The following is a 72,089-nucleotide window of genomic DNA, read 5'->3' on the forward strand; positions in this document are numbered from 1 at the left end:
TAAGTTTTATTCCACCTAAAATACCATTGGGCTACGATACCATGCTCGTTTGAACAATTAGTTATGAAACGAAGCAAATTCAATGGTATTGATTTTTTTTTTTTGAACGGTAAATTTGGATCACTGACGCATCACTGGAGTATAATCGTGCCACCAGCGGAACCACGTGATCATATCTATCTCCACTAGGCATAATGCCTATACACCAATTCAGGTGAAAACCCAATAAATATGTGAAAACCCTCTTGTGAAAATCGAACCCATGACCTATTGATCCCAAAGTTTTTTCCCACCCCGAATATGTGACTAGGCTATAAAGCCATAGAAAATTCAATGGTATTGATCATTGGGGAAAATCTGGTACATAAGTATCGACACTTTCAAAGAAAATACGCCCAACAAAGTCAACGTATATTGTTTATCTACAGGTGGTTTAAGTTCAAACTATGTCGACATTTAAGATTATTATACTTGTTAGTACAGTTAACGTTGACCGTTGGGATAATATTATAGTAAACAAAGTTTGATTATTATTTCAAAGAAGATTTACAAATCTTGCTCTGTTGATTTATAAATTAAAAGAAAAAAGAAAAAAAAAAGTAACAAATTAAACAGATTTATAATTTCACTTATCTTTGATTAGCTGAAAAACATACTAATCATGATCAAAACCTAGAATAGCTTTTGAACTAATTGAAAAGCCAATTTAACCAATTATATTACTTAGGTGTTGTTTGTTTTTTCAGATGTAGAATGTCTGTAGTCTGCGAACCACATCTGCAGGCATCTGCAAGAGAAGATGTGGCCCAAATGTCGGCAGTCTGCAAGGAGAAGAGGTTTTGTTTTTTTTTTTTTTCTTCAAAAACAATTTCAACCACACAACATACAAGCTCTCTCTCTCTGCTCTCTCTCTCTCTCTCTACAACCACCACCAACACCGCACCACCTCACCACCTCTGCCACCACCACCGCACCACCTCCGCCATCACACCACCGCCATGAAGCACAAAAGAAGCACAGAGTTTCATCTCTTTGCAAAACCCTATATTCATCTTCAAACATAAAAAGCAACGATCTACCGTATTGTATCTTCAAACATAACCCCCCCCCCCCACCCACTCGATCTCTTTCTCCCTCGCTCGAAGGCGACCAGCCGGCCACCAACAGTGGTGGCGGCGTTTGATGGTGATGACGTAGCAGAAGCGACACGCGGCGGCGGCAGCAGCGGTGCCTTGTTCCGACGGGTCTCTCTCTCTATGGTCTCTCTCTCACATGTCTCTCTCTCTACAGGTCTCTCTCTCTCTCTCTATGCTCTCTTTCTCTCTCTCTCTCTCACAGATGGGTTTGGTGATGATGGGTTTGGTGGTGGTGGGTTTTGACGATGGTGGTGGTGGAGGAGGTGGTGCGGTGGTGGTGGCGGAGGTGGTGGTGGCAGGGGAGAAGTTTTTGTGGTGTGAGGTGTTTGGATTAGGTTTTGTGAAGATGTTTGAAGCAAAGGTTCTGAGCTTTTTTTTAAAGATGAAAGAAGCTATTTGTAGATCTGTTTAAAAAAAACAAACAGTCTTCAACATCTTATGTCTGCCCGCCTGCAGACATAAGCATTTTGCAGATGTTATAAGCAAAAACAAACAGCACCTTAGTCTGTGTGTTGGGGTTAATGTAGTTATAAGGCTATGCGGTATGGTGATGGTCCTTCTTTGGAGGATGATCCGTTATGTAGGTGCCAAGTAGGATGGCTGTGAGGATGGGGCAAAGAAGATGAAGGTGTGGAAATGACGGATATACCTAAAATGTATATGTATGTATTGTATCTATAGGTGTGTGAGAGAGGGGGAGGCATGTTTTTTGTTCGGGTTGGGATTGTTCGGATTGGGATTGTTCGGGTTGAATGGATTCATGATTGTATAAAAAAGATGGAGTGTTTTTTTATAAAATTGGATGAGAATGGAAGAAGTATTGAGAATTTGATATAAAAATGGATGAGATGAGCGGTATTTATTTAAAGTTAAAAATGTTTTTTTTATATTAACAAAGCCGTTACAACGGCAAGATTTTTGAAATGGAGCCCCGTCGAGAACGGCGTGTCGGAGACGGATGGGACGAGCCGGCCCTATGGGGGCGGTGTGGGGGACCGGCGCCGGACCAGGCCGGGCCTAAGCCGGCCCCCCGGCCCCCTTACCTTCCAGTCTAACTAAAGACCTAGCCTATCCATTGGAATGGCAGGCGTGATTGAGGAGAATGTGGGAAATAAGGTGGGTCCCCCCCCCCCTTTTGACCAATTATGCTATTTTTCTTATTTAGTTATTCCACTATATTTGGTAATTGAGTATTTAGTTATTGCTTAAACTTATTTGGCAATGACGTAGTGATTATGTGGCAATCATTTAGTTAATGGACAACACAGTTTTATTAGGGGGTTTTCTAATGGCACACTTCCTGTCAATCTGCACACTTTTTCAATTCAATACGCATCGTATAGGCCTATACGATACGTATTGAATTATAGTAAAAAACATGGCAGACTGACAGGTACAGGTTATGTCTGGCGGCGGGCTTGATACGCATCGTATAGGCCTATACGATGCGTATCAGGCCACTGTTTTTTTTAATTTATTTTTTGTTGTGTTGTGTCAAATGCGAACCCGAGAAACGAAAAGGATTTCGAGCAGTTGGTCATCTTTCCAAGCTTTTGCACACGAATATGTGGTTCCCAATTTGCGGAATATAATCCTAGATTGTCTAAAGAAGCGCTTTTATCATGTGTCATATTAGATGTGTTATGGTGAGATTTTTCAAGTTTGCACAGTGGGAGAAAAGACCAGCACCTCTGTCAGTATTGTCTTTTAAATTCGCATAAACATATATTCGTTTCATAACCTCCTCCTATAAATCAACCACAACTCACCCAAGATCGACCTCTGTATCACACATGATAAAAGCGCTTCTTTAGACAATCTGGGATTATGTTCCGTTTCTTCAAGATTTACGTCTGATGTCCAAGTTTGATCACATTTGACTTCATCTACGGCAGTCCAATGACTATCTTGGTTCAATAATCCGATAATAGGGCCCTCGGATCTTATGATCACCCAAGACCGACCTCTGGATCACACATGATAAAAGCGCTTCTTTAGACAATCTGGGATTATGTTCCGTTTTTTCAAGATTTACGTCTTATGTCCAAGTTTGATCACATTTGACTTCATCTGCGGCAGTCCAATGACTTTCTTGGTTCAATAATCCGACAATAGGGCCCACTGATCTTATGCCCACCCGAGACCGACCTCGGGATCATACATGATAAAAGCGCTTCTTTAGACAATCTAGGATTATGTTCCGTTTCTTCAAGATTTACGTCTGATGTCCAAGTTTGATCACATTTGACTTTATCTGCGGCAGTCCAATGACTTTCTTGGTTCAATAATTCGACAATAGGGCCCACGGATCTTATGCCCACCCGAGACCGACCTCTGGATCACACATGATAAAATCGCTTCTTTTAGACAATCTGGAATTATGTTTCATTTCTTCAAGATTTACGTCTGATGTCTAAGTTTAATCACATTTGACTTCATCTGCGCAGTCCAATGACTTTCTTGGTTCAATAATCCGACAATAGGGCCCACGGATCTTATGCCCACCCGAGACCGACCTCGGGATCACACATGATAAAAGCGCTTCTTTAGATAATCTAGGATTATGTTCCGTTTCTTCAAGATTTACGTCTGATGTCCAAGTTTGATCACATTTGACTTCATCTGCGGCAGTCCAATGACTTTCTTGGTTCAATAATTCGTTCAATATCAGCGTTGTTTATCACCCTGTGTGAGCATTGGAAACCCGACAAAGAGTCTTGCAATTACATCTTCAATCGAGACCGCATTATTAATTATAATGAAGCAATGAAGATTGAATGTGAAAAACCGCAACCGTTTTTTACTACGGAAACGATTGCTATGGGAAATACAAACCTAACACGAACCACAATGGACTCAGACTCATACTACCCTTGTCGTTCCGTATTTTCTCCTTTTCTAATTCTCGAAGAATCTCGTAACTACCGATATCTCATCCTTCTGTTGTTCAGTACTTCCGAGACGATTCAAGTGAGTCCTATGAAGCAAGTGTCTGTCTATTCAATTGAGAGGAATCATTGCATTACATCCCCGTTGAAAACAAATTGTGTCTGTCTGAACCAACCGAAATCCACAAATTTCCAACAATTAACAGGACATTGTTAAAAGGAAGAATCTATTGGGACACCTGATTGAGAGAAACTTCTTCGAGCTAACTGTCGATATCTCATCCTTCTGGTGTTCAGTACTTCCGAGACGATTCAAGTGAGTCCTATGAAGCAAGTGTCTGTCTATTCAATTGAGAGGAATCATTGCATTACATCCCTGTTGGAAACAAGTGGTTGTAATGATGGAACCCTTGATTTGAAAAACATTTTTGAGAAATTTATAATTCAATACGCATCGTATAGGCCTATACGATGCGTATTAAGAGATGATTTTACTGAAATACCCCTGGTTTTCTGATAAATTCAGGGGTATTTTTGAGAAAATTCAAAGTTTAATATGAATCGTATATGCCAATACGATTCGTATTAAGCTGATATCCGATACAACATAGGCCTATACGATCGTATATGGCATTATTTCAAATTTAGTGTTATCGTGTTTCCCTCGGTTCGACACGTATACGTCTCGTTTTTTGCCGAACTTTCGCATATTTTGTCGTTTTATTACGTATACCTTCAACATAAGTCGTTCTGGTGCCGTTCGGTTACATGCAAATATCGTATTCTATGATTACGTACAGTTTTGTTTGAAATCCACTTGTACTCCATAGTGTCGTATTATATGTATACGTGTGTGGAAATATTGTTAGTTGCGTACTTTGACGTATTTTTGCGTATTTTGACGTATTCTAACATATTGTGGCGTATTTAATAGTATTTTTTTACGTATTTGAGCGTATTCTAACGTATTTTAGCTTATTTTAACCTATTTAGGGTATTTTTACGTATTTTTATGTATTTTAGCGTATTGTAACGTAAGTTAGCGTATTTTAACGTATTTTAGGGTATTTAACGTATTTTAACATATTGTAACGTAAGTTAGCGTATTTTAACGTATTTTAGGGTATTTTAGCGTATTTTAACGTATTTTAGCGTATTTTAACGTATTGTAACGTATTTTAGTTGGTTTCGAATATACCCAAAGTTTTGTTTTAGACAACAATAGATAATGAACGGATTGTTGGACTTCTTGTTCCTAACGTACGCCTCAATTCATCTTTTTTACTTTTTTCTTCGATTTCAACAAATCTTTTCAATAATCAGTACGCAACAAAGAGACTGCCTTGTTAATTTTAGAGTATTTTAGCTTATGTTGATGGATAACGCAAACAAGTTCTCCACAGTTTGTTTTTCAAATCTCTATTCGGTCATTTTTCCAAACTGCAACTAGGGGTGTTCAAAACCGGATATCCGAAAATTCGGATATCCGAATTTCGGATATCCGGTCATTTCGGATAGTCGATTTCACTATCCGAATCCATATCCGAAAATTCGGATATCCGGATTCGGATATCCGAATTTTCGGATACGGATTCAGATAATGAAACGGATATCCAAAATTCTAAAAAATAAGTTTCAAAAATAAAAGTTACTAATTTTCACACAACAATTAAAACATCAGATCGATGTTCAAAAAAACAAAAAACACAATTCATTGTTTCTCTACAAAAACAAACACATAATCTTTCATTTCCAATCATCCAGTTCAGTGCATTCTTTCAAAATGAAACCTGCAAAAGTGTAATACATATCAATTAGTAGGTCCGCATCTAATTACTAGTGGGGTTGTAGGTTTGCATCAGTAGGTTTAAAAAAAACTTAAATAATTCATAGTGGGGTCGCAGGTTTTCATCATATATTTACATAACTAGTTTAATCCAACCAATGAATTAGTAATTCTTAAACTAAAATGAATCTACTTTAATGATTCTATAGGTTAGTGAGGTCGTAGATTTACAAACACAAACCTTCAACTTTTATAGATCTTCGATGTTTATAGATCTCGGACTTCAACTTCGAGGGCCAAGGCTTCAATCTTTGATGGTTTATTGTTCGATGTTTACAGATCTTGGAGGTAAGAACCTGATGTTACAAGGTGGGTGAAGGAGGGGCTGAAAAAGGGATGAAACAATTAGGGTTTTATTAGGTATATATATACACGGTACACCTATATTTTAAAAAATAATAAATAAAGTTTCGGATATCGGATATTTCGGATATCCGAAAATTTCTGAAAATACTATCCGAATATGAAAATTCGGATAATTCGGATTTGGATTTGCGGATAATTCGGATTCGGTTTCGGATTCAGATATTTTTGCACACCCCTAACTGCAACACACGATAAGTTCTCCAAAAGAATGCACACACAAATAGTACCAGGACCACTGGAATGGACACATGTCACATAGTTTGAACGAGTCTAGAACACTCGTAATCCTCAACCTGCTTTGAAACCGGGCAGAATCTATGAAGAAACTGTTCGATTTCACGGTGAGTGGAGAAATTAGCGACGGAGAAACTGTTGGAATTTGTGGATTTCGGTTGGTTCAGACAGACACAATTTGTTGGAATTTGTGAATCAACAGAAATAACTAAAATAACAGCTTCCTTTTCTCTCTCCGACAACCATAGACCCAAACCACCGCAATCCACCACGATCTTCTAGCCACTGGCACCGACGCATGACCAATCTGTTCATCATTGTTCTTGAAGATGAAGATGAAGAAACGAGGGTTTATTCTCTTTAATCTATTAGAACGATCCTTGTTATGTGAACCTGATTCTGTTGTTCAGTACCAACAGAATGCATACACAAATAGTTCTAGTGGACGAAGCAAAGAGACCACCTTGTTAATTTTAATGAAGCAATGAATACTGAATTAGCAAACCGCAACCTTTTTTGACTACCGAAACGGTGGCTATGCGAAATACAAACGGTGGCTAAACGTACTGCTATTACATCCGAGACGATTCAAGTGAGTCCTATGAAGCAAGTGTTGGTCTATTCAATTGAGAGGAATCATTGTATTACATCCCTGTTGAAAAACATAATCGATAAATTTTGGGAAAATGGGGTTGAAAGATGAATCTTTTCTTCGATTTCAACAAATCTTTTCCTTTTCCTTCAATTTCGAGAACATTCTCCGTAACATGTGGACGTGTCGGGTTCTTCTACTAGTGGTATTTTAATGAAGTATTGAAGATTGAATGTGCAAACCGTAACCGTTTTTTACTACGGAAATGGTGGCTATGCGAAATACAATCTGCAATCGTTTGTGACTATGGGAACACAAGTTTTCTTTTTGAGCTTGATGGATATCCGTTTGTGACTATGGGAAACACAAGTTTTCTTTTTGACTATGGGAAACACAAGTTTAAATCTGAATATAACTAGATGTTACGTGTAACTTCATTAAACCAAGAACAAAGCCTATTTCAAAACACATGTAGATGAAGTCAAAATGTGATCAAACTTAGACATCAGACGTAAATCTTGATGGATGTCCGTTATCTCAGTTGAGGCGTGCATTGTTTAAATTTGAATCAGTTGGCATGTTCGTATCAGCGTTGTTTATCACTCTGTGTGAGCATTGGAAGCCTGATAAACAGTCTTGCAATTATATCGTGTCAAGATGTTTCAGTTTGCACATTCAATATTCACAGTTGCATTTGGGACAAGAAGTCCAACAATCCGTTTATTATCCGTTTGTTGTCTAAACAATATGAATACACGCAACGAATTTGACAACTGTGATAGCTTATCTATCTGTGTGTGTCACATCCATCCTGTTGTAGCAATCGATAAGATTGGTTTTACAGATTTTTTCCTAATTAGCGTTGTTAACTACCAAAAGAATGCATACACAAATAGTTCTAGTGGACGAAGCAAAGAGACCGTTGTGCATCTGAATCAGGTTCTCAAACAAACACTACTAAATATGAGTTGGTATTGAACCAAGAATATGGTAACAAGAGTATGTTGTTCAAAGATCAATTCCAATTGCAGTTTTTCAACTATCCTGTTCCCAATGTCGCTGATGAAACCGGAGCTGTTATCTTGGTTGTTAAGTACTTTCGTGATAAATACAATGTTCATCTTTGTTATCCTTTGCTTTCTGCAATTCAAGCAGGCACGGATGCAAAACGTACTGCTATTACATCCGAGACGATTCAAGTGAGTCCTATGAAGCAAGTGTCGGTCTATTTAATTGAGAGGAATCATTGCATTACATCCCTGTTGAAAAACATAATCGATAAATTTAGGGAAAATGGGGTTGAAAGATGATAACCCAACAATGGAGGATCTCATTCTACAGCTTCGATGAAGTCAAATGTGATCAAACATGGACATCAGACGTAAATCTTGAAGCAAATATGTGCTTCCCAATTTGCGGAACATAATCCCAGTTTTTCTAGAGAAGCGCTTTTATCATGTGTCATATGGTAACAAGAGTATGTTGTTCCAAGATCAATTCCAGTTTCAGTTTTTTTCAACTCTCCTGTTCCAAAATGCCGCTGATGAAACCAAAGCTGTTATCTCGGTTGTTAAGTACTTTCGTGATAAATACAATGTTCATCTTCGTTATTACTTTTTCGTTCGCGTGACGAAAAGCTACCGCGTGACATGAACCTACCTTGCAAAAATCAAAACATTAAATCGACACCCTCAATACGCATCGTATAGGCCTATACGATGCGTATTACTTTTTGGTAGGGGACAATGGCAGCCTTTGGCAGACATAGAAGTTTGAACCCACCTCAATACGCATTGTATAGGCCTATACGATGCGTATTGAGGGTGTCGATTTAATCCCCCAAGGTGTGCCAATAATACGACCCTTTATTAGTGTATATATATATATATATATATATATAGGTACGGGATCAAGAGAAAACGCCCTAAAGTGTGAGAACGAATCCTGGCCCAACACGTGGCACACGATATAGTGAAGGGCGGAGGGGCTTTTTTGTCGTTTTATATTCTTTTTTCCAATGCGTCTCACAACACCGCTGCAATTTTTTGGCGTTTAGTTAGATTCAACAAATACATGGCGTTTTTATTGTTTTTTTTAGATCAGGAGCATTGTAAATATTTTGGCATTTATGGCGTCCCCAAATTCAATAAAATCATTTAGTATTTATAACTTCTTTTCCTCCACGGCGTTTCCCAAATTCATTAGGCGTTTTTGTAGATTTCAACAGTTCATATATGTTATCAAGGTAAATTTCTTGGCGTCCATGGGGTTTTTAAATTCATTAGTAATTTAAAAGAGTACAACTAAGGCGAAATCAAACAAAAACTAATAGTATTCCGTGGATGGTATTACATCAGAGAGATGTAACCATCGTTTTGTTCATCACTCTCCTCGGACTCATCATCATCTTGTTCATTGGCGTATAACACCATAATCTTCTTTGTTGCATCTTATACTTGAATGTATTCACAACGCTGGATCTAGCATCGTTCGAAGGTGCTAAATCACAGAGCTGTTCAATAAGATGTAGTCTATCTATGTTCAGCACTTCGTCCATTGTCAATGAATAATCCTCCCTGTGTTGAAAGCTCACCCTCAGCGTTCTTGATTGTTCATCTAGAATCCAACTGGTAACTTTTGGTAGATCAGTATCGTCAACATCATCATCATCTTCTGGAAATTTTCTCTTTAATCTTCTTATTACCGTTCGATTCCTCTCACAATCGTAGGCCACTGGGACCCCAAAGGCTAGAATATCCCTCTGATGGATTCATCCATACTAAGTATGGCCTTGATTGTTTTGACTTTCACCCTTCTCCTATCAGAGAACTTTAGGACGAAACGTCTCTCTGACCTCTCAAACCTCCATGCAATAACCTGCGCCATTTTTTTTAAAACTGTATGGCGTTTTATACAATGTGCGGCGTTTTTAGTGAAATGTGTGGAGTGTGAAGCTTTTGTTTAGCTGTTGTACTTATATAATGAGCTTTTTTTTTGGCGCCAGGTAGATATATGTTTTTGGCGTTAAAAACATCAGTAATTTTTTATGTGTATTTTGTGTATGAATTGTTGTGTCATGTAGGATGCAGGCCTATAAAGTGACAGGTAATTATGGCGTTTTGAAAAGATAAATAAATTCAATTTCCCATGTAGTGGCTTTCAATATAATAAATGTTAATAATAATGTTTCCGTCTCTTCATTTTACTGTTTGCAGTTACTGTTTTGTTCAGTTTCATCTGTTAAGGCTGTAACACTTCTCATCTTTTTAGGGTTTGGCGTTTTGTTTTTTATCACGTTTAGATAAAGATGGCACGTACTTTTATACATTGTTTTAATGGCGTTTAGTCAATTATTGTTGTTTTTAATAATACATTTTTGGCGTTTTATATAACAACAACGTGCTTTGCCAGCATCTGTTCTCACAGTTTTCATACTGTTCGAAGGTGTTTGTAGTTTGGTTAAGCCCCTCTATTGGCCCCAATCCCCACTAAAAATAGCATGATAAAAGATATTCCGGTTAGCCGGAGATTCAAACTTTTGATTTTGAGGTTTCATATGTGAAAGAGTGAAGAAGATGACTTACTTTTTACTTACGTGTTAATTGATATGAGGGTAAACTTTTTAATATATTTATATTTAGGGGTAACTTTGTAAAATAGTAACCAAGTTTTAAAAGTGTTCCGATTAGGTCACTCAAGTTTCAAAAGTGTTCCAATCAGGTCACTCAACATTCATCTTCATTAAAATTAAGGGTTTTTTCATCCATTTCATAGGTAACCATGGTGATGTGGATTTTTGTTTCTTTTTTCTCGTTTATTTGATGCTAACGTCAAGTGATGATGTGGATTGTAACTTGTTTTTTTTTTAATTTTTAATGTAATTAAATGGTTTGTATTTTTAATAAATATAATTTCACATATTAAAATAATTCGACCCCATCATCTTATGCTCTATTTTTTTCTTGACACATGGAAAAAAAGACATAGCTCGATTTGAATGTTAAGTTATCTAATTGTGACAAAAACGACACCAGTTACCTAATTAGAACACTTTTAAAACTTGATTACTATTCTGTGAAATTTTCCCAAATAATATTTAACTAGGATTGCGACCCGCCGCAATGCGGCGGGGATACTTTAGTTATAATTAAGTCAATCTAGGACCAGCACGTTATGTTAAACCTGTCAAACGGGGAAAAATAGACGATGTAAAAACGTTCACCCACACACGCATGCTACATCGTGTTAACTCGCAAAATTTAGAACGAAATGTAAAAACGTTAAACCAAAGACGCACGTTGCGATGTGTTACGTCACAAAATTTAGAACCAAGCATAAAGTGAAAAATTTGCGGAAAATGAAAACTATAAAGGATCAAAGTTGAAAATAAAAAGTTATGAGGATAGATTGCAAAAGATAAAAAGTTTTGGGTTAAAAGTAAAAAAAAAACAAATAGTTTTGGGTTAAAAGTAATTTATGAAATACTTTTGGGTGAATAGTTAAAAAAAATCAATTTTTTTTAGAAAACCCCCAAAGCCAACGTTACGACAACAATATGCATAACCATTTTTCTTTGAAAACCCCCTAAAGCACATCCCGCGTTGCGGCGGGGCGTAAAACGGTGTCAAATAGTACTAATGTCACACAACCGTCATCGACCACCAACACTGACTCGACCTAGGATATGCGTGTTGCGACAAACCTGTCAAACATGAAAAAATAGAGGTAAAAACATTGAACCACAGATGCACGTTGCGTCGTATTAACTCGAAAAAATAGACCTATACGTAAGACGAAAATTTGCGAAAGATAAAAAGTATAAGTGACAAAAGTTGTGAAGTTAAATTGCAAATAATGAAAAGTTTTGGGTTAAAGTTAAAAAAAACAAAATATGTAGGGTTAAAATTGAAAAAAGGTAAAAATCTTGGATTAAAACTAAAAAATCAAATTTTTTTTTTTGAAAAACTCCCACAACACAAAGTACAACTAATTATGCACAAAACACTTGTAAACTTATATATGGAATAATAGAGCCGTATAGTCATGTGTATGTGTGCAAAATTCAAACCACACAAAAAATTTACATGTTTATCTTTAATTATTATTGAATTAATATATATAATGCTATTCCAATAATTTCTTTATTAGTTAGTTTAATTAATAAGTTATATACAAGCTTTATTTTATACATGTTATACTATAGAATTTTTTATACATAGCTTTATTTTATCATAAGTTTTGATGTTAGAAGAATTTTAATGATCTAATGGGGCCTTATTTTTTTAGTATGTGACCCGACTTGACTCGACCTGACCCGACATAAAAAATTTTAATATTTAACTGTAGACAAATAACCTTAAAAATGTTTCGCACCCCATAAAGTTTCTAGGTCCGCCACTGTACCCAGAATGGTGCGTTGTCATTGTCACCCAAACATCACGCGTGATGTTTAATATAACACCGCCGCCACCAACATATATCACGCGTCAAATTCAAAACACGTGATATTTATCACGCGTTAACTTTTGAAAAAAACGAACGGCGACCCCGTTGACGAACCCAATCAACCCATTGACGAACCCATTCAAGAAGATACACCTACAAGGTCGCGTCACAAGAAAAGAGGTGAATCGTCAAGTAAAGTAAAGGAAAGGAATCGGTGGCGGAGTCGATCTCCGAAATCAAAGAGGCTAAATTGGTGGAAATAACCAAAGCCACCGATAGAAGAGAAAAACTTGTGACATCAATTCGACGCGAGGAGGCGTATATTCGACACTTGAACGCAAAAGAAAAACATAATGATTTAAAAATCTTGTTAGAGCCGCACACCAATCTCGTTGAACCGTTTAAGTCGGTCGTAATTCATTAAAAACGCGAGATATGTGAAAAGTGGGATGGGAGATACCTTAGATTTTTTAGATTTTTTTTATTTGCAATGTTTAGTTTTTTTTTTTAGTATGTAATTTAGGTTTTATTTAAATGAAATTTATAATTTATAATTTTAGTGTTTTATTGTTATTATTATTATTTTTTTTTTTGAAAGATCAACTTCATCACAAGTGATGACTATTTCCACTATAAAAAGGTTGTGAGTGATAGAATAATGGTTGAAGACATGACAGAAATTGATTGAAAGTTGTGAGTGAATGATGAGTAATGAGTGATGACCACCCGTACCCCATTAACATCATTAATTATCACATCACATTCTCACACGTCAATGCTATAGAGTCAAGCTATGTCGACATTATGGGATGTTATGACAACCCACAACACCCTAAAAACTCATGACTTTTGCTACACTTAGTAAAGGCTATACATGATACGTGTTTGGACATAGTATTTTACTTTTGGATAGTATCTAATCTAAAATGGTGTTATGTTAAATGATAAACGATTCAGTTAAACTATATTTTGAAAAAATTAACAAAGCTTACCCGTGGAAGGTCAATAATACAAATATGCTAAAACTCTTAACAAGTTGTAACAAATATATTTCACTATGACTCACTAACAAGATTTTTTTTTTTTTTCTCTCAACCAGTGGCGAAGTTTAAGATTTCCGACGAGGGGTCGAAAACATATATACCAAAAAATTTATGTAGAATCGGGGGGTTGAAAACGTACATACTGAGGTAGCATTTGGTATGTAATAATGAGAGGTGGAATCGAATAGACCCATGAGGGAATGAAGAAAAGAGTGTTTGGTTGGTCAATAGAATGAAATCGCTCATTCCAAAATGCATTTTATTCCCTCAAAATCATTCCATCCGCCCCCTGCTTTTTTTTCCATTCCATTCCCTCTTCACCCTTCACTAACAACACTACAACCCACCACCGTTGCCACCTTCCACAACCACCATCATCTGTCGTCGCCACCGCCGCGGCCACCCACCATCGCCGCGGCCACCTCCAATCGTCGACACCACCCACCTTCGATCATTGCCGCCACCGTTGCCACAATCGCTGCTGCCACCTCTGATCAACGCCGCCGTCGCCACCCACCTCCGCCACCGCTATCAACCGCCACCACCCACCGCCGCTACTACCTGCGACGACCGTCGCTGCCGCCACTACCACCTCCGACCACCACCGCCATCACCACCGCCGCCGCCGCCACCCACCTCTGCCGTCACTCACCACTACGGTTATCACCACCCGCCGCCTTCTCCACCCACCACCACTGCGAAACGCTGCCGCCGCTACAACTGGCACCTATCACTGCCCCCCCTCCCCCCCCCCCATCACTGACCACCGCCATTCGATTTTATTCCTTCATCTTTTCTCGCAAACCAAACAACAAAAATTAATAGTTCATTCCATTCTCACATGGTAACCAAACAAGACATGGAATGGTAATGATCAATTCGATTACCTTATCCATTCCATTACCTCGTTCATTCCATTGTCCATTCCATTACCCCATACCAAACAGACCCTGAGCAAAATGTTCGGAGGTCCCCCCTTCTCCTCCGGCCCTTCTAACCTGCGCCCAGCTGAAAGACATATTAACAACCTATAAATTATAATGCCTTTTAACTACACTAAAAGGGCAACCGAATCCCCATTTTAATATCATCATCTACTATAATATCACATTCCCACACGTTAGTGTTATACATTTAAAAGACGTTGACCATTCTGGGATGTTATGGCAATCCACAACACCGTACGACCTCATGCGTCTTGCCACGCTAGATGACGTTAATGTTGCGCTATTTTTTTTTTTTTTTTTTTGTTTGAATTTAGTTATGTTAATTGACAAACGATTAAGTTTAGTGCAAAGTTTTGCTAAGAGCATTATAATAAACAAAATGTATCAGAATTTGATTTTTTGAACACATTTACAAATCTTTTATCGTTAGTTGGTGCATTTTACATATGCTTTATTGCATATCAGCTATGAAGTAAAATGCATTGAGATCAAGATTAAGTTAGGACAGCCCCTTGGCTAGCTGGGCACGCGATCAAGGCGAGAATTCGAGAAGGAATGTTCATAGTAAAGCACAACAAAAGGGGAGTTTCGTTTAGTTAGTTTTAACGAAGAGCCATGTTCTTGATTTATTTGTTTTTGTCGTTAGTTATATAATTCTTCGTAATCATAATATGGTTAGTTATGCTTATCTTGTTGATTCAAACTTGTGAATGTGTATATGTATTTAGTTATTGTGTTATGGGAAAGACGAGCCATGGTAATCACAAAACTGCTTTCCCGGTTCTAGTCTCACACTACAACGGACCTTTAGCGACGACCAAAAAAGGCCTTTCGTGACGAAATTGCGTCCCTGTATCCTATTGCGACCAAAATTAGTCGCAACACGGTGTTGCTATTGATCCGTCGTACACTCGTACCAGGATGCTAGTTTCGTCGCTATACAGGCGTCGCCATAGATTGACTTACAATGACGATTTTTAGTCTCTATCGGGTTAAAAAAAATTAGAACTTTATTTTTCTATTGGGACGAAATTTCGTTGGTATAAATATTTTCACAAAGTGGGATAATTTCCCTCTAACCCGCCAAGTTTATAGAAACCAATTTTCGTCCCTATCGGGTCCAAAAAATGAAATTTCTTGAAAAACGTATAGCAACAAAGGTTGGTTGTTATACCTGACCTATGGCGACGAAATATTTCGTCGCTAAATAGTTAGTCGCTAAATATCTGATTTCTTGTAGTGTCAGTTTAGTTAGGGAAAAACTAACGATTGTTGGACTAATGTATATGTGTCGTGTTGATAGTATTCCATTCAATCATCAAGTGAAATTATGTCTATGTACTTGATTAGCATGGTCTGTTTTATACGAGTTACTTGGCTTACATGTATTGAACCCGAACTTATTTTTGTCATGTGTTCTTGTTTGTTGTTTCCTAGTTTAATTGTAATTTAATTTAGCGAGAGTCAGAGTCAGCTCAACCATTTTGTGGGCTTAAGGCAAAGCAAGAATATCTGGCCCTTTTTCCACATGTCATCGTTATGAACCCATACCTTTGTTTTTAACACGATTCGCATTTTCGTATTAGATTTTTCTATAAAAAAAATTAGCCTAACAAACCAGTCTAAAGCAAGTCTAAAATCAACCCAAAATCAGTTTAAAATGAGCCTAAAGCATGTCCAAAATCAGCCCATAATTAGCCTAAAATGAATGTATGATGTTCCAGAAATCAGAATGAGTATGAAATTCAGTATAAATGATATGATTTTGTTCTAAAATCAAAGTTGTGTATCTCCGCAAATTAGAAACTTAATAACCGATTAGGCTAATCTTTGAATGCAAAATGTATACAAAGCTCGATGGAACGGAGAAACAAATGTGTATAATGCCAACCCACAACACCATTTTGCTATGCTTAGATAGCGTCAATGTTGGACCTTGGGATGATAAAGGTTATACGGAGGAGTACGTGTTTAAAAATAATATTTCATTTTAGTTTATTATCTAGATTATATTAAATTAATAAACGATTTGGCTAATGACTTTTAAACAAATAGTTTACACTAAAAATCATTTTATCAATTAAGGGAACTTCTACGGTGCCTTCTACAGTGCTATTTTATTATTATATAGGAAAAAAATATAGATTGGGACTGGGTCGATTATTATATTATTTAGAATTAATCTTCATATTATTTATATATATTAATTCATAACATTCCAATAAATAAATAGTAATAATTCGTCTTTTATGTAAACTAGGTTTTTTTAACGTCGCGCGTTGCGGCGAAACAAAACAAATGATAATGTAAAACAAAAGCATGTTGTTCAGAAAGCTAAACCGTTAGAATCGGTTCAGATTATCACCGTACCATTTTACGATATCAAATAAATACTCTATTTTAAATACAACTTCGTTTTTAATAAAACTTATACTGGTCAAGGATTAAAATTAAGCACAACTACGTACTTAACGTTTTAGATAAAAATTAACGAATAGAAATATCAAATTAACTGATAAAGTAAAGATGATTTAAAAAAAAGAACTATTAAAAAGAAAAGATAAAGGAAATATGGTTTTAGAAAAGGAAAAAATAAAAATATGTAAAAAGTAAATATAATAATAAATGAAAAAAATGAAATAGGTTAAAAGTAAAATTAATAATAAAATATAAAAAAGCTATATATTAATATAAATTTAAAATTACTATTCATGATACTTTGTAAACTATATATAAAAAATTTTCATTTCCATGCCTTTAGTGTAATCATTTTAATTTTTTTTCTATTTTTTAATCAGTTTACTTTTCTACATTAAGTTATAATACAACTTACTGTATTATATATACCCTCTTAAGGGAGTCAGGAGTTAGAAACCCACCAAAAGTGAAATAGGGGTGATAATTGTTAGCTGTTCAAAAAAAAAATTAATAATAATAATAATAATAATAATAATAATAATAATAATAATAATAATAATAATAATAATAATAATACAACTTCAAAACTTTAATAAGGTTGTTGCTATCATGGGAGACTTTGATGGTGTGTGGGGAGGACCTTTGTACAAGGCCTGCGATTTAAAAAAAATCTGACACGTATATGGTATTTTTTTTTTTAAACAGTAAACATATACCACTTTCAATATAGGCTCATTTACAATTTATTTTTTATGGTTTAGAATTTAGCTCACTTGAAAATAGGTTTATTGAGCTCAGTGCTAATTTAATTTTTTTAAATAATAACAAAACATAAAGGAATGACACATTTTTTCAATCTCGAACAGGGTACGTGAATTTTCAGAGACACCTCTGGTTGCTATTAATTCAACATCGTGTACATTTTAGTTCACGTGAGTCACTTGAAGTTAGAAATTCGTGTTTTTATTTTATAGTTTATTCCGGTTTTAGTCATCAGTCGGTTAGCACTGTCTTACACCCCTCGCAACCCCCTAACACTGGTAGTCCGGTTTTGCGCTTCCTGTCCCGCACGGGAGGCTTAAGACTAGTTATATATAATATAAAAGAAGTGAAGTTGGAGGTAACTATTTTTTTTAATATATTTTTGGTTCATTATTGAAAATATTGGTGCTTCTTGGCTTTTTTTTTTTTTTAAATTTCAATCTATTGTATTCTACTATAATTAATTTATTTTTATTTTTATATTTTAGTTCTTTAAAATTTTGAGCATGTCCGTACAGCATCTCTATTTTTATCTACGTCATGATATACACTTTTCTAGAAACCGACTTTTTAAGCTTTTATTTACCTTTCATAACGAACTGAAACGATACCGAACGAATTATCTTTGCATTGTGCGAAGAGTACGAAAAAATGGATGCCCGCCGCGAAGCACGACCCTAGTTACTAATTAAAAAGATTTCACTTCTATTCCTTTACCTGAATCCTCACACATGATCAAACTAAATTCAGTAAAAGGCTAACAAAATCCGATTTTAATATTGTTAAATAAATATAATCACAAGCATATATATACACATTACTATTTGCATATTTTCTAACTATGTCGACATTTTAAAATATCATGACAACACCATAGTACGGTCAAGCTCGTGATTTTTGCTAGTTAGGCGTCAACGTTGAACTTTCAAATGGAATAATAAAGGCCCATGGAATATACTGTGTTTGAAAACAATATTTTAGTTCTGGTTATTAATTATCGAAATTTAAACCAGTTATGTTGATTGATAAAAGAATAAAGTTACCGGGAAAAAGATACCAATAAAAGTGCGATATGTCCCCAAAGGTATATCCCACGTAGTTTATTCTATAACTAAAAAGGTTGAGAGTTCAAATCCTGATGATTCATAGGGACAGATTCTATTTTGTGGATTTTAAATTCAAGTAATATAAACATTTTATAATTGTATTAATGTTCAACTAACAATAAATTTTCGAAAAAAAAAATATATTACCTACATGGGTTTTTTTCTTCTTTTAGATTCTACTGTACTAGATATGTATTTTTATTTTACGGTTTATGGTTTTTCTGTCACTAGTAGTTTGCTCACAATTCGGGTATTGGGCCATGCTCCGTTATGTCAACAAGGTCAAAACACGGGTCAGTTATGCAACAGAATCTTGGAGAAAATGTGATGAGGTTTTTTCGGTTCTGTTTCAGGATTTTCATAGGGTATGAAACCGATATATAATAGGGGGAGGGGGTAGAGTTAGGTATGGAACTAGAAATGCCATACCTGGTTTTTAAAAATGCCCAGTGTCAGGTTGTTTGTCAGGTAAGGTTCCGTACTCGCTTTAGTAGTGTCCAATCCCATAACAAGATACTACGCAAATCAAGCCCAGCCGTGATCCGCTGACAGATCGATTAATTCGGACTCAGATTTATCGGGCTCGCCCACCACGTTTTTTAATCGACATAATCACATGTCATAGGAATCATAGCAAGTAATCGGCCCATTATAGGTGAAAAAAGATTTTCAAGCATTTTGTTGACATTAGTAGCGGGCTCTCTTTTTGTAAATACTTTGTACACGTCAAAGTAGGCTTATAAACTTTGGTGTACTCCAAAGTCCAAACCCAACTCCAGTTTGAACAGGCCCAATTTGTTAAAGATGCCCAATACATAGGAAATTGATTTGTTTAATAAACGGTCGGGTCGGGTTGATCATCGATCCACCAACCCGTTTACAACCTTGTTTAACCCATAACCTGACTAACACAATCACAGCTTAATTACTACCTGCTCCTGTAAACGAATTGAACGTTCAGTTAACAGTTCATAAACCGTTCGGCGAGGAGTTCGTTTATGTTCATTCATTTTAAAAATGGACGAACATGAACAATAAATTTCGTTCTAGTAGTTAAATGAACGAAATGAACATGGATCTCATTCATTCAGTTGTGTTCTTGAACGTTGCGTAACATGTTCGTTAACATTTATTCATTTCGTGTGTTTATGTTCATGATAAATTTTTTTTGTACTTTTAGTTATTTTATCTAAACTTCTTTAATATTCTTTAGTTTTTATTTATTTTATTATCCTAACAATTAAAATAGAAAACTTTATTCCCACTTTGTTTATGCCCGTTCAGCTTTCCCTCCTCAACACTATTCCATGATTGTGGCTTCAAGTTTCAACGATGCTCCCTCCACCATCCACCTCAAGCCTCCGTTGCTTTCACCGAAATAATTTGTGTTCGTTTATATTCGTGAAATGTTTATAAACAAACACATTTATCTCCTTAATGAGTGAACACGAACAAGACCTTGTTCGTGTTCGTTCGGTTCATTTACAACCCTACCATCCGCCAACGCATTTGACATATTTAGATAAATAGGTTAAAAGAATGATATATGGTTTACACAAGTTTAAGTAGTGAAACCAAGTTGCATGACTATATATATTAACACATCAAAAAATATAATAACAAATTTAAATCTGTAAGATCAGTCGTGTCTATTTTATGAGATATATCTTTTAAAAGAAAATTGTTTAATCCTTGATAACTATTTTAGAACTATAAAATTATATTTTACTTCTGCTTAGTATCTAATCTAATATTTATTATGTTAAACCAATAAACTATTAAATCTATATTTTACTTCCGTCTACTATCTAATCTATGTTAACTGATAAACTACTATGTTAAAGTTTTGGTACGAGCATTATAGCAAAAGAAATATTTCATTTTTATTTCTGAAAAGATTCACAAAACTTTCCCATGGAAGGTCAAGAAATACAAACATGCTAAAAATCTTCACAAGTTAAAACAGATTTATTTCATCGGTGATCTTCTGTTACATTAGCAGTCCATGAACTTTTAATGTGAAAGTTCGAGTCTCTCCTGCTGTATAAAAATGCTCTAGATTGAGCCAGAGGTTTTACCTCAATGGGCTTCGGGTGGTGGTTTCCCATGAAATGGTGGCGGGCCGGGTCACCAAAGCCGTTTGCATTAGTGTGCGTGCATGGCCTTTCGTCATTCGGTTTACCCGGACGATTGGACTTTTGTTGGCCGTTAAAAAACATATTTGTTTTGCAATCCCTAACAAAACTTCGATTTTTTTTATTTCAAATGAAAGGCACATCAACAACTTATATTAGGCCACCTGGTATACTCTAACGCTCATAGTTGGCATCCGTTAACACCTGTTAAACCGCTCCTGAAGGGTGTTAAGAGGCATTAAAAGTTTCACATGTTAAGAAGTTAACTAGGAGAGAGAGAGGGAGGAAATCAAGCATTGCAAAGATTTGCACACACACACAACAACATGCTATATATATATGTATTTTAATTAATTTTAAGGGGCGTTAATGGGGTAAACCATTTCCTTGGTGTGTGGTGAAGTGAAAGAGGGCCAAATAGGTGATGTGGTGCCTACGTGTAGTTAATGGGGTGTGAAAGTATACCTCATAGCCTAATGCCTTTTAACTTCACTAAGAGCTAACCTGAATCCCCATTTATTAACATCCTTAATTATCACATCACATTCTCACACGTTAATGCTTTTTTTTTTTGAACGGCCAACAGAAAATTTTATTCATTCAACTAGCCAGAGGCTAGACACCATATGTACAATGAAAATTACACCAGAAAGAAACGGCCTCAACAAGGCCAACGCCGACCTACATTACATTACATTGCAATATTAAAGCTTCGCCAATCACTCCACGACCAAAGAGATGATCTCATCCGATTCTTAATCCAAAGGTAGGCCATAGACTTTGTTTCTTCCACAACCTATGTCGACTATGGGATGTTATGACAACCCATAACACCATAAAAACTCATGACTTTTGCTACACTTAGAAAAGGCTATACATGATACGTGTTTGGACATAGTATTTTACTTTTGGATAGTATCTAATCTAAAATTATGTTATGTTAAATGATAAACAAACGATTCAGTTAAATTATATTTTTTAATTTCTGAAAATACTAACAAAGCTTACCCGTGGAAGGTCGATAATACAAATATGCTAAAACTCCTAACAAGTTGTAACAAATATATTTCACTATCACTCACTAACAAGATTTCCTTGTTTTCTTCTTTCAGCTAGTGGCCTTGAGATTTCCGATGTGGGGTTGAAAACGTATATACCTAAAAATTTCTATACGAAAGCTACATACATAATATAACACTACTGAGCGAAAAGTTCGGAAGATCCCCCTCTTTCAGCTGAAAGACGTATTAACAACTTATAGTGCCTTTTAACTACACTAAAAGGGCAACCGAATCCCCAATTTAATATCATCATCTACTGTAATATCACATTCCCACACGTTAGTGTTATCAATTTAAACGACGTTGACCATTCTGGGATGTTATGGCAATCCACAACACCGTTCGACCTCATGAGTCTTGCCACACTAGATGACGTTAATGTTGAGCTATTTTTTTGTTTGAATTTAGTTATGTTAATTGACAAACGATTAATTAAGTTAAGTGCAAAGTTTTGCTAAGAGTATTATAATAAACAAAAGTATCAGAATTTGATTTTTTAACACATTTACAAATCTTTTATCGTTAGTTGGTGCATTTTACATATGCTTTATTGCATATCAGCTATGAAGTAAAACGCATTGAGATCAAGATTAAGTTAGGACAGCCCCTTGGCTGGGCACGCGATCAAGGCGAGAATTCGAGAAGGAATGTTCATAGTAATATAATTATTCGTAATCAAACTTGTGAACGTGTATATGTATTCACTTATTGTGTTATGGGAAAGACAAGCCATGATAATCTATTGTGTTATGGGAAAGACGAGCCATGGTAATCACAAAACTGCTTTCCCGGTTCTAGCCTCAGTTTAGTTAGGGAAAAATTAACGATTGTTGACGAGAATTGATCAGTGATAAATTACCTTTAAGTCTTATTTATCTGTACACTAAAATGGGATGTACTACACTACACTAATAAATTATCTTATTTTTTGTGTCTATTGTCAGTACATATGTTCATCATGTCACTATTTATTGGTACAAGTAACATGTTAAAAAATAAGAACATGTTATTGGTTTAGCTTGCTGCAACGCGCACGTGTGTATAAAGCTTTAGTGCTTGATTGTATTTAATCTTTGCTTTATTTTGTTTCCTTTCTTTATAATTCATTTTTAATCAAACCTTAAAAAATGTATAGTCATTCATCGTTTAATCAAATGTGGTATGCATGGTTTTCTAAAAACCACCCGTGTTTGCACACGGGTTTTACTACTAGTACTATATAATAAAAGATACCCATGGATGACACGTGTCATGCATTAGAGTCATCAATTTTTGTGTTTTCCTGCCTATTTTCTTGCTTAATTATAGTTAGTATCTTTATTATCTTTTTAACTAAAGATATATTATATATAAATTTATAGATTATAGATACTTATCTTTTTAACGATATATAATTTTTATATAAGTACCAAAGAAATTTAATATGAAACTAATTATTAAATTTTTCAATAAACATATATTTTTTTACTTAAAAGCTTCACCAAATTCAAAATTATGTTTATTAACACATTTTATAATTATCACGTCAATGTTCATTTTTTTTAAATGCATGTGTTGACGACTGCATATGTTAAAAGTTAAACCATGTTTTTATTATTTTAGTATAATACACGGGATTATTGAATCGTGCAAAGTATATGTTATTTTAAATGGCAGATACCATAAAAGACCAATGTATTTTATCATTTTTCTCATAAAAGTCCCTTAACAACTTTTTGCATGTAAAAAACCAGCATACTTTCTGTTTTGTCTCACAAAAATCCATCCATATTTTTTTTTGAACATTAGAGTCCTTTCAGGGAACAAATTATGACATTTTTTTTAAACTTGCTACATGAAGTTATGTTTTAACCTAAGATATGTTTGAAAATTCATAGGTCATCGTTATAGAGCCGAAAACAGGTAAAAAACGAAAATCGAACAAAAGACGATGAAACCCGAACCAAATAAAATGAATTCGGTTTATATGTAGCCCAATAAACCGAGTAACCTTCGAATTATATATATATATATATGTATATATACTCTTAGTGTAAGTTAGCTTGGGTGAATTAAACATACAAAACCAAGCTAACTTACACTAAGAACAAATATATATATATATATATATATATATATATATATATATATATATATATATATATATATATATATATATATATAGAGTAAGGTTAACATACAAAAAGCCTTATCATACATTACGTAGGAGACAATGGTAACCGTTGGATCAGGGGTATAATCACGCATGGGACCACATAATCACGCATGGGACCGCATAATCACGCATGGGACTATAATCACGCACGTTCTATGATAATAACGCACGTTATATTTTTTGTCATGTATGTTAATGTAGGTTAAGCCTTGAAGTACATTATACTTTCCCTATATATATATATATATATATATATATATGTGTGTGTATGTATGTATAATTCAAAGGTTAGATTCTTACTTTAAGCAAGGAGAAAGAATGGTAAGAAAAACTTGGAACACTTGAGAACTTGAACTTGAAGTGTGTTCAATGTTTTCAGAACCGGACCGGAGGTCGACCCGGTCGTCTTACGGGGTCAAAGGTCGGACCGGTCCGACCGGTTCGACCGGATTTAAGACCCGGATTACGTCATAAATTATATAAAAATATATATTCAATGCAATGAATGGTGTGCCAAATTGGGTGGCCCTAGGACGGATAATTTCTGTCAAACCGGGTCTTTTTCTCAACCAATTTAGAGGCCACTTGTGGTTGTAGATGAAAACTGTAATTCGTGATGCAAGTTGTATCAAAGTAAACATCCTTCAAGATCAAATTTATACAGTGAGCCGCACAAGGAGACCAAGAAATCATTGGATATCTATCACATAATAATCTTCCCGCAGCTTTGTAATTTGCAGCATTATCAGTGACCAAGTGAACAATATTCTTGGAACCAACAATCTCAACAATTTCACTGAACAAATGGCATAAACCTTCAGCATTACTCTCAATATCAGAAGCATCAACAGATTTGATGAATGAAATCCCCGTTGGACAATAAACCAAAAAATTAATTAGAGCTCTTTGTCTAACGTCTCTCCATCCATCACTCATTATAGCGCAACCTCTTTCAGCCCATTGCTCTCTATAAGAATCAACGATAAGTTTCACAGATTGCTTAGCATCTTTCAATAAATTTACACGAACTTGATGGTAGGAAGGTCCCGTATATCCATGCCCCATGGAAGCTACTTTACTCATTGCAATCGGAAAAAAAGGAGAATTTACGGCATTCATAGGTATGCATGCATCATATAGCCACATGGCTACAGCTAAATCTGTATCATGAACTCTTTCCTTACTTTGCCATACAGATCTAATTGAAGGTTGAGTATGATCATTTATACCTCTTGAGAAATACGATTGTGCTTTGTCGGATGTTGAAGAAGCTTTCCTTTTACCAAGATTTTTTGTTTTTAGTGTGCTACCCGTCTCAGTCTCTGAAACTATATTTTTACCTTTTTGCGTACTCTCTCCAAACAAAGTTTTCATTTGACACCTTACATCCGCCGGAACCTTTAAACACGCAGCTACATTTCCTTTAACTCCACCAAGAAGTTGTTTCATTCAGTTAATGCCCCCCACCCCCGAAATGACTTGTTGCAAAATGTACAAATGCGCATCTTTTTACCATTTTCATCTTGAGCTTCGGTAACATATTTCCATGTGATATCCGTCTTCGAGCGAACATTAGAGTGAGCGGTCGACTCGGATTGGGGATTAATTTCCTCTTCTTCTTGTGAATCCATTCTAAAAAATTACAAATTTTCACAATTCAAACAAACATATCGAATTCACAATTCAAATAAACATATCGAATTCACTTCAATTAACTATCAAACACAAATCCTGCAACAACCGAGTGATTTAACAGAAACTGAATCGAGAAATTTGTCACTTTTAAACACAAATCCTGCAACTGAACTAACTATCAAACAAAACAATCAATTGTACAGAGAATCGAGAGAATGCATACAACAATCAACACTGAGAATCAACTGAACTAACTATCAAAGTATCAAACACAACAATGAACAATCAACTGTAATAGGATCAGAACAACCGAATACAGAGAATCGAGACCAAGATTAAACAAAGAATCGAACCTGAAAGGATGAGGAACAGCCGAATAGGATCAGAACCTGAAGGATAAGGCCGCTTGGGATTGTAGATCGATGATGGATGATGGAGAATGAAGAAGCTGCGTGCGTACAGAAAGGATGAGTCTGGAGGCGTGTTTTGAGTTTGAGTAGTGAAAGGATTAGGTTTTGTTATCTTTCTATCAATTAAAAAAAATAAAGCATAACCGGCCCGACCTGATCTAATTGAGACTGGCCGGCCCGACCGCCGGATCGCTGCAGAAATGGAATTACATAGTGAACCGGCCCGGTGTGCCCGCCGGATCCCGGCCGGACCGTTCCGACCGGCCGGCCCGGTCCGGTTTTCAAAACATTGGTATGTAGTAATGGCAGAGAAGGGGAAAAGAAATGATATATGTGTGGGTGTTTGGCAGATTGGGGTTGGGGTGACAAGAAAATAAATGCTTACTTACACACCACTTTTAAGTTTGCAAGTGGTGTGGGTTGTGTGTTTTAAGGAGACACTAGAGTAGATTTATTTTGGTGAAAGAGGGTACATCAAACCCACATGTGATGAAAGAGACTGCAGGGTAAACGTTGAAAAAAATTCAAATGACCTTGTTTTGGTGAAAGAGCGTATTAAGTATTGGATACATGAAATTTGTTTTCTGGATAAAGTTTTATATATAACTCAAAGACAAAATTATCAAGTTTCGTAAAACGAAAGTGCTCATGAATTTTTTTCCCCAACTTATATGACATAAAATAACTAAATAATTTGCAATCTTTTCCTATCATTTATATGTAATCGGATTGTTTTAGACTTACACCGCATTGCCAAATAAAATAAAAGTAGGTTTAAATATAATAATCCAAACATTATGATTATTATTATTTATAGTTTACATTGTATTGTTTAGTTTAAATATAAGCTAGACTAACACGTTGTATCATCGAAGATAAATTCTGTGAAGCATAGTTAAAAGATGTTCTCAGAAATATTAAAATCCATCGTGGGTTTAAATAGAGTGTATTAACAACTACTATGCCGGATATTGTATAATGTATATACATCTATCTATACATATCTATACTATATTAATAAGCATATTGCAAGGACAACTTAAGGTAATTTGACACTTTACTTAAAACACCTTTAAAGCATGATGTACAGGTATTTTAAGCACATGAAACACATATGTGAAGTTACTTTCCAATAATACCCTTGTATCACTCAAACAAAAAAACACACACAAACAGATCTAGGGTTTCTCACTCTTATCTGCCTCTCCTCTCCATCCGCTCTCTCTCTTTCTCTAGCGATCAAAGATGGATCTAGGGAAATTAGAAAGATGAAGCTTCGGTGTAGTTGCAATCAGGTAGGTTTTTTCTATTTTCTACTAAAACTTTTCTCAGATATAGATCTACTGGGCTACCCTTAATTTTTGACATTTTTGGTTGTTTTGTTGTAGGAGAAGATGGCAAGCAACACTTTGCAGATCTGAGATTTTTTCTTTCTCTAATAACTTTGCAGGAAACAAGCAGAGCTAGGGAAGATGACAAGCCCAGATCTGTTCGATATAGTTGCAATCGGTGGATGAAGATGGAAATCAGGTAGGTTTTTTCTATTTTCTGCTGAAAGTTTTCTCAAATCTACGGTGCTACCGTTAATCTTTGACGTTTTTTTGTTGTTTTGTTGTAGATGAAGATGGAGCGGTTGAGATGACAAGCAAAACTTTGCAGATCTGAGTTTTTATGCTACATTCAAGAATTTTACAAGCCCAGATCTGATAGGTTTGTTTTCTGATTGTGAGTTTTCGTTACTTTCTTTGGATTGACATTTAATGTATTTAACATGTGGGTCGAAAAGAAAAAAATAATAATAATCAAACCTGCAGGTCGGACCGTCCGAACCGGCGAATCGGACAATGCCTCGAACCGGTAGATTATTTGATATTTGCTAAGTTAACTTAACCGGACCGCCATAGTGACCAATGATCTTAGGTTGTAAATAAATTTATTTACCGGGGATGCCATCCCTTTTACTAAAATAGTAATTTTTTGTTTGAATCATTTGACGCATTAAGCTAAACAACAACCTGAACCGCCCATTTGTAAATAAAAGACTTGAATTTGCCACCATTAGTTTTGAGTCGTAGTCTCCAGGGACTATTGTCATCAGCTCTCTCCTCTCTCGATAGAGAAATCCGAGTGTGTTTACTTCTTATACTGAGACAATTGCTTTGGTATAATAATTTTGTTATAGAATCTGTTTAATGACTATATAAAGAAAGGTACCGGAGGTTTGATTTGGATGATTAGGTGAGTCCCGGCTGTTTAGGTATTTAAGCTAAATCAATATTAACTTTAAGTTGGGATGGCCACTTACCCCTAATTGAATTCTCCTATAATAACAGTTATCATACAAGAATCAAGGTTGCTCCTTTTGAGGCCTTGTATGGGAGAAAATGTCGGACACCCGTTTGTTGGTTAAGAAGCTCCGAAGGAAAAAAGATACCTATTGTAAAGGTTAAGTGGGATGCTCGTCGAGGCCCCAAGTATACATGGGAGGTCGAGTCTAATATGCGACAGAAGTACCCCCCCCCCTATCTTTTTAAATATATCTCGAGGTCGAGATTTCTTTTAAGTGGGTGAGGATGTAACACCCTGTAAATTCATGTCCGGTAATATACCGACATGTGTTATTAAGCATTTAAGCGATAAATAAGCGAGATAAAATGCATTTAAAATATAGTAAACCATTATAATAGAATCTCGGAGTACAAGGTGGTTACAGAACGTGATAAATGGTAAATCGATAACAACCGAAAAGTCAGGTTGTTACAATAGGGTATGGATATGGATTTAACAAACAATTAGCTAAGAATTTATAGTTTATGCCTTATGCATTTAATGGGTTCTTCTTGTTAACATTATGTCATCTTGTGCAGTATGTTGATTATGGAACTGAGGAAAGCATTCTGCCTCTTGAGACCTACTTGGGCAAAGGACTTGAAAATTACTCATCTAAAATATACCAGTTACTTTGTGTCATGTGCTTCAGCCCATTTTTTACTATTCATTACCGGATGTGGAAGCCAAACAACATAAAAATTTGATTGTCTCTCAATAACAGATAATCAATAAAGACATTTTGATACAAACCTACGGGTCAACCCATATCTTGTGTGAAGCTAGACACCATTCTTGCATCTTTAAGGGACGGGGGAACGGCGACTATCTGGTTCAGGGAAGAGACGAGTGGCTGGTCTTCTCATTTTGTTCGGGGTTACTGGTGCTGATGGTGCATCGTCGCTCGGGAATCAGGGGGTTCCCTCGCGTGGCGCGATGGCACCTAGCTAGGGCTAGGCCAGCCTCGTCGATGGCATAGCTTTGACACTTGTCACGAAATGGTGACACTTGTCTTGGACCTCCCCAATGCGTCGCGAGAAGTGCATGTGTTTCTGGCGCGTGGCGCCTGGGATGCCAGGATAAGATTCTTCGTTTTTCGTGTCGGGTCTCGTTGTGCGTGTCCGGAGCTTTGATTATGGCTCGTTCTAGAGTGTTTTTAGAGAGTTGTTACAATAATTATATGTTAAATGACTAAAATGCCCTTAACATAACAGAAAAATTAATTACATTTGGTATTAATACCCAAAGGTGTTACAAAATTTAAACCATAGAACCTGAACCTGTAAAAAACATAGTTAGTACTCAAAGGTGTTACTTTCAATAAACCAGAAGGTCTATCTGTTGTAATTAACTCAAAATGCAATTTGACTTAAAATACTTATTGCAAACGTCTGCACTCCTAGACATCTCCACCACTCATCTAATAAGAAAAAAGTTTACCAGAATAGTATCTTTTATATTATTAGCATGTTATTCAAAGTTAAAGCAATCTTACTAGGAGGATTAGTCTTCACATAAGCCAAAGCAAGTGCCCGCAAAATAACCTAGGCTTCACCAGGTTACATTTTTGAAGGTATGATAATTATACGTATTATTGTTGATCGTTGGGATAGGATGTTGCGTAGGAGTCTTCATGTTGTTGCTTATCAGTTAAATCCAATATATTTAAGTATGATCAAGATGACAAGATAATGAGTTGAAAACGCGAGAGATGTCTTAGTTGTTTTTAGTTGGCGGCACCAGGTTACATTTTTCTTTTCTTTCTTTCGATCATTTCTCATGGGTGTTCGTAAGGATCTGTTCGTTAGTTATTCACGCCTTACTGAAGAAGAAGTTGAGGCATTTTGCCAAGAGTGGGGAATTGATTCGAAGTTCAATCTGGTTGCTCCGGGTTTGGATAAATCGATTGATCAAAGTCCTACTGGTTGATGTAACCTGGTGCGAAGAACGGTGACTGGTTTACCTTTGAAACATCTCAGGTTGATGTCTGCTTAATTTCCTCTATGGTTACAACCCTTGGTTCTTGGAAAGACCAGTTTTTTTGGGTTACTCTTTTTATCGAAAGAAATAGATTGTTAATTAGTCCCTCAAGGCCAATATTTTAGCCCCTTCACTTATAAACTCTCAAAACTCCTTGAAAAGTTGCCACTTTTAGCCCCTTCACTTATAAACTCTCTTGTATTATCATAATTAGTCCCTCAAGGCCAATATTTGGTACACCCGGAAGTATGACCGAACATCGTCAAGCTCTCGGTTCGTTAAAGGGTCACTCAGAGGCATAGTTTCAGCATGTTGACGCCTTTAGTCCCTCCCAGCCAATGATAGGCATAAATAGGAATAGGGACACGTGTTGGCACATTATTGGCCACGATTTTACGAGGTGTTACAACGGGCAGGCAAATATAATGTTATATGTTTAGTTATAAAAAAGTTATGTTTTAAATAGGAGAAATATCATAAAAAACCAACATACTTTCTCATAAAAAATCCCTACACAATTTTTTGCATATGAAAAACCATCATACTTTCTGTTTATTTCAAAAAAATCCCTCAACAATTTTTTGAACATTAAAATCTCTTCACATGTTAAATTTGAATAAATTTAAGACAAAAATAGTTTATACAATTTGGAACCATTAGAGGTGTCCATCGGTTCTTTTCAGTTTATTTTTCGATTATTTGGTTCCTTTTATTCGGCTTAATTTTTTTTTGGGTTAAACTAAAAATCGAATCAAACTAAACAAATTTAAGTACTTCAAAACTGAATCACAAATTGCATTCGAATTTGGTTTGGTTTTCAATTTCAACCGAATACAACGAATTCGTATAACTGGGTTTATTCAACTAAATATAAAGTATGCTTTACTTTGGTTACTCGGTTTATTGGGCTACATATAAACCGACTTCATTTTATTTGGTTCGGGTTTCATCATCTTTTATTCGATTTTCGTTTTTAACCTGTTTTCGGCTCTATTGCGATTACCTATGAATTTTCAAATATATCTTAGGTTAAAACATAACTTCATGTAGCAAGTTTAAAAAAATGTCATAATTTGTTCCCTGAAAGGACTTTAATGTTCAAAAAAAATGTGAATGGATTTTTGTGAGACAAAACAGAAAGTATGCTGGTTTTTTTACATGCAAAAAGTTGTTAAGAGACTTTTATGAGAAATATGATAAAATACATTGGTCTTTTATGGTATTTGCCATTTAAAATAACATATACGTTGCACGATTCAATAATCCTGTGTATTATACTAAAATAATAAAAACATGGTTTAATTTTTAACATATACAGTCGTCAACACATGCATTTAAAAAAAAATAAACATTGACGTGATAATTATAAAATGTGTTAATAAACATAATTTTGAATTTGGTGAAGCTTTTAAGTAAAAAAATATACGTTTATTGAAAAATTTAATAATTAGTTTCTTATTAAATTTCTTTGGTATTTATATAAAAATTATATTTCGTTAAAAAGATAAGTATCTATAATCTATAAATTTATGTATAATATATCTTTAGTTAAAAAGATAATAAAGATACTAACTATAATTAAGCAAGAAAAAAGGCAGGAAAACACAAAAAATGATGACTCTAATGCATGACACGTGTCATCCATTGGTATCTTTTATTATATAGTACTAGTAGTAAAACGCGTGTGCAAATACGGGTGGTTTTTAGAAAACCATGCATAACACATTTTATTAAACGATGAATGACTATACATTTTTTAAGGTTCGATTAAAAATGAATTATAAAGAAAGGGAACAAAATAAAGCAAAGATTAAATACAATCAAGCACTAATGCTTTATACACACGTGCGCGTTGCAGCATGCTAAACCAATAACATGTTGTTCTTACTTTTTAACATGTTACTTGTACCAATAAATACTGACATGATGAACATATGTACTGATAATAGACACAAAATGAGATAATTTTTCACTGTAGTGTAGTACATCCCATTTTAGTGTACAGATAAATAAGACTTAAAGGTAATTTATCACTAATCAATTCTCGTCAATTGGACTAATGTATATGTGTCGTGTTGATAGTATTCCATTCAAGCATTAAGTGAAATTATGTCTATGTGATTAGCATGGTCTGTTTTATACGAGTTACTTGACTTACATGTATTGAACTCGAACTTAATTATGTCATGTGTTCTTGTTTGTTGTTTCCTAGTTTATTTGCAATTTAATTTAGCGAAAGTCAGGGTCAGCTCAACCATTTTGGGAGCTCAAGGTAAAGCAAGAATATCTGGCCCAGGGCCGGCCCATGGGCCAGTAAACTCAAGCGAGGGCTTTAGGCCACCAATTTTATAGGACCTCCAGTCCAAATTTTTTTATATATAGCCTGTTTTCGATTTGGGCTTACAGCAAAGTGGGCTTAGTGGCATAGAGGATTAGTTGGCAGTTGGGCCGCAAGGTCTATAACTTAAAACAAGGCGCGTGGTTAATTGAGAACGTACAAGCAATGATTAGGGTAGTTTATTAGGAACGATTTCACGAACAGAAGAGAGAAGACAAGCCGCAAGCGACTGCCAATCAAACGATGAAATGGGTTTTGGAAACGAAGCGGCAAGGGAAATTTGGAATGATGGATGCTAGGTTTAGGCGTCGCAGATGGAAAGAAGAGAATTTGCAGCGCCGATTTTAGGTAACAAAGTTCTAACGTCTATTTTGTTATTGTTTTTATCTTTGAATCTTGAGGTATCAAAGTTCTAACGAACAATATACGCTATATATATGCAATAATCTGTGATTTTTTCTTCAACAGTGATAGTCAATTTTGCCAATTTGTTCTTAATTCTATGTTGTGTTCTGACATATATACAATCAAATTCGAAATCTAAAATTACATATGATTGTGAGGGTCGTTGGTTGTCGTTCTAGAGTCTCCCGATTTCAAAGGCAAAGGAGCAAAACTTGATTCTGGTTTCTAATTTGCGGTTCTAACTTCTAAGGTACTCGTACACTTCTTGCCCTAATCTTTTTCCTGTTGATTTTGATTACAGTTTAGCCTTTTGCAATTTGTGAATCTGTTTCCTGTTGATTTTGATTATTGTTTAGCCTTTTGCAATCTGTGAATTTGATTGTGTGAATTTAGTTGCAACTAGTGAATCTATAATGTCCAATAGATGTAGAAAGTATGAATCGGGTCATTCTAAGAGAATGAAAAAACAAAAATTAGAAGCTCAGATGGAATCATTAAAAGGATCTTTGTTAAAATATGTAACAACTGTGAATGATAATAATAGTGAACCGTTAAAAGTGGATGAACTTAGTAGCAATGAACCTTTAAATGTGGATGAACATAATAGCAATGAACCTTTAAATGTGGATGAAAATAATAGCGATGAACCTTTGAATGTGGATGAAAATAATAGTGATGAACCTTTAGATGTTAACTGTACAACCAGTTTTTTTTTCTTTCGCTTAAGGCCATCAAAATAGTTGAGCCGACCCTAATCTGGCCCTTTTCCACATGTCATCGTTATGAACCCATGGCTTCTTGTTTACTTTTTGTTTTTAACATGATTCGCAATTTCATTTTACTTTATTATCTAGATTATATTAAATTAAATATAGTTATGTAAATTAATAAACAATTAGGCTAATGACTTTTAAACAAATAGTTTACACTATTACTAATTAAAAAGATTTCACTTCTATTCTTTTCGCTGAATCCTCACATTTGATCAGACTAAATTCAGTAAAAGGCTAACAAAATCAGATTTTAATATTATTAAATCTATATATATTAATAAATGAGATGATTTGGGCTATGTGTCCTTGAATGGTGGAGCCATTTTGCTGATGTGGCATCCATTGGTTTAGTGAACCTTGATTTTGGGAGGAAAATTGTCTAATTCTCTATACACAAACGACATTTGACAATACACAAACCAAAAAGTTAATTTGGACGCGGGATCCGTTTCTGAATCGGGTCTGAAACTGGATTTGGGTCGCATATTAAACACGCTTCTTCTCTTAAACCTTGGAAACCCTAATTCATTCTTTCAGTTTCTCTCTCTCTGGCTTCACTCTACATCGTCTTCAAATTCAAACTTGGATCTATGACCGCCTTCTGCATTCTTCTGATCATCTTTGTTTCTACATCATTTACAACGAGCAGGTATGTGAACAACATCAATGTTTCAAAGAATCAATTTAGGGTTTTAACTAATTTCTCAATTGCAATCACGATTTCAAATCTCAAAGACCATCTGGAATCTAAAAAAGTCTTCATTTATTATTGATTTCATTATAGAACAGTTCGTTTTTAGGGTTTTAGGTTTTCTTTTTCACCTTTTGTTGTTGATTTGATTATAAAATAATCAGATCTAAAGATGTGAACAATGGAATTTATAATTCCCCTTTTGTTCTTTGCTTTTAGGTTTTGCGAATTGGTGTTGTTTAATGATGTGGCATACAGAATGTTATTAGTTTTATGTTTCTCTGAGTTGACTGATTTTTGAGAGCTTCTGGTTATCAATCAATCTGTTTCAATGCAATATGTAAGCGATATTAGGTTTACGAATTGGTGTTGTTAAATGATGTGGCGTACGGAATGTGTTTAATTTATTGTTTATGTGATGTGAGTGATTTTTGAAGAGTATGTGTGGTTGTTGGTGACAGATATGCGTTGGATGTTAACGTGGAGAGAGCGGAGGATGTGATCACGCATAAAAGAGTTTTGCAGGTGGCTGAAGATCCTGTTATTAGACTTGCATTTGATCCAAGTTAATTCAAGTATTTACTTAATGGCTTCTCAACTGTTTTCTTTTGATTTTGCAGACACCAGAAGCTCATTCAAAGATTTGGGAAACACTTAGGTAATTTTTTATACATCAACCAACTCTGCGACTGCCGTAAATATCATGCATTTTGCATATTTTTTAATCATTTTTATCTGTACAGCTTCGTTAATCATGCATTTTGCATATTTTTTTTATCATTTTTATCTGTACAACTTGGTTAATCTTAGTTTATTTGTGGTGGTATGCATAAAATTATCTCAATATGATATGATATTATATTTTTTAAACTAAATATTGATATGTACTGGTTTCTTTTTATTTTTACATTCCACATATTATGGCTCTTTTTTAAACATATAATTTGTTCTGGGAAACCCTTCATGTAAATAGGACCGATAGAGACTAGAATTGAAGTACCAAGTTGCATAAAGAAACATTAAGAACTGAATTAGATGTAAAAATCAAATCAAACTCATTATATTCGGAAAAAGATACGAGTTGTTAAGAGTGATTTTTTTTTGCAGCTTGACAGTATGAAGATATTGGGCACTTAGAATCAAGTGATGCTAACGATACTTAGTGTAGGTGTCGTGAAAGCAATGAGTAACCAATTGCTTAGGTGGTGGAATGCCTGTCCACGCTTTAGACTATAGATCACATACCATGTGATTCATCAGACAACTGTACCATATAGCATTTGCATTCAAGAGTTATTGGAGTTAGATGAACATGAGAGACGGCTCAAGTTCAACCCGACAATAAATTCGACGATATTTCATCAACCGACTGTTGATGATTTTTAACTACTGGCGATTTTTTGTAATTATGAGTATTGTCGTTTGATAATAGGTCTTTGACTTTGACTTTCCGTTTCAGTTGCAAGTTGGTGTGAATGCCAGTGAGCTTGAGGACCGAATCTTCCAACATTCAGCTGGGTTCAAAGTCTATCAACTTTTCTAAATAAAAATACCAGCTTATGTTCGTTTTTTGGGTAGGTTCTTTTGATCAATAAAGTTCGGGGCTGATAAAACCGAGAAAGAGAAGTTCCAACGAGAGGAATGGTTCGGTCACATGCTACGTTCAGAAACGATGCGATTATTATATTGAGTATTATATGCCTCCAGCTTCCTTTTGAACTGGCGTATGCACATTGGTACGAGATCATTGGATCCGATATGATAAAGTAAGCATGTGATTTTATGTAAAAAAAAACTTTAATGCTACTGGAAATCAATTTGGTTAAGATTTAAGATTTTATTTTAGGTTTGGGTTAACGGCAATTTACCTATTTGCCGTTCAATATTTCACACAAATTGGGGGGAAGGTGTTAGTGAAGTTAATAAAGCGTGAAAAAAACGAGAGCTCTGAATATAGGGCTAACAGTTTGATTTACAAGGTCAGAACCAAACTTCATATTCTTTTTAATTCTCTCTGATTAACTATATTAATATATAGTTAATACTATATTAATATATAGTTAATAGTTAATGTAGGTGATTACGTTAATGTAGGTGGTTGTATGCATCTCCACTCTTTCGACTATAGATCACATACCATGTGATTCATCAGCCAACTGTTCCACATAACATTTGCATTCAAGAGTTATTGGAGTTAGTTGAACATGAGAGACGGGTCAAGTTCAACCCGACAAGAGATTCAACGATGTTTCATCACCCGATTGTTGGTGATTTTTAACTACTCGCCATTTTTTGTAATTATGAGTATTGTCGTTTGATAATATGTCTTTGACTTTGACTTTCTGTTTCAGTTGCAAGCTGGTGTCAATGCCGGTGAGCTTGAGGACTGAATCTTTGAACATTCAGCTGGGTTCAAAAGTCTATCAACTTTCTAAATATAAATACCAGCTTATGTTCGTTGTTCATTTTTTGGGTAGGTTCTTTTGATCAATAAAGTTCGGGGCTGATAAACCAAGAAAGAGAAGTTCCAACGAGAGGAATGGTTCGGTCACATGCTACGATTCAGAAACGATGCGATTATTATATTCAATATTATATGCCTCCAGCTTCCTTTTGAACTGGCGTATGCACATTTGTACGAGATCATTGGATCCGATATCATAAGGTAAGCATGTGATTTTATGTTAAAAAAAACTTAATGCTACTGGAAATCTATTTGGTTAAGATTTAAGATTTTATTTAGGTTTGGGTTAACGGCAATTTGCCTATTTGCCATTCAATATTTCACACAAATTGGGGGGAAGGTGTCGGTGAAGTTAATAAAGCGTGAAAAAATGAGAGCTCTGAATATAGGGCTAATAGTTTGATTTACAAGGTCAGAACCAAACTTCATATTCTTTTTAATTCTCTCTGATTAACAATATTAATATATAGTTAATACTATGTTAACATATAGTTAATAGTTAATGTAGGTGATAACGTTAAGGTAGGTGGTTGTATGCATCTCCACGCTTTCGACTATAGATCACATACCATGTGATTCATCAGCCAACTGTTCCACATAACATTTGCATTCAAGAGTTATTGGAGTCAGTTGAACATGAGCGACGGATCAAGTTCAACCCGGCAAGAAATTCAACGATGTTGCATCACCCGACTGTTGGTGATTTTTAACTACTGGCCATTTTTTGTAATTATGAGTATTGTCGTTTGATAATAGGTCTTTGACTTTGACTTTCTATTTCAGTTGCAAGTTGGTGTGAATGTCGGTGAGCTTGAGGACTGAATCTTCCAACATTCAGCTGGGTTCAAAAGTTTATCAACTTTTCTAAATAAAAATACCAGCTTATGTTCGCTGTTCGTTTTTTGGGTAGGTTCTTTTGATCAATAAAGTTTGGGGCTGATAAAACCGAGAAAGAGAAGTTCCAACGAGAGGAATGGTTCGGTCACATGCTACAATTCAGAAACGATGCGATTATTACATTGAGTATTATATGCCTCCAACTTCCTTTTTAACTGGCGTATGCACATTTGTACGAGATCATTGGATCTGATATCATAAAGTAAGCATGTGATTTTATTTAAAAAAAATTAATGCTACTGGAAATCAATTCGGTAGGTCTCTTTGACTTTGGTTTTTATTTTGACCACCATAATGTTTGTTGTAGCTAATAATTGCTTACTTCTCTGTTTGTGAAGAAACAAGAGAAAACGGGAAAAGGGAATGGCAGCCAGAATATCTTATTTTCATTCTAGGGTTGAGAAGGAGTATTTTAAGCCTATATATTCCGCCAGTGTTGGTGATGAACTCGAAGATGGGCTCTTTGATGGTAACATATTTAAAGAAATTTTTTATAATTAAAAGAAAAGATTTGTATATGCTTTAACACTCATACCGATATTGAGCTCATACCTAGGCTGAGCTGCCTTAACACTCATCTTAACGCTAAATCTGAAAGTTATATAGTAAAAGTTGTTTTAATTAAGTTGTGTTGTAAATGTTATTTTTTTGCTGTACCTAATAATATGCGTTTGGGGTCGCAAATTATTGTTTTGGAAAGTGGTTTGTGTCAAAATGGCTAATTTTAGTGCTGGTCCAAACGCGTTGGATAAAGCCATTTCTCAGACGCCATTTTATCCATTTTCTTGACTTGCAATAACTAATTCGCATTAGTATCACTGTTATTATTATTATTATTATCCAACATTTTTAATAAACTGTTTTGACGCAATTTATGCATGCCTTTAACCAGTTTTCTTTTTTTGGTTAAATATTATAACTCCACCCATTTGACCCGTTAGTGATTAAACATAACATGTTTTTTTAGTTGGTCAAATTGGGTAGATTTGAAATTATAAAAGGAAAATATGCATCATACCACGATTTTCTAATTATATGCAATACATTTTTCATTCGTTTACTTTTTATTCGTTAATAGCTGAATGACTAATCATGAATGTGTTTTTTTATCTTCTTCGTTTTTGTGAATAGTCATGAATGGATTCAACCCGTGTAACTCAAGTTTCTAACTTGATCTCCTCTTTGGCATCATAGTAGTTGGTACTAATACTCGCATTGTAATAAACATAACATATTTTAGTTTTTTATTATTATTTTTATAATTTTTATAAAGTGTTATGCTCATTGGTATATATATGTGTATATTTAGGTGGGAGAATGGGCTGGTACTAAAGATGGAGCTACTATTATGCACAACATGGTTGTTGAAGGGTAAGTAGTCATGAACACCCTTAAGTTGGATTAGTAGCTAAAATGGTAATGATGATTGTTAATCTATATGGCAGGCCATCAAGCGCTGGTTCCATGAACATAGTGCGCACACTGGTCCAGCAGTTGCAATAGGGAATTACACAACGATATGGGTGTACCTACTGGCGCCCACACTTGGAGTCCTGGCTGGAGCAGGTGTCTACACATTGGTCAAACCTTCAAACAGGTGAGCAACCACGTTAAGCTTGAAGCTTCAGTTGTAAATGCTTTGATCTTCCGTTTTGAGTGTGGTTTGATGCCAATAAAACAGGAAGTGATGTTGTGTCCCTCCACATCTGGTGTGGAATATAAGTTACCTGTGATTTGTTTTTTTATGGTTTGGCTTTTGTGTTGATTGTTTCAATAAAGAAAAACATGTGTATTTAGTTACATAATACTATTAATAATACCTAAATGGTTAATAAGCAAAGATTTTTCTTTAAAATCTTATCTTTTTGTATTTAGTTACTGTTACTAATATGATTTGTATATTTATATGAAGACATTAAGATAATATTTATGCTTATAGACAGTGTTCTTGGAGTTGAGTTTGCGGTTTCATGAACATTATCACCACTAAGGTGTGGCCATACAACCACTATGAAGAACGGTTCAGCCTAATTGGCTAAGGTTAGTACTAATGTGCATTGAAACACCACTATACGTTGACTTCACTCAATTTGAACAAATTTGGCTTTGACCTTTTCTGAGCCTCAACAGAGATGCTGAGATTACGGATCGTGGTACCGACGTAATGGATGGTGGTTTGGAGGGTTGATAATGTTGATTGGCGGCCATTGCTAAGATGACGGATAATGATATTGACATAATGGATTGCGATTTAGAAGGCGGTCAACGTTGATTGACGATTCATCTTTTTTGATGTAAATAAAATTCACACATTTTTTGATTTTTTTCAAACGTTATTTGTCTTTTAAATTATATATATAGTTGTGTTTAACAAATTTTAAATATCTAAATCCGTGAGTATTCATTGGTGATAACTTATCTATTATAAAGAAAAATAAATACGACGTTGTTTGTTCGGCCTATTTGATTCTAATACTCTAAGTTGGCTTTAACTATGCCTATGACTACTAACTGTATAGTATATCCTAAATTCAACAGTTCCTTTTCATAGTAGACGTACCATTATTTAATAGTTCGTTACTCAATGCCCATTATGATGTTGCCTTTTTATGACAATACAATGGTTTTACTTACTCAATGTCCATTATGGTGTTGCCTTTTTATGAACTAATCTTTTGTATTTTGTTCACGAATCAAAATCAAGACCAATCAAAGAAACCAAAATTCCAAACTCTATAAAATAAGTTATAGAAAAAATAAGGTAAACAGGTGCCGCATTTTGTAAACATAGCTTTTGTAAACATAGCTAATGATATATTTACTTTGTGACATATCGTATATTTGTGTAATTGTAATGTCGCTTTTTTATTTAGTTTATTTATACATTCATATATATTTACTTTATATGGAATAATGTTGTGTTATCATTGATAAAAGATATAGTATAAACACCTTAAAAGTACCTAACTTAATCCTTTAAAACACTATTTTCTTAAATTTTATTGGCAAAATAAACAAAATGTAATATGATAATAATTAATATATGTTACTTTAATTAATATATCTTGATCATTATGCATTGTACATTATTAAAAAGGGATATTAGATTTAAATAACCCTAACTTTCACCAACTGACCGATAGTACTCCCAACTTTCGATTTGTATCACACCACTACCAACTTTCAACATATTGGCCGAAAGCACTTCCGAACTAACTAAACCCTAACCCAGTTAGTTTTTTGTTGATGTGGAAGTTGTGTGGTGACATGACATTGAAAATAGTTGCACCAAACTTTAGTGAAAATTTAAAACAATATAATAGTCTTGAAATAATTATATGTTTAAGCATAAAACTGACATGGTGGTTTATAGATTTTCATTGATATCTTTATATAAATAGGTGGTTTATAGATTTTCAATGTGTTTTTAAGTGGGAGAGTTGAAGTTACATGGTAATAGGTAGTATGCTAATTGAGAGACCAGACTTCATTGGTAATAGGTAATATTTAGTTTTACCAATTTGACATGTTATATATCGACTCATTTATTTATAAAGGGTCAAACTTTTCACATGTGATGGAAGATGCAAAATTAAAAAAAAAAATGGTAGCATGGAGGTCACTTGAGATATTATATAAACATTTGTGATTAATAAAATTTAAATATCCAACCCGTGAGTATTCACGGGCGATAACCTAGTCTATTATATATCTATTATCTATTATCTATTATATATAATAAACAAAAGAATTTGGGCTGATGTGGCATTAGATTAGAGCCTCTAGAATTGGGTTTTGGCGGGAAAATGGACATGTAGCTGAAAAATCACGCGGATCCTTTCTTTGCGGTGATCCGACCCATTGAATTCGGATCATATAAAATAAGATAATTTATCAAATGCAGTTAGGGTTTTTTTTACCTGCTACTCTTCCATTGCTCTCTGCCGCTCCTTCATTTGTGAGTGAATCCGATCGTCATCTTCATCATAAAGGTTAGATTTCGAAAATTAATCAACTATCATCCTTCATTTCCTTAGGTTTTCTGACTATTATTTTCTTTGTTTTGTATATCTCATACTTTTTTATGGATTATCATCTGTGTTGTTATCGATTCCATCTAGATAGGTACGTTATTCATTTGTTTTTCTGATTTGAGTTTTCTTTCAATAGGAGTTGAATTGTTGTTTACGGTTCATCAATTTGTTTTTCTTTTTTATGATTTCGTTGATTGTTGAAATCGATAAAGATTCACTCTGTTCTTGGTTCGATCTAAATAGGTATGCTATACGGTTCCTTTGTTAGTGTTATTTCTTTCAATCGGCGTCTCAATCTCCTTTTAGGTTTGTATTTATTTCTTTCACTTTTGTTTTAGGGTTTCATTGATTGACATGAGGATCTTGGTTTGCATATTTGTTATTATTTGTTTTACCTATTATTTTTCTCGATGATGTAGGTGGAAGAAAATGATGAAATCAATGGTCGTTCAAGATGGGATTGTTTTCAAGATTTAAGGTGATTCTATGGTTTATTCTTGCTTTTGTTTATTGTTTTTGCATAAAAAGATTACACCTTTATTTGGGGATTTGATCTTTATTCTTGATATTTTCTTGAAAACCGTTGTTTGTTTAAAATCTACTGAGGAGAAGAAAAAAAAAGAGAGTGAGGGTGATATTGGGGGTTCTATAATTTTAATTTGGGATTGTGGGTTTGGTTGGGATTGTGTGATTTTGTTGCGAGATTATTGTAGCCAAGTTATTTGATGAAATGACTCTGTGAAGGAAGGCATGTTAATGAGTTTGGTTGTGTTGGTTTTAGTGTAAAATCATGGGGAACTTGCTCTGTTTGGTTTAAGTAGATCAATCTACTATTGCTATAAAGGAAAATTTTGGGAAGTTTGATGATGTTCTTGAGCCGGGCTGTCATTGCGTGCCATGTAACGACTATGGTGGCTGCCGGTGATAATCCCCCTCGCTATCGTTGATGTTGTAGCGGACGAGATGAAGCTTCTTGAGTATGTCGTGCAGGAACTTCCCGTCTTCAGCAACAAGTCAAAAAATTACACCGGAGGAAGATGAGCTCTTGAAACGGAACACCGGTTGCATTTACTTCCTTTCCTTCCCCTTAACCTGCAAAGGTACTTTTTTTACTTAATTTCAAACTATTGTTATTTAAACTGGGTCTTTTTTTTGTACCATGTGTTGTTGCGTGAGATCGTGAATGCCTCTGATTGAAAACTAGGTTTATTAATTTGAGGATCTTGGTTTGAATTTTGTTTTATTCTGATTTTTTTTGCTTTAGATTTTGATTTAAGTCTCAAAAATATTCTGGCATGCTTTTAACTAAATTTGTGTATTTATCAATAGCAATGTGTTCGTCGAACCATCATGACTGATTTTAGAAGATATAGCATAAATCGTCGCTGGGGGCGATCCAACACAATAGAGGTCCGTATTATAAGAAAGAGGGTACCAAAATAGTGACCTCTACTACTTCATGATGGACAAATATGTATGGACAAATATCGAGCCGGGGGTCTCACCGGAAGCAGTCTCTCTATTCCTACGGGGTAGAGGTAAGGCTGTCTATATCTTACCCTCCTCATACCCTGCCTTAGCTTTGCTATTGGTGGGATTTACTGAGTATGATGATGATGATGACATATGTTGACTTGCCTCTTTGTACCGACAACAAACGCACCGATGAGAGGTTAGGTGTCCTAGCTTATATTGTAAACATTACTGAATGCATACTCAATATAGATGGCAAAGAGCGAGGTATTAAAACCAAATTTTAAGATCAGTTTTATATTATAATTTTTTCCTTATTGTTTTCATTTAGGATCTTAAATATCTGGCTGATATATTAACGTCTTTACGCTTGATAAAACAATCCAATCATCTAATCCTTCATTTATCAAATAAGGAGAATCTGAAGTCAAAGTATGCTGATGGTAAATTGGAACAGTGGTTTCGGAAATTTTTTGCTGGTAAATTTTGCTCAATCTTTTATCTTTCTTACACTTTAACATCTTGCCTGTTAGCTGATGCTTTTTGATTCTAGAAGCAGCTGTTGCGCGATGCTTGATGCACGCACATTATGTATGTGAGGCGTTCGTTAGTAAAAAATACTAAAGAATTATTTATAGATAATATTTTAACGTGTTGGCTTTTAAATACTAAAATTTTTGGGTGGGGAACCCTCATCATTTGTGTATTAGTCGCGATGTGAATTGCTAAGAAGTATAAAAATCAAAATCAACCCGCTTTTGGAAGTAACGGGAGCGGTGTCGCATTATCTACCATTACAGTCGTAGAAGTGCTTTTGTGGTGTCCAACTATATTCTTGAATACGTATATGGGCAATATCTATTACAGGACCATTACATTTGTTGGTAGCTTATCGATGTTTCTTGCCCTTAAATGCATTTAAAAAAATGAAACTGATACCATAAGTCTGTTTTGAAATGCCCTTAAATGCTTGCTACGTATATCAGGCGAAGCTTGACCCGAATGACGCCGGGGGGGGGGGGGGGGGTCGAAAACGTATATACCCAAAAATTTTTATAGAACCGGGGGGTCGAAAACATATATACCCAAAAATCTCTATACGAAAACTACATATACAATACTACTGAGCGAAAAGTTCGGGGGGTCGGGCGACCCCCGGCCCCTTCTATACTTTGTCCCTACGTATATGGGTGAACACATTTGACATGACCCGAACCCATTCTGACCCATTTGACTCTGTTTTGAAATGCAAATTTATTCTTTAAGTTTTTTTTTTTATACATTAATTTTTATTTATATATAAACAACTGGCCGAGTTACATCAATATCGCAGGTAAGCGAGCAACAAGCTGCGCCGCTACCCCCTTCTGAATAGCAAACCCTAGCCTATTAAAGACAAACCCTAGCAACAAGCTGCGCCGCTACTTCTGGTTATTAATCATCGAACTTTAAACCGGTTATGTTGATTCATAAAAGATTAAAGTTACCGGGAAAAAGATCCCAGTAAGAGTGTGATATGTCCCCAAAGGTATAACTAGTGGCGAAGCTTGAAAAAAAAGTTCGGGAGTCGGAAGGTAACAGACCTAAATTTTTTTTTCTATCGCATAGTTTTGAGGTGTATGCTCGGATCGGACGTCGGTGATTCGATTCGGGTCGGGTCAAACATTAATATCAAATAAAAAACGTTCTCAAACATTAAAACGTAAACATTGTTTAACAAACAAATGAACAAAGACACCAAAACATTAACAAGGAGAGGGGAAGATGGGTGCCTGGTTCTCCTAAATTTCAAACTCTAATAGTTACGAAAATATTAAACAAGTTTAGGGGCAAAAATTCGGATCAATTTCACCTCTAATTCAACCTAAATCACATAAATTGAAACCCTAAATTAAACCTAAAGATAAAAAACACATACTTTGAAGATTGAAGAAGTCGAACAAGACCACAAGCAGCGCAGCCCTTCTGTTCTTCTGTTCCTCATCTCCTCGAAGTCGAACAACACCACCAGCCGTCCAGCCCCTTCTGTTCTTCTGTTCTCAGCTAAATGGCGCTGGTTTTTTTGTTTTTTTATTGTTCGTAATCCCTCAAATCCACCGATTTGGGGTTTTTTTATACAATGTTAGGTTGTGCTTTTAATTCGGGCTACAATCTGATTTGGACTCAATAGATCTGATATTTGGGTTTTTTTATTAAATATTTTATTTGGGCTATATAAATATTTTTTTTATAAAACCAGGGGGTCGAAAACGTATATACCTAATTTTTTTTTAAACCGGGTGGTCGGAAACGTATATACCTAAAAATTTCTATTCGGAAAGTACATACGTAACACTACTGCGCGAAAAGTTCCGGGGGTCAGACGCCCCTCCCCGCCCCTTCAATCCTGCGCCCCTGGGTATAACCCGGTTATTTAGTAGTTTACTGACTTACTCTATGACTAAAAAGTTGGGAGTTCAAATCCTAATAGTTAACAATGACATATCCTATTTCGTGGATTTTAAACTTAAGTAAAAGAAAATTTTTATAATCGAGGTTCAAGTAACGATAAATTTTTTAAAAAATATATATGACCTGCATGGGTTTTTCACCAAACCAGAGGGACGAAAATGACAGTCAACTCGTATTTTTATTTTATGGTTTTTCTGTCTCTAGTGGTTTGCTCACAATTCGGTTATTGGGCCATGCTCCGTGATGGGGTTTTTTCGGTTCATTTTTCAGATTTTCATAGGGTATGAAAGCGATATATAATTGGGGGGGGGGGGGGGCAGGGTAGGTGTGGAACTAGAAATGACATACCTAGTTTTTTTTTTTAAATACCCAGCAGGTTGTTTGTACTGTACTCGGTTTTTTTGTGCATCTCTTAGTATTAGTATTTAGTAGTGTCCAATCCCATTCCCATAACAAGATACTACGCAAATCAAGCCCACCCGTGATCCGCTGACAGATTGATTAATTCGGGCTCAGATGTATTGGGCTCCACGTTTGGTAATGGGACATAATCACATATCAGTATATCACAGGACTCATACCAAATAATCGGCCCATTAGAAGTGAAAATAGATTTTCAAGCATTTTGTTGACATTAGTAGCGGGTTCTCTTTTTGAGAATACTTTGTATACGTCAAAGTAGGCTTATAAACTTTGGTGTACTCCAAAGTTCAAACCCAACTCCAGTTTTGAACAGGCCCAATTTGTTAAAGGTGCCCAATACATGGGAAATTGATCGTATAATAAACGGCCGTGTCGGGTTGATCATCGATCCACCAACCCGTTTACGACCTTGTTTAACCATAACTTGACACAATCACAACTTAATTACTACCCGTCAACTAGTTTGACATATTTAAATAAATAGGTTAAATAGATCGTATACGAGGTTATACAATTTTTAAGTAGTGACACCAAGTATACAACTTTTAAGTAGTGACACCAAGTTACATGACTATACATATTTACATGTCAAAACATATAGTAAAAAATTTAAATCTGTAATATCAGTCGTGTCTGTAGCAGCTCAGCATAACCGTACCATGATATTGTCCGCTATGGCCAGGACGAACCACCATCGCCTCACGAATTTAAAACGCGTCATGATAGTAAATATATCAAGCCCCTTATAAGGAAGCATCCGTTCCCCTTCACAACCAATGTTGGATGTTACAATGTCTATTTTATGAGATAGATCTTTTAAAAGAAAAATGTTTAATCTTTTGATAACTATTTTAGAACTATAAATAAGTTAGAAAATTTGTTTTGTATGCACCTTTTTTTGCATTATAAAACGAAACAAGACACAAACATACCCACAAAAGTGTCTAACATGGAAAATGTGCAAAGTGTCGTGGGTGATACGACGGAGAAGGTGAAAATCAAGATTGTTGGGGTTTAACATGACAAACAAATGGGGATCCCTACCCTCGGGAACTTGTCTTGTCCAGCCGTCGATCTCCAACCGCCATCTTCCTTATTATACAATTCTTCAAAGTATTTATATTATATTAATGTCGTTACCCTTTTTGTTATATGGATTAGATATTTTTCTATATAATTTTATGTTTGATTTTATTACATGTCTTAAGCTTTAATTTATGTTTAGATAAACATTGTAAGCATATGAATCATCCTTTCTTATTTGTTAAACTATGAGCATTCAAGTCCCTTTCATTACTTAACCATTCAGATGCTGTCAAACAGTCCCTTAATCTGTATGTTTGAGAAAACAATGTTCACTCTCTATAATTTTTTTAATATATTTTTGAAAGTAGTTGTAAAGGAGGAGACGAAAAAGATAATGATAAAAGTATATAAAATATATTATTTAATTGAAAGTATAAAGAAAATATAGTTGTTTTTAATGTATTATACGGTTGATAATAGTGGAAGGGATGTGAATGCTCTAAGTTCAATATAAGCACATACTAGTTTATGATAACCCGTGAGTCGTAACTCGTGGTAATAAATTTGGTAAAACATTGATTGTTTAAATATTATCAGAGCTGAGTTCGAGTTAAAAGTCACTGCTACACAATTCGGTATCAGTAACGACCATTTGCGACGAATAAATATGTCGATAATATTGTAATTAAATTTGCAACGACATTGCCCTCCACTAATTTCGTGAAGTATTTGCGATGAAAAACGACAAGCCAAAAATTCTCGAATGGAGACTCAAATTCAATCCCCACTAGTGGTTGAGAGGCTTGGTTCTCCAATGGAGACTCAAATTCAATCCTCACTTGTGTGACTTTGATGGGTTATGCAATGATAGATATAGCCTAGCTTCCATGCAGAGGTGTCAGACTCTATCTTGAGCCTACTCGGGTTTTCGTCTCATCGTTCGTTACAGCGCTAAACATTGTGACTTATAATGTATTATAATAATAGTAACAGTATAAACATAACATACATAAATACGGGTATATACACACACACATCTAGCAGAAGTATGATGTGTAGGTGACAAATTTGGAGGTAACAACATTGTATCATGTGCGGTTTGGACCGTTTACGACGGTTAGGTTTTAGACAAATCCTTCTTTTTATCGTGAAAATGTGGTTTCCAAGAGTAGCATAGAAGAGCAGCTCATGCTCTCTTGTCTCCCCAATTATTAAAACTAAAAGTGACCACACCGAAGTCTTAATTCTTCTTTTTTTTTTTTATATAGATAGAAGAAGCTAACATATACATCATTAGAAAATATCATCTCACTTCGAGTCATTTTTATTTTGTTACATAGGATGATAGGAAGATATATCCTTGTAACGGCTTTTTGTATATGTGATATTAAATATCGGAAAGTTAAATAAGTTTAGGTTTTTTAAAGATCAAGGACATGAATATATACAAGCAAGTAGCTAGCAACTAATAAGGAGAATTACAATCTCTATATATTAATTTCGTATGAGCAATGGCTACAATTACAAAACCATTAATTGCGTGTAATCTCAACTTTTCTCTAACTTTATAGATCGTGTGTTTGGGATCTTGCTTACCCTTTTTAACGAAAATTTTGGGGGCAAAATGTCAATTACTAATTCTAAGCTAACGCCAATGATTTCTAGATCAAGTGGTGGAGGCCTTGCATTTCTCTTGAGAGATGCAGGTTCGACTCCCACTTGGTGTGGAGTGAGGCATTGGTGGGCAATGATAGGAGACCCAGGGAAACCTAGGTTGGATCCTTGAGCCAAACGGGTTTTACCGGTAATTTCACCGTCATGCCTACGGGCGGGTGGGTTACCGGGTTTTCCCCGGAATTGGTGGTGGACTCGGATTACTCTCGGAGTACTCCGTTTGTCTAGTGGGTGTCCTGAGAGTGCTCGGGATTGAGTTTGTTGGCCGTTCAAAAGAAAACTAATTCTAAGCTAACTCAATCTCAATTGATTAAACAACTAATAGACTAATCAAACTAATCTATTTAGGTCAGTAATCTAAATTTGTCGTTAAAAAAAGTAATTTCAAAATAATTCACTACGTAATTATGTTTACAAGTTAAAGTAACTCCGTAATTTATTGAGTTTGAAACGAAAACTTAAACTATATAAAGTTGATGAATCATGAAATGTTGTATTTTTTTAGGGTTATTGGATTTTATCACTTTCAACTATTGGGTATTAGACGCTGTCACTCCCAACTATTACTTTGACTTCCACCACTCTCAACTTAACACTTTGTGTGTTGTGTCACTCTACGGGTGCATATTTCTTAGTGTTTAACTTGTGTTATTGGTAATATTAGGCTAACACTTTGTGAATTACAAATGACTGTAGTTGAATCTGCTCCTAAAAGACAAAATGAGAGCCAAAAACCACTCAAGCGGAGCGACACAACACACAAAGTGTTAAGTTGAGAGTGCTGGGAGTCATTGTGATAGTTGGTGTAGGAACCGACCGCATAAATAAAGAAAATAAACAAATTTTTTATTCCTGATTACAATACAAAGAAAGCTGGAAGCAAAAATACTAGTACAATTACAACTGAAATAAAGAAAAATACAAGGAAAAAAGATGAAGCAGAGAGGCTGAGGCACGTGTTCAACACGCTTCCCTTAAAACAAATTTCGAGTCTCCCAGGAGTACTCGTTTTGTTTCCCACGGTACAACAGCCGAAGCAGCGTACTGCCGGAGATAGCCTACAACCCGAAGGTTACATTGAAATGAGCAAGAAGAAGATTAGTAGAGGGAAGAAAATTGGTTGCATGTGCTGTTGTGTTGCTGATATCTTTCTGCAGTGGGTATGGAGCTGTATTTATACAACTCCTAAGTCGAAACAGTCAAAAGGGAATTAAAGAGAGGTTTAAATTGCATTAAACGTCTTCAATGCAATTTAATACGTCATTTAATTCTCAGTCAAAGACCGTTAACTCGTCAGTTTCGAAGCTGAACTGTAACTGCACAATCATTCAATGCTGGAAGCTTCTGCACGCGCAAGACACACTAGTGCGCGTAGGTCTGCACGCTCATGCGCGATGCGTCCTCTTGGCTCACTGCCATGTGCGCGTGCGCCACACTGACTTAGAACCATGCGCGCGTGCTCCACGTCACCTGTGAGCCTCTACAAGCACGCCACACAGTCGCGCCGTATTGGCTCACTCTGGGGCGCCGCCCACGCACAACAGGATCCCTGCACCATGCGCAACCGCGCGCCTTCGTGCCACTTGTACTCGCGCGCGGACTGACACGTCACGCGCTTCGAACCCGCACGCGAAGTGCAAAGTGGGCCATCAAAGCGCCATATTGCGCCTCATCGCCCACGCCACGCGCGCGCGAGCGCGTGCGTGTTAGGGTGCTCCGTACCCTTCGCGAGGACACTAGTGTGTGCTTCCATGAAACAATAAGGATGGAAAGTTCCCACTTAAATACCCATTTAAGTTCCATCTCTCCTCCGTTGTGGGACAAGGTGCTACTTTCTTTTTTGTTTCAGCATTCAATGTTTCAAACACCCAACTTTGAGAATCGATATCTCATTCATCTTAGCTCCATTTTGGACGTGGTTTAGTTCGTTGCGAAGCTCTTGCAACATAGAACACAAACCCACAAATAAATATATAAAACCCGCTCATTTTATTATATTTATTTCTAGTCCAAAATAGGAAAAAATCATTTTCCTATATTTGTGAAAAATGCTATTTTCACCTATTTTTCCAACAGTTGGGAGTGACAGTAGCCAATACCCAATAGTCGAGAGTGATAAAATACAGTAACCCTTTTTTTATTCTATTTCGCGAGGATAAACATAAATAGTTCACTCATTTTCACATAAGTCTCCTACTTTGGTGTCTAAGGGTGTCCGGGGCGTTTTGCGGGGAGGGGTGCGGTGAGCCAACTCCCCGAGCGGAACACCGCCGCCGACCCCTCGGGGAGGCTAAGCGGGGAGTGGGGAGCGGTGGGTGTTCACCGATGAGAGATGCTATTTTTTTGAGTTTTTCTTTTTTTTTTTTTTTTTTTTTTTGTTTTTTCCTTGTGAGAGATGTAAGAGGATGAAGAACAAAGTGCAGGTAATGAAGAAGAAGAAGGGGAGGAGGAAGAAAGAAGAAGAAGAAGAGATGTATATTTTAGAGTTTTTGTTTTTTTTTTTTTTTTGTTTTTTCCTTGTGATTTTTTTTATTACTTTTAAAAATACCCCTCAAACTTGTTTTTAATTAAATGAAATGTTCTATTTTTTATTTTTATTTAGTTTTAATTTATTTAAATTATGTTTTACTTTTATAAAAATATTTATATAAAAAAAAATAAAACCAAGTCCCCTAAGAGAGGAGTGCCGCCATCAAATTGAGGGTGTGGAGGGAGTTAAGAGGGGAGTTGACGTGGCGCGTGCTGATTGGGTGTGTGTAAGAGAGGTCACTCCCCACTTAGAGGAGTGCCCCTCTCACCCTAAATAAACAATTTAACTGTTAAAAACTCGATAAATTTAACTGCTTTGCATGAAAATTAAATAATACTTGTTTTAAGAGAAGGTGAAATATCAGACGGACGACGTAGTGGAAAAAGAAGTAATGTGCACATGACGTCTAGAAATGCTAAAAATGGAGAAAATCAAATAATCATCATGATTATTCAGAAACAATCGAACAATAAATGAGCAAGTACGTGTGACAGTAGATTATATATGTACGTAACTGGCCTTTCATATGTCCTTAAACGCTACACAAAACACCAGTTCATATCTGTTCAAAAAGACCTCAATATACTGCACTTCAAGTTCAAACCATGTTGCACATGCTATTGGATGATGAAGCACTGATGAACTGATCCAGCAATAGTAGCATCACTTTCTACATTGATATTTAACATTCAAATTAATTTGTGTACCAAATCATGTTATTTGTATACATTTATAATACTTATTATAAAAAGTAGTGTAAAAATTAAACAAGTTATAGTTTTTAAATTGAAACATTACATTTTTTTTCTTTAATCACCCAATTATTACTTTTAAGATTAATGTAAAAAATTAAAAATAAATACAGTGTGGAAGTGATTAATGCACATAGTACACAAGTCATCAATGCACTATGTAAAAATATAAAAGAAAAATATTACGTTGGACCCTATCTTCACCGCCGTTGAGAGATCGTCGATAAGGCCTGGCCTCTAGTGCGAGAGGCCATCCTTTCGTGCGAAAGGAAAATATAATTTTTAACATTTTTTTTTTCAAACAATTTTTTATTTTTTATTTTCTCAGTTTCAAATATCCACTCGAATAACCAAATTCAAGTTAATGACCTTGTTTATCCGATTTGTCGACCAAGTCCAAGTTAATGATCTTGGTTGACCTGATTGAGAACCAACTGACGTTTTTCATTGAATTTTTTAAACATTTTCAAGTTTCTATTTAATGAACTTGTCAAATTTCAGTTCACAAATTTTCACATTTCAACAAATTAGCTCCCACCCTTACACGCATTTTAGTCTAACACAACCCTTGCTCGGATTGTTCTACGTAGGCCAAATGCACCGTCTCTGACGGTGAATTAGGGATTGTGTTAGTAACATGTAACATGCATGTTAACAACTATCTTCTATTTAATTGTCAATTGTCAAGAGAAAGAAAACATATCGTCGGTATGTTATACTCTTTATCTATTTTGTACATACATTTACATGTTCATATCTTTTCATAAATATTTAAATTGATGTCCAAGTGCTAAACACCATGTAAACAATCTTCGTTTAATGGGATATCTCAATATATGTGATAGTGTGACACTTTGTTCAAAAAATCATAATGGTTCACGAATTGCAATACATTCACATGAGTGTGTGTGGATTTGTGTATACATCGCACACACAACCGTAAAAAGGGTAGTTACTTTATGGTGCAAGGTTAGACTTGTTTATAAAAATGGGTATTGGTTTTCAAGGAAATAAATGGCTAAATTCAAGGAGCCATAAACCCATGTGTTGCCACAAGCATATATAAGGACAAGCAAATATATACAGATACACTTCCTCGTTTAAAAATAAAACATATCGACAAGCTCTTACATTCTTGCATGCCACCTTCTCTCTCCATACTTTGTTTGCATTATGGGTTAACTCATTTAATACTCTTGACTCTTGTAGTCTTGTTTTGACCTAGATATATAGTTGATAAAATAGTTAGTTATTTTGTTAGAATAAATGTGGTGTTTCATATGGGGGTTAATGGCTAACTCATACATGTACTGATCATACTTCTAAATCTACAATTTTATCTAACATAGAACTAAAACCCTTTAACTAGAAGAAACAAATCCTAGTTATAGTGTGCGAAGAGTTCTTAATATACAAATGTAAAAGAAATCACGTTTCAGATTTCTTTTCTAATAACAACTTGCAAACGTCTTAACAAATGCACCTAATCAGAATAGAAATACAACGTTAGACCAAAGTCCTACTAATCACATTTTACATATGTTTTATTTCTCTCCCACCTTTTATATTGACATAGTCTCCAAAATAAAATCATTTAGTTTGTGTATAGGGTGACTTGTTAGGTTCAAGGTTACAATAGGCTTCTTTTTTACTAAATTCTGACCATTGTAATATACTGAAAACTAAAAAAGTTAAATATGATAATTGAGAAATTAGATCAATTAACGACATGGATTAGTGATAACTAACGATTTGCTTAACAAATAAAATCAAGAAATTAATATCTTAAAAATCAAGTTGAAATTTGTCATCATCTTTTTCATGGATTGTCTACACCCCAACAATCCACATATGAATCCGTTAATTGGCTACTTGTCCTACATAATTTTCCTCTACTTGAAAACAACTTGGCATCAAAACTTAGTTAAAATTAGTTCTTTGACCAAATTTGTCGGTGCCAAAGAGGTTCTCGTTCTATTTAAAGTTGTCACGTTATTTAAAGTACCTCATATGTAGTGGTGTTTATTAGGTTTTCGTAAAACTTACTTAAAATTGATTTTGTATTGAAAGATGCGGTGTGTGTATATACATAATACATATTTATATATACATAAAATATATATACACACATATAACTCCTCTCTCTTTCCATTGTTGGAAGAAGTTATAATTTGTGGGATTGGTCCCTCACATGGAGCTAAGTGATATAAAAAGAAGAAAACTGAAATAAAAGGGAGAAGAGGGGGCCAGTCCATATCTTCTTGTCATTTCCATTTCCATTTTCATCTGCATACTTTGCAATTTCTACAAGGCAAACATCTTTTGTTTAAATTCGTTGAATAAATAGTAATAATCAATAGATATATCGATTTCGCATTTAATGCTTTGATATTCCATCTTATTACAAGTATCACCTAATTCATCACCCTCAGAATATTTTCTTTGCTCAGACATTTATGCTCTTCTCTATTAATGATGTCAAGAATGTTATTGTCATCATCATGTGTTCTTCTTTTTCTTCTGTGTCTTTCACATGAATGTAATGGTAGACATCTTAATACCAATATGGATGATGATCATGCCATAGACAACAAAGCAAAACTTCTCAACCATAATTCAACCATCAAGGTCAGTTTAGTTAGTTAATTATGTCAACACTTTCTTCTTCTTTAATGCTAATTTATTCCCTTTTTCATAACCCTTATATGATCTGAACTTTTTTAGGGTTTTGGGGACAATCTAATGACCACAGTTCATGATGATCTTAACTTAAAAAGGGCTGCCAAAGAGAAGAAAAACAAGCAAACATATGGTGGATCAAAGAACAAGAAAGACAAGACCAAAGGCCAAACATATGGTCGTCGTCAACGTCTACATCAACATCATCCAAAGTCTGTAACTTTTCGAGTACCTCCGAAGAACAAACGGGTCCATCAGCAACCTGGTTTTAACCTTGATTATTCTCCGCCGAAGACCCACCCTCCTAGTCACAACTAACGTCGAAAGTTGCATGCTTTCGTGTTACTTTCATTAAAAAGAGAGTGAGTTCATGTCTTCTTTTTGAACATGTTTTATCTAGCTTTTTAGCTAGGGTTTAAGTGAGCCTCAAGATATCTTAGTAATGGCCATGTTCATGATCAATATATTTCGATCCTACAAGATATTACCATAAAAATTTTCAAAAAAGAAATGAAAAAGAGAATTAAGAGTACAATCACTACTACAAAATGGAGTATTAGACGGTGTTGAAGTTTTTTTTAGACGGGGTTAAAGCAATAACACCGTCTTAAGATCAATACCCATATGACCATTGTGCTGTTTTGATTAAAATATTCAAGAAAATTCAAAAAAAACCCCGTCTAATGCTTAAACACCGTCTTATACTATTTTATGCAAGCTTTAGACGGTGTTGTCTTGAACACCGTCTTATAATTCAAAAAAAACCCCGTCTAATGCTTAAACACCGTATTATACTATTTTATGCAAGCTTTAGACGGTGTTGTTTTGAACACCGTCTTATAAATATCATAATGTATCGAAGAAACCCTAAAATATACTCAGTAGAGTCCCCCAAAACCAACATGCCACCTGAGTTTAAACCACCACCACACCACCTGTGTCTTTTCTTCTAAATTCTTACAACAAGTGCATTACATCTGAAATTCGATCCCTGGATCCGAAGAAATCGAAGCACGGACTTGCACCGAAGAAGATCAAATTGAAAACGCAGTAGCTGTAGCAGTGAATTTTGTTTTGGGATAAAACACCCTCCGCTTCCTGGTATTTCTTCCGTGCCCTAATTTTGGTGCTTTTATGCTTTAATCATCAAATGAGCTCCTGAATCATCTGCTTTTTTTGTGAATTTCTATCCAATATATTCCTTAGGGTTCTTCGTTGTTAATATAATAATATTTTTGGTTATCAGTTACTGATGATGTATGTATTCTATGATTATGTTTGCTGGTATTTATGTATTTCTAAGGCAATTATGTTTTTGTTTGAATAGTTGATACTTAAATTGGGCGTTTTTTTAGGGTTTCATATCTATTCAACTTATAAATTGAAATCTTGTAGTTCAAGGTTTTCTATACAAATAGAACAATCTTGTGCTTCTCATGTAGGATATCATGTAAGTGTATGATTTTCAACACATCTGCCGGAAGTGACAGGTTGGGTAATAGTTTGCAACAGGTTCGGGTCAAATGGTTAACTTTTACATGGGTCAAACCACTGAGGTCGGTTTGGTTAACACACCTTCTGTCCAAAGGTGAGTTGAATATTATATAAAAAGTTAATAGGTAAGTCTTTGATAGAGGATTATTTGGAAAAAAAATTGACACGTTCAACCCACTTGATTTGTATCAGTACTTGAGTTTAGGTTGTGAAATTCACTTCTTATATATAACTTTGCATTGGCATTTAAAGTTGCATACCTTTTCATAACTTTCCTTGCAGATCAAACAGAAAAATACTTGTGATGGTTTGTTTTAAAAACCAAGGTTTAATTTTTTAAAGTTATAATTTTTTACCTGGATAACGAGTCAAACAAGTACATGATAAAAATTAACTGAAACAACAAGTGTGGTCGGGTTACCCAAATGCTTACAATAGGAAACTGGTCAATTCAGGTTTATTATTGTGGTAACGAGTCAAACAAATAAAGTACTAAAAGATCAGCTAAAATGAAACGGGTCGGACGCATTAGATGAATGATCAACCAGAATTCACCTATTATGTGTTCAAGACTTGAGAGATACTCGTTATCGGCTCGGTTAAAAGCTCGAACGAGCCCGAGCTTGAGCTCGAGACTGAATTAGAGCTTGTCTAGTTATCGAGCCCGAGCTCGAGCCTAACATACAAAGCTCGTTTACGCTCACGAGCCTAAACGAGCCCAAACAAAAATTTATTTATTTTTTATATATTATAATAATAATGACGATAACATTGGCGAGTCGAACTCGAGCCGAGCTTTGGCTCGTTTAAGCGATATTGAAGCGAGCTCAAGCCGAGCTTTTAGCTCGTTTGAGGTTGTTTTCAAAATAAATAAAAAGATTGCATTATTATTTTTAAAATATAGCTTTAAGTTTATATATATTCTTTTTATGAAAACGGATCACAACTCAATATCTTGCAAGGGCTAGGGACAAGCAGCATCACAGACTAAATGATATTGTTTATTTTTCTTTTTTCTTTTTACCTTAATCTGGTATGTATTTTGGTGTGTTTAAGAACTGAATTTGGGTTGTCTTTTAATTTGTTTAAATTTTTATTTATGTTTGACAATGTGTGGCCTTTCGATTTTTGTTTGGTTTACTTACGAATTAACTCAGAAATGGTTGTTTGCTTTACTTATGAATTAATTCAGAAATGGTTGTTTGATACTATGTTGGATGATGCATTTTGGTTTAGTGTTGTTTATTTTGGTTAATTAATGATTAGTATGGAATTACTTGTAGATTTTGATCATTCTGATCAATGTTGGTAAAACAGAGATTAAATTAACAATAAGAACAAGGTTTTGTGGCAATTTTATAATGGATGCTTTATTGGGAAATTGAAAACAGAAATAAAAGGTGCTCTAATGCGCTGCTAAATTTAATGAAACCCACGCTTGCATTTTCCAGCTCAAAACGCAGGTTCGTTTTTTGATCCAGTGGTAACGAGAACAGAGGAAAATCTCCGATGACCACAACACCACAATTGATTTCTTGCCATTTTCCAGCTCAAAACGCAGGTTCGTTTTTTTTGATGCAGTTTCGCACGTTCGCTTTATGTTTGGTAACTGTACATATTTGACAACTATGATTGTATTGGCTTACAATGGGTTCTCATAATGTTACTAAACTTGCAGGAACCTCTACTATCATCTTAGAAAGTATTTGGTGTAAATGAGCCTTTTCTACCACTTCAAGGACCTTTACTTCTTAACTTAACTTGAGTTCAAGTTATCCGACTAAGTTTGGAAAGCATTTGACTAAGTATCTGATGAAGAAGCAGATGATGACACGTGTATGACGTACAATTATTACATTTTATATGTTAGGTAGTTTTATGACGTGTTTGTGAATTGTGACTTAAAACGAACCCGGATTGTGACGTTTGTGACGTTTATGCTTATGTTTTTTTGAAAGGCAACCATTTATGCTTACGTTTATGCTTATTAGTTTATGTTTTTTTAGTTTTTGTGTGTCGTGAACCGGAAATTGGCAGGTTTGTATTGAAAAAACAAGAAAAACAAAAAAAAAACGTTTTTTAAGCATCAGCGACGACAGGGAAATAGTGACGATTGCGACGACATGATAACAGCGACGATTTATATCATAATATCAAAAGACGGTGTTCATCAAGTTTAATATGGGGATCAAATTGAACACCAAAAGACGGTGTTCATCAAGTTTAAGCCGGTGTTCAAATTGAACACCAAAAGACGGTGTTCATCAAGTTTAAGCCGGTGTTCAAATTGAACACCGTCTAATAAGACTTGATTTTAAACCAGTGTGCTTTAAGACGGTGTTGAAAACACCGTCTTAAAACCCATATCACCCCGTCTAAAGCTCTATTTTGTAGTAGTGAATATAAGTACGTTAAGGGTGTTTCAATGTACATTGGATATATAATATATGAGTTTTGGAGAAATGTTGAAACAAATTATATGATCATTAATATGGATGTTGTGTTGCGTCTTCTAGTTCTTATATCATTAACATGTACAACTTGAATATATTCATGATACCTACGTTTTCTTTAAAAAAATCATAGCATATGTTAACAAGTTTCTGGATCATTGTTAATTCATATTAATTAAGTAATGCTAGCTTGTAAATTACTTTATTTTAATCCCTAAATACAGTCTTTTTGCCAGTTTATGCATGATAGAATTATCATATCGTTATACTTCGCCCTTTAAACCATTTTTATAATTGAAATCAACCGATCAAGCAAACACACACATAGATATGTGTGGAATTAGTTGTTTTAATACGTAATGGATCAATAGAATGTGATTATGTCTTCATCTATTTTCTTTTTTTTTTTTAATGGCAAATTTCTTTTAATATGATTTCCTCTATAGAATTTGAATCCAATATCCTATCTTCTCAAACCCAGGTGTTTAAATGATTTGTTTTTGCCAATAGACGATCACTCCATTGTTGATTAGGTCGTCTATTGGCAAATTTGTTTTTTATATAATTATATACGGTATGTTTTATGTTGATTATAACATAGCGTACTGGTGGAATTGATTTATAAACGGTATGTTTTATGTTGATTATAATATAGCGTAGTGGTGGAATTGATACATTAAGGAAAACAAATTTGAATATCTGACATAGGAATATGTGAATTTTATTACAAAATTTGTTACTCGTTTTACTATATCCAATAGCATATTCACTCTTACGTTACACCTACAGTTTAAAAACAACTTGCCTTTTAGTATATAAAATATGTAAACTATTACATAGTATTACATAATATATTTATTATCATATAGTCTTCTTCTAATATATCTAATCCAAGAATAGGTAAAACCAGTAATACTACCTACGGGTGATGCGTTGTGGGCTTTTTGCAAACATCAAATGGATTAATTTAAATGTTATGTGATACGCAAACCATATGAAAATGCATGTTTCTTCATACTCGGTTCAACTCAATCGAACCTATATAAGTATTGCGGTTGAATCAAAACATAAAGTAACTGAATTTATACCGTAAAGTTATAACGTAACGTACCAAAAAAACATAAAGATGGTATTGAGAAATAACTAACATGTGAATAAAAACGGAATATTATAGCTTTAAAAAACCACAAAAGGAAAAAAGAAAATACACTTACATCAAATTAGGGCAACCTTGAATGTTTTGCAAAGTGAAAGGACCAAAGTAGGGATGTGTAAACATCAACAACTATGGTTTTTGGTATAGATATATAGTAATATTATAATTGTAATTTTGTCCGTCTTACGTTGCTAGGGGCCAAAATGTAGAGTAACTCAACTTTATACCATCGAATGAAAATGTATTATAATTAACTACGTTTGTTTTGGTACAAAATTTACGTCAACGTAGACCAATTGGAAACATACATAAAATAAGTACGAAAACGTATTATATTTGAGCTGACTTGTTTCCAAAAAAATGTTTATAAACGTAAACAACTCAAACTTATATCGACGCGAACATAAAAATACGCATGCAAAAAGTTAATTTTTCAAAGTAAACTAAAGGAGGTCACCAAAAAATTAGTTATTTTACAAATAAATTAGCGATCGAAAATAATTGAAAAAAAATAATAGGTTAAAAACAGATAGTATGGTATAGGGGTCCCATTCAAACATCTCGTACTTATGGTTGGATCTAATATGAATAGAGTTGCTCATTGGAAGCCGGTCTATGAGAGTCTCGAATCTCGTTTATCTCGTTGGAAAGCTTCTTTGCTTTAAATAGGTGCTTGAGTTACTCTAATTAAGTCAGTCTTTGAAATTCTTCCCAATTTATTTTTCTATCTATAAAACAGCCTCCAAAGTGATTGATTATAAAACGGCCACCAAAGTGATTCAGGAGGATCTTGTGGGGCGGGTCGAATGAAGTTAGAAAACTACAAGTGGGTCGCATGGCATCAGGTCGCACAACATATTGTTTCGGGAGGGCTTGGTCTCAAGAGAGTAAGCATGCCTATAAGCTTCTCATAGCTCAAAACATCCAAAATGAACAACATGAGACACATGTCTCAAATGAAGATAAGTAAAAAATAATTTCATAATATAGGCTATATTATGAAATTATGTTTTACTTATCTTCATTTGAGACATGTGTCTCGTATTGTTTATTTTGGATGTTATGAGCTACGTAGTCCCTTTGAAAAACAGCTTCATAATATACCAGGGGCGGACTTATAAGTAAAAAATAATTTCATAATATATAGCTCTAATATATAATAAAAAACTGAGACCTACGTAGTCCCTTTGAAAACAGCTTCATATGTGACCCAATGTAATACAAACTCAAATTTAGAACTAATAATTTGTCTACACAGGCCGATAACCCGAGTGATTTAGAGGCTTAAATATATAGTTTTGGGTTCACTAAATTCGTACCAAGATGGAGAGGTTGTAATAACTAAGTGGATTTTACAAGTTTACTTTCAATTGGGATGGTTAATTACCAAAATGCTCAGCCCATGCCACTTATGTGACTTGAATTTAACATGAAGATGGATGGAGTTAGTTTAGTGGACTTAATTGCAATAAAATATAAAACCTTGGTATGTAAATAGCAAGGCTTTTAGATTTTATAAAATATAGCAATAAGCACTAAACCACAAGGACCAAAACCAGAAATACTCTAATATATCTATTGGATTCAGTTTCTTTGCATGGTAGAAGAGACAGATGGAGGCGGATGGGCGTTGAATATGGATAAGGATTTTAGTCATTTTTTTCGTCGTGAAATGGTGCAAATGGGTTCTAACAAAATGTCATATTTTTATTTGAAGAGCTTAGATGAATCGAATCCCGACGAGCAATGCCCTCCTCAAAAGAAATATCTAAGTGGCTGATCAGCGATGTGTATGTGTTTTTTTTTTTTTTTTTTTTTTTTTTGTAATTTCGGGGTTGAATCTGTGCTGCATCTTTTCACAAACTATTTATATGCGGTAGTGGTGTAGCAGAGTATCAATTTGTGGTGTCAGGTGGGTCCTCTTTATGCTTTTTCGGTTAAGGATACTGTATGTTTTTATGGTTGGAAATTTTGTGAAAATAGCATTTTTCACAAATATAGGAAAATGATTTTTTCCTATTTTGGACTAGAAATAAATATAATAAAATGAGCGGGTTTTATATATTTATTTGTGGGTTTGTGTTGGAAGGACTTCGCAACGAACTAAACCACGTCCAAAACGGAGCTAAGATGAATGAGATATCGATGCTCAAAGTTTGGTGTTTGAAACTTGAATGCTGAAAATGTGGGAAAGTGGCACCTTGTCCCACATCGGATGAGAGATGAAACTTAAAGGGGTATTTAAGTGGGAACTCTCCATCCTTATTGTTTCACGGAAGCACTCACTAGTGTACTCGCGAAGGGTGCGGAGCACCCTAACTCGCACACGCGCGCGCGTGGCGTGGGCGATGAGGCGCAATGTGGCGCTTTGATGGCGCACTTTGCACTTAAAGTGCATTAAAGACGTTTAATACAGTTTAATTCACCAATTTAATTCATTTTTCAGTTTCTTCAAGACCTGCACTATAAATAGGAGCATCCTATTGCAGAACAAGCACATCGAAATTCACCAGCTCTATACAATCTTCTCTCCCTACAGAATTCTCATCTTCTTCGCTCAAGCAAGCAAGGTACACCTTCGGGTTGGAGTCAAGACCGGCAGTGCAACTGCTTGCGGCTGTTGTATCTTGGAAACAAACGTGTTCTCCTGGGAGACACAAAATTTGTTTTAAGGGACCCGTGTCTAACACGATCCTCAGCCAAAGAACAGTTTTTCTGTTCGGATTTTTGTTCTTGTTTGTCTATTCTTTTCAGTTGTAATTGTATTATTATTTGTTTCATTCTGTAACTGTTTCAGTTAGTCAAGTTAATAAAGTTTTATTTAATTTTGCACGAACGGACTCCTACAATCTTAAAACAAATTTTTTAAAACACCGTTCGTGTAGAATCACAAACATTTTCTGTTGTGAATTCGAACCAGTTTTGAATTCATACAGTTGTGTTTTAAAAAACAGATTTTCTTCATGTTTTGATTCAAAGTAGCGACTTTGTCAACACAGAATCTGCTTCTACTCCTTTCTGTCGCTGAAGTTCTAAAAAATCCTACTGTTGTAGTCTTCAAAGTTGGACTTAGAAGCTACACGGCTGAATTTTTTGAACTCCTAATAATAAAGTAGCGTCTTTATTATTTTGAAAACAGAATTTAACTTGTTTTCTTGAAACTTTTTCAGAATGTCGACTGAAAATGTGAACACGAGCAACACTAATGTTGTCGTTGGAACCCCTGCCAACACTGTGGGAGCGTCCACAGTGGCAAATCATGCTGAACGACCCGAGAAGTTCTCGGGTCTCCACTTCAAGAGGTGGCAACAGAAGATGTTCTTCTACTTGACCACCATGAACCTTGCGAGGTTCTTGACTGAAACCGCTCCCCAACCTGCGGAAGGGGAGGCCGATGCTCAGGCTCTAAGCGCGGTAGAGGCGTGGAAGCACTCGGACTTTATATGTCGAGGCTATGTTCTCAACGGTCTCTCGGATGCATTGTATAATGTGTACTATAATATCAAGACTTCCAAAGAATTATGGGAGTCCTTGGATAAAAAGTACAAAACGGAGGATGCGGGAACAAAGAAATTTGTTGTCGCCCGTTTCTTGGACTTCAAAATGGTTGATAACAAGACTGCTATGAACCAAGTCCAAGAGTTACAGATTATACTTTATGACATCCACGCTGAGGGTATGGTACTCAGCGAGACGTTCAAGTGGCAGCCATGATTGAGAAACTACCTCCTGCTTGGTTGGATTTTAAGAATTATCTTAAACACAAGCGGAAGGAAATGACGATTGAGGAACTTGTCGCCCGTCTTCGTATAGAAGAGGACAACAGGGTGGCCCAAAAAGGCATCATTTTGCAAGCTTCAGTTAAGGCAAACATGGTGGAAGTTGGGGACTCCTCAAAGGGCAAGAAAGGCAAGGGTAAAAACAACAACAAAGGGAAAGCAAAGGTTAACAACCTTGGACCGAAAAAGGGGGCTGTGAAAAAGAAGTCTGCGCCTTTCCAAGGTACTTGTTACAATTGTAACGAGACGGGGCACCGTGCTAACCAATGCAAGAAACCTAAGCGTGAGCGTGCACACATGGTTGATGAGGATGGTATGCCTCTAATCGCAATGATAACCGAGGAAGCGGCTATGATTGAAGAAGTCAACGCGATGGGTGAAAACCCAAAAGGGTGGTTCGTTCACACGGGTGCAACCCGCCATGTTTGTGGAGACAAGGCTCTTTTCTCTACATTCAAGGAAGCGTCGGGTGAAGAAAAGCTTTATATGGGAAATAAAGCTACCGCAAGCATCAAGAGGGAAGGCACTGTCATCCTGAAGATGACGTCTGGCAAGGAGCTTACTTTGACCAACGTGCTTTATGTCCCAGAGATAAGGAAGAATCTCGTGTCGGGATGGATGCTCAACAAGTTTGGATTTTGTCTAGTGTTTGAATCGGACAATTTTGTCTTGTCTAGACGTGGAATGTTTGTTGGAAAGGGCTATGCCCTTAATGGTATGTTTAAAATGAATGTAATGGTTGTAAACCAAAATAAGAAAATGAATGAAAGTTCTTCTTCTATTTACATGATTGAGTCTTCTTATGTTTGGCATGGTAGACTAGGACATGCAAATTTTAATTCTTTACGCCGTTTAATTAAATTAAATTTAATACCAACATTCCATATTGAGTCCAATCACAAACGCGAGACATGTGTTGAATCCAAACTTACGAGATCATCGTTTAAAGCGGTTGAACGAATAACTGAACCCCTTGATTTAATTCATACCGATGTGTTTGATTTAAAAGCGGTTCCCACGCGTGGAGGAAATAAGTACTTCATCACGTTTATTGATGATTGTACAAAATATTGCTACGTGTATTTACTTAAGAGTAAAGACGAAGCAATAGAAAAGTTTATCTTGTACAAAAATGAAGTTGAGAATCAACTTAAAAAGAAGATAAAAGCTTTGAGAAGCGATCGAGGAGGTGAATATGTTGCACCTTTTGTGGATTTATGCGCAAAAAGTGGCATTATACATGAGTGTACACCTCCTTATTCTCCACAATCAAATGGCGTTGCGGAACGAAAGAACCGCACATTGAAAGAAATGATGAACGCCATGTTGATAAGCTTGGGAGTGAACCGAGAAATGTGGGGGGACGTCATTCTCTCAGCAAACTATCTTTTGAACAAGATACCTTTGAAAAATAGGGACGAAACTCCATATGAGTTATGGAGAAAAAGGAAGCCATCGTACAAATACTTGAAAGTGTGGGGGTGCCTAGCTAAGGTGATTGTACCACCTCCTAAGGCTCTTAGGATAGGACCCAAAACTGTTGATTGCATTTTCATTGGATATGCACATCAAAGTAGTGCGCATCGTTTTCTTGTACATGAGTCCAAGAATCCCGATGTACATAAACACACTATCATGGAGGCAAATCCTAATATCGTCTCATATTTTAAGAATGTGTTTCCTATGTTAGGACAAACACATGCGCCTTCATCAAGAGCGGTTGATGAAGCCGGTCCAAGTTCGTCTACATGGTTAGATGAAGCACGACCAAGTTCATCTACTAGGATAGATGAAAGTCATGAACGACCTGAGGTCGAGGAGGGTGAGCTTAGACGAAGTAAACGACAAAAGGTTGAAAAATCTTTTGGTCCTGACTTCATGAGCTATATGGTTGAGGGTGAGCCCAATACCTACCGCGAAGCGGTTACCTCCGCGGAAGGACCTCAATGGCAAGAAGCAATTAAGAATGAAATTGATTCTATATTGCAAAATCATATTTGGGAGTTAGTAGATCTTCCACCTGGTTGTAAACCACTTGGATATCGTTGGATATTCAAAAGGAAGATGAAAGCTGACGGAAGTATTGATAAATACAAGGCAAGGTTAGTGATCAAAGGATTTAGACAAAAGGTTAGTGATGGTGGCTTGTTGGTGCATTTGGGTTGCGAGGAATGAAAAACCGTTTACCAAAAAAGATGTGAAGATTGAAGACATTATAGTCAACATAAAATTGCTCTTTGGTTTAAAAATAGATTGAAGTAAGTGTTAGTTGGGAGGATTGGTGTAAAATAAATATGATATAAATAGTCGGTTTTATTGTGTCTTTGGCTGCCCGTTTTTTAGGTTTTTGACGTGAATGATATTTGTCTTTCAAAAAACAAAGGGAGGAGATACTATTGCAAATATAAGAGAGAGGGAGTCAAAGACCATGGATTACTCAAGCGATTCCATTGATCGTATATATCTTTACTTTCTTAATTGAAAATGCATATTCAATGTTTAATTCCGCTAACAAATATAATTATGAAACTGATAGATAAATAAGGATCATGCTTATTAAGAGTAATAGTTTTAAAACAAATTAAAAGGATAAAAATATCAAGAGTAATAGTTTTTAAACTAATTAAAAGGATAAAAATATCAAGAATTATGTAAATATTAATTTATGAAATTGTGGTAAGGGAAATTCGAATCATGAACATAAAGTAGATTATATAAAAGACGTAAGTGATTTAACTAATAAGAAAATAAAATAATCGTTTGATATTAAATAAATCATATAAACTAATAAATACTTTAAAAAAATAAATATAAACTAATAAATAGATACTTTGAAATAATAAAAGAGAATTTTGAGAAGCTAAAATAAGTATAAAAGTTTATTTTGTTTAGAAATAAATGAATCAAAGGAATGAATATGATTATGGATCCGGTTATAGCCGTTGGGCCAACTCTTGGCAGATATCGTGAAACCCGTTTAATCAAGCCCAGAAGCTTAAGAGCTATTCGTGATCGGCTCGGTCAAAAGCTTGAAGGAGTCGAGTCTTAATGAGCCTGAACCCGAGCTCAAACCTGAAATATTGTTCATTTAGTTATCAAGCTCAAGCTTGAGCTTGAAATACAAAACTCGTGTAGGCTCGCGAGCCCAAACAAGATTTTAGGTTTTTATATATATAACATAATGATAATGATGATTACTTATAACCCAATCCTAAAAAGCCCAAATCAGTTTCAACTTAGGCCCATGTAAAATTGGCGAGCCGATCTTTGGCTTGTTTAAGCAATATTGAAGCAAGCTCGAGCTTTGGGTTTTACTCCGAGCCGAGCTCGAGCTTAAATAAGTATACTCGAACCAAAGCCGAGCTCGAGAAAGCATGACGAGGCGAGCTCTAACCTAGTCGAGCTCGGGTTCAGATCGACTCGTTTACACCCCTAACTGAAACCCCCTTTAAACAAAACAAAATCTCTCTGCCATTGTCTCGCTCACACATAGATTAACGATATCGTCTGGCGCCTACAAAACCTTCACTCATCACATTAAACATTTAAACGTATCCACCACACCACCGCCTTGACGACCATTGACGCATCGCAGCCGGTGACTGATTCATTGTAATCGGACCAACACTTTGATCTATAAGGTATAGTTTCGAACCTCTCTTTACTAAACACTACATCCGTTAATATTGTTATCTTGGCCAAATGTACGTTTTTCCTTCTTAAATTTTTATTCAAAATTAAATCATATTTTTTCTACTCCCGCCAAACACCTAGAAGTCGTTATTGGGCCTTGGCAAGCCCAAAGGGTTTCTCCACAGCCCACGATACATGTTTTAATTTGGGTTGGGTCTATTTGTTTTCTTCTTCTTCTTTTTTTTTTTCATTTGAGGTTGTTCTCTTCTACTGTTACATTCTAGATTTGTAGATTTGATCATGTTTTTTTTTTATCAATTAATACTCTACTATTTTTGTTTCATTCCAATCATCAGGGCAAATTACATAAGGATAGCAGGTAGACAAGCAACAAACTGCGTCGCCATCCCTTTCTGAATAGAAAACCCTAATCTACTAAAAACAAAGCCCTGCCCCTGAGGGGTCGAAAAGTTGCTATGGACCACACGCTGAACTCTAGACAAGAACCGAACTGCCTCCGGCGCCAAGGAGCCGAACGTGTCAAATGCCAAGGGGACAAAGGCATGCTGATTATCCTCACAAGCTTTCGCGTGCTTTTCCACCTTCTTTGACTCTGCTTTCAGTACCGCTTGCCCCGCCACAAACCCATTTTCCCGGAACCCGGCTAGTGGGGATACACCTGTGAGATCGACACAAGCATGTTTCCCGCCCTCCCAGCCAAAAACTAGCACGTCAGCTGGGCGTAGGGTGGATCTCCCCTCCGACGGGTCTGTAAGAAAATTAACTGGTGCCTCTTTCTTCGCCGAGATCCCTGCTCATCTGAGAATATCCATTAACGCGTCTCGCACAAAGTCATGGCGATACTTAAACCCCGGCAACTCTCTACAGCGTAACGCATGCTCCCCGAATTTATCCAGGCATGCTTTACGGCAGACTGGGCAAGTTTCATCATTCGGGAACATGGGGATCATCAAACGGTACTTAAGGATTGACCGGTACTCCACCGCTGACATACGTTGACCCAAACCTTCAATAGGAATAACAGTTAAAAAATCCTGAGCGTGAAGCCTCTGTAGGCATTCAATGACGGCTTTCTGGCAGGGTGACAAATGGAAATCTTCTCCCAAACTTTGTGCGGTTCGACAACAAAGGGCATTCGCCAAAGTTTTCTGTGGCTTTTTGGGGGCGGTGTCCTTGTTAGAGAACCCGCCGAGGTCAAAGTCAGGTAGAGTTTTGATCATTCTTATGATGGGATTTTATTTTAACTTTATTGGTACTTTAGTTACTTTCTATTCACTTTTACTATGTGACGACGGGGGTAGCCCAAAGACAAATAAAATTATTAATATGCAAAGGGCTTAAAAGGTTGAAAGGTTCATCGGATGAAAAGCTGTATAATGAGTGAATCGAGGAACAGTAACTAGTCATGTCCACCAACTCATCTCACCAACTCACGCTCACCAACTCACAAAGTCAGAGCAGGTCTGTACAGGCACACCCTATTAACCAGGGGTCCAAAGCCTTGAACCCCAAAAGGGGAAACCCTCCATAAGCAAACAGGTTCCACTAGTATAGTCCATACCATTTCGAGAGGTGTCTTCCATTATAAGAAGACAGCTCGAAAACACTTCCTCGACATTCCGAATAAGCAGAGATTCCTTAATCTCTTGTCATTCAAGAGTTCTTTGTCACCTCCAAATAACTCTTCATCAGATTCATCTCATTTGCTTTCTTTTCTGGATTCGAGCTAGTCTCGAAGAAAGAACTTCAAAGCAAATATCTCAATCATACTAGTGAACCTCCTTCCACGTTTTGCAAACGTGGAGGGACCCCGCGACCTGCGTTAGGCAAAACTGAACCCTTCAGCCCTTTTGCCTGACCAGCTAAGCTACCATCCTTGGTCCCGTGTTTGTTGCATCAACAAGTTGGCGCCCACCGTGGGGCTACGCCGCTGTTTCTCCTCAAAAGAGACCTGGTACGTGTAGCTCCTTTCGTTCAAAATCACCATGTCAGAAAGTGGATCTCCGGGGGAGGTGAACCAGATTCCTAACACCTCTACCCCGGGAAGTGGTCAGGCTCACACAACAATAACAACGCCTTTTTCAACTCCGGGGAGTACACCCGAGTTCCTCACCTTTAACACACCAACCCCATCCAGATCTGGAGCTCCGTCTCCCAACGTTGGTGTGTCTGACACTCCTACACGCGTTGAACTTACCCCCGAGGGGGTCGCTAATAACTTCCTTGAGTTAAGATCACTCCTTAACCAACATGTGAACAGAGAAAGGGAAAAAGGTGTAAGGATCCGTCTCGATTACGACGAACCTGAACCAACGTTGTCTCCTGGGCCACCTCTACCACCCTTTGTTACAAGAGGTGAGGCCGGTCCCAGCAACCCTTCAAACTTTCATCCTTACCTGTCCACTATGACAAACCCCACTGTTCATCCTGTTCTTTCTTCCCAACCAACCGCTAGTGGTACTCCTCTGGGACACGAGTTAACCCTCGACCAACTCCTACAATCCCCAGTGACTAGTTGTCCCACTTCTCTGAATACCACATGGGAGCAAGCCCTGTCCGTGCTCCCTTTAGCACGAAGTGCTGTTGCCAGCACCCCTCTTGGGGTAAGTTGCTCGGTTGGTCCTGGAAGCCTTCAAGGTTTCAATTTCGTGCCCAATGTGATGTCTCAGATGATGGCCCACTTCCCTTGGCAGCACTTCATCAATCAAGTGCTGGCCACCCAGGGAAACCAAGGCAATAATAACAACGGAGGCACGAGACCTGAAGAGGACTTGGCTAAACCTTACAAGCCAAGCAACCTTTCATGCTTTTCAAGACAAATAGCTGATTATGACTTCCAGTCAAAAATCAAAATGCCTGCCCACATCAAAACGTATGATGGGACCGAAGATCCAGAAGATCATCTTCAAATCTTCACTGGTGCTGCTCGAATAGAAAAATGGTCGAATGCTGAATGTTGCCTAATGTTCATGCAAACCCTCATTGGGTCAGCTAGAATTTGGTTCAACGATCTTCCTGCTCAAAGCATTCGAAGCTTTGATGATCTCAGCAGAGGCTTCCTGGCAAACTTCTCCCAACAAAGGAGATACGTCAAAGACGCGACTGTAATCTTCCAAATAAAACAACGAGATGACGAAAGCCTACGAGCATTCATTGAACGGTACAAAAAAGAAGGGCTAACCTACGTGGGGGCTGATGAGAAAATGAGGGTTGCCGGTTTTATGAACGCCATAACCTCTAAGTATCTCACACGAGATTTCAACAAATCTCTACCCAAAACCTTGGAAGAAGCCCTTGAAAGAGCCGAGGCTCACATCCGAGGAGAAGAAGCTGTTGACATCAAGGAACAAAGGAAAAGGGGTTCTGGTTGGCGAAGTAGCAGTCCAGCTAGAAAAAGAGGCAACTTCAACTCTTACGACAGACGCCCAAAGGGTTCAGACCCTCGAAGGGTTGAAGGGCGTAACCCTTCAAGCAGAGATAAAAACATGAGTTTCACTCCTCTCACCAAAACCCCTCAGGAGATTCTGGCAACGGAAGAGGTCAAGCAAAACTTCAGACCTCCCAGGCCTCTTCCCAAAAGTCGGAAAAACGAGAACTCCACTCAGTTCTGTGAATTCCATGAAGAAAAGGGACATCACACCAATGATTGCTTCCAACTGAAAAAGAGAATTGAAGAGGCTGTCAAGTCGGGAGAACTTGCCCACTTGGTAAAAGGAGTCCGAGACAAGATGGCTGAAAGCAAAGGAAAGGAAGTAAACATGGTGTACTCTGATGACAAGGCCCCTTACAAGAAACAACGCCTGGAAGCTTGGGAGCTTCAGTGTGTCTGCTTCCCCCCAACAAAGAAGGACCCACTACCTGGCCCTCTTGTGGTCGAAGCTGTCACACCCCAACCAATGGCGGAAACATCGGGATGAGACGAAGTGTGAAGATTGCTAGAGACATCATAACGCTATTTGTGACAATATTTAGAAAATCCAAATTTCATTTCATTTCATAACTTCAAATAGTCAACGTTACAAGAAATTCAAATACGACAAGTTTAACAAAACAACATGATAACATATCAAAATTTTGATACAACATTTTAAACCCTAACGTCTATATGTGTATCTAGGCATCAACGCTACTTCATTTCATAGCATCATCGTCCTCAACCTGTAACATGTTTAAAATAAAGTTCAATGCAAAAGCAAAGGCGAGTATACAAGTTTGATACGTACATAGCAAAAGATAAGTTTGAACAATTCCTCATAGCAAGCATGTGATTCAAGATAAACATTTAAACATGGCATGTGTCTAACATATCAAACCAAGAAAACGCAATATGCTCAAGACATAACCTCAAGTTTACGGGCGGGTCGTTAATCCTATAGCTCTAAAATTGGCAAATGTTACAGTCTCCCCTACTTTAGGAGATTTCGTCCTCGAAATCTAAGATTAACGTATTTTCATA

General features: G+C 35.9%; 2 protein-coding genes and 3 long non-coding RNA genes across 23 annotated transcripts; 4 read left to right on the forward strand and 1 right to left on the reverse strand.

The window, feature by feature from the left end:
• The first annotated feature begins 13,802 nt into the window (after window positions 1–13,802).
• Window positions 13,803–14,820, forward strand: LOC110934116 (ethylene-responsive transcription factor ABI4-like). Its single transcript, XM_022177306.2, has 2 exons — window positions 13,803–14,273; window positions 14,812–14,820. The coding sequence occupies exons 1-2, from the start codon at window positions 13,803–13,805 to the stop codon at window positions 14,818–14,820; spliced, it is 480 nt and encodes a 159-aa protein (XP_022032998.2).
• A 9,842-nt stretch (window positions 14,821–24,662) lies between these two features.
• Window positions 24,663–25,583, reverse strand: LOC110934117. The gene has a single exon (XM_022177307.1). It carries the CDS (start codon window positions 25,581–25,583, stop codon window positions 24,663–24,665), a length of 921 nt encoding a protein of 306 aa, XP_022032999.1.
• Window positions 25,584–34,505: 8,922 nt separating this feature from the next.
• Window positions 34,506–40,515, forward strand: LOC110937780. 16 transcript variants are annotated; one of them, XR_004890780.1, is made up of 18 exons: window positions 34,516–34,652; window positions 34,914–35,034; window positions 35,156–35,219; window positions 35,315–35,352; window positions 35,802–36,460; window positions 36,541–36,673; window positions 36,789–36,961; window positions 37,046–37,067; window positions 37,172–37,359; window positions 37,438–37,569; window positions 37,658–37,857; window positions 37,942–38,309; window positions 38,394–38,524; window positions 39,187–39,255; window positions 39,365–39,426; window positions 39,501–39,652; window positions 39,995–40,095; window positions 40,186–40,515. It is a non-coding gene; the product is annotated as an uncharacterized LOC110937780 (long non-coding RNA). The 16 variants fall into 16 exon arrangements; XR_004890778.1 differs by lacking the exon at window positions 34,914–35,034 and having other exon boundaries at window positions 34,506–34,652; window positions 36,762–36,961; XR_004890782.1 differs by lacking the exon at window positions 34,914–35,034 and having other exon boundaries at window positions 34,506–34,652; window positions 36,771–36,961.
• A 1,421-nt stretch (window positions 40,516–41,936) lies between these two features.
• Window positions 41,937–44,523, forward strand: LOC110937781. 4 transcript variants are annotated; one of them, XR_004890787.1, is made up of 5 exons: window positions 41,937–42,047; window positions 42,333–42,395; window positions 42,509–42,567; window positions 42,871–43,829; window positions 43,978–44,523. It is a non-coding gene; the product is annotated as an uncharacterized LOC110937781 (long non-coding RNA). The 4 variants fall into 4 exon arrangements; XR_004890788.1 differs by having other exon boundaries at window positions 42,871–43,761; window positions 43,894–44,523; XR_002591040.2 differs by having other exon boundaries at window positions 42,871–43,189; window positions 43,419–44,523.
• An 11,323-nt stretch (window positions 44,524–55,846) lies between these two features.
• On the forward strand, window positions 55,847–58,570 carry LOC110937782. Its single transcript, XR_002591042.2, has 3 exons — window positions 55,847–56,198; window positions 58,043–58,152; window positions 58,270–58,570. It is a non-coding gene; the product is annotated as an uncharacterized LOC110937782 (long non-coding RNA).
• Window positions 58,571–72,089: the final 13,519 nt, after the last annotated feature.

The sequence above is a fragment of the Helianthus annuus genome, chromosome 4 (assembly GCF_002127325.2).
Source record: "Helianthus annuus cultivar XRQ/B chromosome 4, HanXRQr2.0-SUNRISE, whole genome shotgun sequence".
Classification (NCBI taxonomy): domain Eukaryota; kingdom Viridiplantae; phylum Streptophyta; class Magnoliopsida; order Asterales; family Asteraceae; genus Helianthus; species Helianthus annuus.

Coding starts and splice junctions, on each gene's coding strand:
- LOC110934116 (XM_022177306.2), top strand. CDS start 13,803: ATGCATTTTATTCCCTCAAAATCATTCCATCCGCCCCCTGCTTTTTTT.
- LOC110934117 (XM_022177307.1), bottom strand. CDS start 25,583: ATGAAACAACTTCTTGGTGGAGTTAAAGGAAATGTAGCTGCGTGTTTA.